The sequence below is a fragment of the Electrophorus electricus genome, chromosome 12, assembly GCF_013358815.1.
Source record: "Electrophorus electricus isolate fEleEle1 chromosome 12, fEleEle1.pri, whole genome shotgun sequence".
NCBI classification, from domain to species: Eukaryota; Metazoa; Chordata; class Actinopteri; order Gymnotiformes; family Gymnotidae; genus Electrophorus; species Electrophorus electricus.
Window position 1 is genome coordinate 1420743 of NC_049546.1, and position 70588 is coordinate 1491330.

Consider the following 70588-nt stretch of genomic DNA (forward strand, 5'->3'; position numbering starts at 1 on the left):
ATGATTCCGGACCAGAGTGGGCATTTCCCTACTGCTGGGAGACTGGCCAACCGGGACAGAATTCCCCCCCCGAAGACCCCGCCAGCCTCCTAGAGCCCGGCCGGCCCAGCCAACGAGGAGCGGGCTTCATCGGGTACTCCCTGTGAAAGGAGGTAATTAGGCTGTTGTCCAGTATCTGGGAGGTTGGCAACCAGCTTCGCTCCTCAGTGCTGTACCCCTCCCAGTCCACAAGGTATTGCAATCCTGAGTTCCTTCTCTGGGAATCGAGCAATGCCCGAACCCTATAAACAGATTAACCCTCAACCTCAAGTGGTGGCAGCAGGACCCCCGAAGCGCTGTCCTTCCCCGAGAGTGGACCCTCCACCACCGGCTTCAGGGTGGAGACGTGGAAGACCCTCGGTGCATGACTCGACCCCAGTAAACCTATCTGGTATGACACCTCATTCACATGTCCGGTTATGGACCATGAACCAGCTTACCAGGAGGGCCTGCCCAGCCATCTTTAGTGGCCACCCAAACCTTCTGTCCCATGTCAAACTACGGAGTCGTCCGGTGTCTCCTGTCTGCCTTTGTCTTGTAAGCCGCTCTTGCCGAACGCAGCCGCCTGTGAGTCTCCTCCCAGACTCATTCGCTGCGCCTACACCATTCCTCAACTGCCGGTTGGTCCGATGTGGGAGAGTTCCAGGGATAGAGTGGAGGTTGGTAACCTAACACACGTTCGAAGGTGGTTAGTTTGTCTTTGTCTTGTAAGCCGCTCTTGCCGAACGCAGCCGCCTGTGAGTCTCCTCCCAGACTCGTTCGCTGCGCCTACACCATTCTTCAACTGCCGGTTGGTCCAACAGGGGGGGGGTTCCAGGGATAGAGTGGAGGTTGGTAACCTAGCACACATTCGAAGGTGGTTAGTTTCCCCCCTGCGTGACACAGGGAATTCTGTGCATACTCAGCCCATGTGAGGTTGGTACTCCACGTCTCAGGATGCTGTTGGCAATAAAGGCGTAGAAATTTGCCCAGCTCCTGATTAACCCGCTCCACTTGGATGTTTGCCTGGGGGTGGTAGCCTGACGTCAGGCTAACGGTGATGTTCAACTTTCTGAGCAACTCCTTCCATACTTGCGATGTGAATTGAGCCCCCCTGTCCGAAATAACATACTCAGATAATACAAACTGGCAGAATACATGGCGGAATAGTAGGTCTGCCTTCTCCCAGGTTGTAGGAAGTCCTTTCAATGGGATAAACCTAACCATCTTGGAAAAGCGGTCTATTATCACCATGATAGCAGTGTTCCCCTCAGACACCAGTAACAAAATCTATAGAAATATGAAACCACGTTCTTTGGGGAGTAGGCAGAGAAAGTGACTTACCTGCAGGAGGGATGCATGGAGTTTTGCTGTGAGCGCAGTCTGAACACAATGCTACGTAATGAGCTACATTCTTCTGCATGGCCGGCCACCAGTACCTTGCGCTCAGCAATTGTGCCGTGCGCGTCAACCCTGGATTTCCCGTTCCTAATGAGGCGTGCGCCCGGGTGATAAGATCCCCCCGAAGTCTTCAGCTGGTTTGGTGGGCAGTGGGGTGAGCGTTAGCAGCTTCTACGGTGCGGTTTAAGTCCCACGCGACCGTGGTCAGGAAGCATGAAGAGGCGAGGACCGGCTCCTGGCTGGTTGATTGGGCTCTGGCCTGATGTTTCTGTGAAAGCACATCCACCCTTATGTTTTTCTCTCCTGGCCTGTAGGTGACACAAAAATCAAACCTGGAGAAGAAAAGGTACCACCGAAACTGCCTGGCATGTACCCTCTTAGTGGTCTGGAGGTACTCCAGGTTTTTATGGTCGGTGAAAACCGTGAAGGGGTGTCTCGCTCCCTCTAGCCAATGTCTCCATTCCTCCAAGGAGTTCTCTATCCCCAATGCTGTAGTTCCGCTCAGATAGACATTTCTGTGAGAAGTTTCCGTGAGAAGTAGGCTACTGGTCCTAGCTTCTCTTTACTCCCTTTTATCTGAGACATCCAATGTCAAAGGCATCCATTTCCACGATAAAAGGTTTCCCTGGATCGGGTTGCTGCAATACAGGAGAGAAGGCAGTCTTCAGGTCAACAAATGCCCTCTCTACCGCTTCTCCCCAGTTCAACCGTTTGGCTTGTCCTCTAAGTAAGTCCGTGAGAGGCCTAGCCAGGGTGCTAAAGGATTTCTAACCTCCTGTAAAAGTTTGTGAACCCTAGGAAGCATTGCAATTTTCTGCATGTCTGAGGTCCTGGCCAGTCCTTTACTGCGTCTACCTTGCCAGGCTGCGTTCTTACACTGCCCCCATTTATGATATACCCCAGAAAGTTCACCGCACTGCAGTAAAATTCTCACTTTTCTATCTCACAGTATAGGTGGTTACATAAGAGTGTACGGAGCACCGCTCTTACATTGCACACATGTTGGTCTAAAGAGGCAGAATAGATTAGGATTCGTTAATGTAAGCGATGACTGACCTATCCAAAAAGTCCCTTAGGACCTCATTTATGTATGCTTGAAATGGCGAAGGCGCTGTGGCTAACCCATACGGCACGACTAGGTACTCGTAATGCCCTGAGCATGTACTAAAGGGGGTCTTCCATTAGTCTCCTTTCCTGATTCTAATCAGGTTGAAAGCACTGCGTAAATCTAATTTAGTGAAATGCAGAGCTCCCCTCACCCATGCAAGCGCAGCGGGAACCAGGGGGAGGGGGTATGAGTACTTGAACAGTAGTTTATTCAGTCCTAGGTAGTCTACACATTGACACTGTTACAGCTTTTCAGCAACAAAGGAGCTCAGTGAACCTGTTTGAGGCTGATCTGTTCCCCTGATAAACTACCCCAGCACCAAATCACTTCAGTTCATTATAGTACATAGCAGATTTTTTGGACCTGACTGAGCATAAGATGCAGAATATAATGTCATTTAGATAATGAGGGCCTAAGGAGACAGGGTGAGAATTCTAGTATGAAACAGCTAATGACACTTCGGAGCCCACCAACAGAATGCCATGGTGGACCAGTAGAGCCTGTGCTCCCACAGCTACATAGCCACTTTAGAAATGTTTTTAGAAATGTTTAATGTACAATAAATAAAACAGTTGCATCAGGGGAAACAAATCAAGTTATTGTTTCAGTTGTTGACAGGAGTGTAAAACATAACTGCTTAAGTAAAAGCTATATGGGTAGCCTACTGTATCACAATTATACTTAATACCATATTGTAACGCTGAATGGTAAGGAGGCGGACTCATATGCGGAGAAGAGTGAGATTTTTTATGTGCAAATCCAAAATCAGAGTCGTTAATGCATTCCAGGGTCATAGAGCCAACACGAGAATACGGGGAAACATGAGTAAACAAAACAAACACACGAACGCAAACGGGGAAGCAGGCTAGAGAAACACGGAGTACAAACCAACCTTCAACCTTCAAGCGTAACAGTCAAACACTAAAATGAACAGCAAAAACATGCACTTCAAGACAGGGTTTAAATACAAGAACCAAAAGGTAGAAACGAGGGACAGGTGCAAGCAATCAAAGGACGGGCGGAGAAAACGAAACTAAGGAACGGAATTGAAAAACACGGAACAAGGAACATGGGAAGGACTGATCATGACTCATATGTAAAACGTGATAAAGAAATTCTTTTGCAAACCAAACGTGTTTTATTCTATGGCAATAATGGTCAATAGTCTTGTTCCTGGAGATCGACCTTTTTGCAGAAAGGAAGGAATATCTCAAGAAGCAGGGCTGGTGACTGCCGTTATGTGGCATCGCTCCATGAACTCTGTGTGGTGCCTTTATTCTCGGAGTCTTGGTTAGCCTACACACGCATTAGCTAATCAAGGGCACAATAATTATATAATGAACTGAACAGGTGTGGAAGTGGCAAGGTAGGTTAAAATGTGTTATCGCCATGAAGGATACAAACAGCCATATTCTAAAAAAGCATGGCTTTACTCGACCCTTGTTTTAGTCAAAACTGATCCAAAACCACACATTAACAGTATGTTTCGGTAATTGGAACAGAGATTATTATTGGTTTAGGCTTTTAATAATTAATATATTTTATTACAATCTAGCTAAACATTTAAGACTTTTCTCTTTCTCTCTTGTAAATCAGTCGACTTCCACTCCACAGTCATTAGTTTGATTTCAATTAAAACACCCAGCCACATTCATATCAGTGGAATAATGAACCCGCCCACTTATGCAGTTTTCTTATCTTGTGCAGAGCAGCTACCGTTCATCACCACATCACACACGCCCCAAAAAACTTTGAATGTAATAAAATGTTAGTGCAGCGAGGAGTAGGACACATAGACTCCCTCGACGGAGACAGACGTTAATTAAACAAACATAATGTGCAACACGAACGTAAACAGAATCAAAGACCATCAAAAACACACAGACACCCCAACAGGGGTTTAAATACATAGAAACAACGACACTAAACCAGGTGCAAGTGTGTGCTAAACATGTGCATGGCTACAGATGACAGTGTGATCTCCCACTGCACTCAGCAGGCCATACCATGTGACCAAAAGGGAGTGTTCCATAACGTTTAGCTTACTCTTTTATCCAAAGTGACTTACAATTATGATTGAGTACAACTTGAGGGTTAAGGGTCTTGCTCAGGGACTAAACAGTGGTAACTTGGCAGTGGTGGGGCTTGAACCAGCAACCTTCTGATTATACATGAAGTACTACAACCTATGTGCTACCACTGCCCATGACAAATAGTGTTTTACTTCTAATGTTTAAATGCTATTTTTAAATACCGTGTAAAATTCTGATAGAGTAGGATACACATACCTTCACTCAAATAGTTTCCTTTTATGGTTTACATTCCTGTCATTTTCTGAATATCTGAACAGTTGTCTCACAACTAGCAATAGTTCAATATGCTTCCACCTCTCTGATGCTACTGTTTGATTAATGTATTAAAACCCCTCAAAATTATTAAATGAACCATCTATCCTGAAAGAAAGATGCAGCTGATTATGAATTTTGTTTTACATTACTTGGCACTTGTGAAGCACATGCGAAACGAGGGGCGTTCCTCATTAACAGGCTTGATGACAGGACCCTAAACATGGAACTACTGAACTTGACCGAGTTTATCACTGGTACTTTATATTTGAACTTCGACCTCAGACCTACGTGCCCAAATTGATGAAGATAAACATTTATAATGTTATGACATGACCAGGATCAGTGTAATGCTGCAGACATCCAGTCTGTGCTATTTGTTTATGTACATTACATTTTTTTATTAGCAGATATAGGCATATTCATAATTATCTATAACTATATTATATATAATTATATATAACACATTCGTGACTCATATCTAATAACACAAATATATTGCAGCTTGTACATAATTTCTTGCTGCTAAACAGTGCTATCCTATTTCTGCACACAGCACAAACTGAGACTCTTATTTTAATTGGAGTACTTTATGGAAGTGACCTCACAGGCTGTCCAACGACATTTCACATTAAAAGTTTGTTTTGTAGATGTAATGAAAATGTATGCGAATTATTGTTTCTGCTTTCTTGTGCATAAAAAAGAGACATTTCTTGTTTTTTTCATTTCTGATACACTGCATTGATCAAAGATAAGGGGTCATATTTGTTTTTTCCTATTTTAGCATTAAAAACAAGAACAACACTTAAGAAAACTACACAGACCTGCATGAAATAGTCGGGAACTGTAGTTCGATTTGTTACACTGAACTTATACACTGCTCTAGTACATTAACCCCTGTTTATATATTCTTAAAATGGTTAAACAATATAAAATTTCTACAAACAATATTTTGGATGGATTCACATAGGTATATGTATTCTTCTTTTTTTTTTCTTTTTAAACCAAAAGACAACAAACAGAAGACACCACACTACTACTGACCCCCCAGCAGCTGTGTGTGGGAGAAGTGACACAAGAAGCCACACAAGAAGCATTTCTGCAGACCATCTTTTTCCAGTCAATCTGAAACTGTCCCACATACACAGGGAATGTCGTAGTAGAGGAGATGCATGCACACCCAGAAAACAGAAGGAGATAACACGCGAAACAAACAGGAGATGGACAACATAGAGATGACATAAAAACAACACACTCAGTGGAACATAACTGTGATTAACTGGCTATGCAAGATCAATACAGACAACAATAGCATTAAGTGACTATACAGGAAGTTTTGATTAGTGCTAGATAGTTTTCTGAGAAGATAACGACAACACTTTTGGAAGTCACTCTGGATACGAGCATTCACTAAATGCCATCAATGTTCATGTGAATGATCAATACAGTAATGAAGTTGACTGACTGGCTATCCAGGATTAATAAAGCCATGAACTTCATTAATTATTCATCCAGGCTCGATAAATCAATAACAGGAACAACTGGCTTTCCAAGATTAACAAAGTCATTAAATGGCTAACCATGATCAACACAGTCAATAATGGGATTAACTAGCTATCCAGGATCAATGAAATCAATAATAGGATTAACCAGCTATCCAGGATCAATAATAAAATGTACATTTATGGCATTTAGCTGACACTTTTATTCAAAGAATTCTAGAATTTTAGAATTTTGTTTTCTAGAATTGACTGTCCATTACTAAAACTTTACCTTGTTAAAGTTTGTGTGAAAGTAAGATAGTGTAGTACAGATGAATGGATATGTTTTGGCCATACTGAATACTGTTCTGTGCAGCTGAGACTTTTCTGTTTTTTGCCATTTTCTTGGTTATAGTTGTAATACATTTTTCACTTGCACACATGCAGCTTGATTTATTGCTACTGCATGAAGCTTGATATGTAATATAAAGTCATTGTTCAGTCACGTTTTATTTCAGCCCATATAAGATTTGGTGAAAGTAGAGTGACAGACATACTTTTACTCAGTAAACCATGTGGTTTTAGACATTTATTTCACATTTCTATACTACTTCATTCATAGGTTTCACTGCTTTGGGGAACAAAACACTTTTGTAAACTTATTTCAAACACCAAACCAATTGGTTCACATGAGAAAAGGAAAATATGGTACATTTCTAAAATTCGACCTCATATTTTCAGTTTTATGGCCATATTATTTCTTTATGCAGTGTTCTAGGTCAAACAGTACGTCACCAGAAAGAGAGCACAACTCAAACTCAACACACACACAAACACACTACGTGGGTCAAACACAGACAACTTTGACGATACGACACGAGACTTATAAACACTCTCATGACAATTACACACAACAAGGATCAGGTGCACAACACAAGAGGGCGTGGCAATACGGACATGCAAACACACACAGACACACACAGAGACACGCACACACACAGACGCACACACACACACACAGACACACACACACAGACACACACACACAGAGAGACACACACACACACAGAGACACACACACACACACAGACACAGACACACACACAGACACACAGAGACACGCACACACACAGACACACACACACACAGACACACACACACACACACACACACGCACACACACACACATTTGAGGGGGGAGGGGCCATACCGTGACAATCAAGCCAAAATAAAATGAGACACAAACAGCTCCCCAGACTCCCTACCCAACCCAGAGCAGGAGAAATGCCAGGAAAGATTACATAAATGGCACCAAGCCATAAAATACCTGAGTATGATTTTCAGTCATAGATTTCTGATGAAAAATATATTTTTCAAAAGAAATAGACAATAACTTTAGAAAAGAACACTTTAGAAAAGAAAAGAACACTTTAGAAAAGAAAAGGCAATAGATATATGCATATAAATTTCCCAAGATGATACTACAGCAGAATAATTAGTGGTGACGTGGGTGTAAGCAATGAAAACTAAAACCGTGTTCGTGGATGATCTGGCCAAAGTGAAACAATTATATATAATTATACACGTATATGAAAATAAGGGCACCAAGAAGAAACTCATGGAGCACTTGTTGAGTTACACGTCTTGTGTGAATTTTCTTTGTCAAACAATGCCTAGTGTTTGTGTGATGTACTGTGGACAAAATTAATACAACAGCATCCTACATCACTGTGAGCAGCTCATGTTAGATCTATATATTCTGGGTTAAATCTACAGTCATATTTAATATCTGTGCTTAAGTATTTTTACAGGCTCATTCCTTCATTATAGGAGTTCTATTTTTGGATTTTGTTCTGATTCATTTTCACGCTGCTACTTCTACAGCAGTGTAAACACCTGTTGTAAACACCTGTTGTAAACACTTGTTGTAAACACCTGTTGCTGACAAGAAAGAAAACTGGACTATTTAAAATATTTTAAAGAACACGATACACTTTCAAGCTAAAAGATAAAAACATGAGTGATTTATTGTCAGTTGCCACAGACACATCGAAAGTAACCTACTATATATTATAGTTATTCACCTACAACATTTTGTATAAGAGAGTAAAGGCCAGACTGTCTAATTCTGCATTTCGTGTGGAGGTTGGGACACTGTAGCAGTTTTGGTCTTTTACACAGATTCCATTAAAACAAGAGTTGGCAAGAAATTGTGGTCAAAAGAGGAATGAAGTTGAGATGATGATGAAGTATATTTTGTTGAATTTTCACCAACTGTCTAGTGGTAGGAATGGAAAGTGTTGGGGTTGCTGACTATAGAACAGCATATGCTACATTTCCTAGCAAATATATTTATTTATAATTCTATTTCAGAGTTTGGTTTTCCCGAGTGCATCGGGGCTGCCATTCTTCCTGTGGCATCCTTTTGTTTTCCCTTTTTCCACACTCGGCGTGGTGTTTCGTTTTTCCACACTCGGCGTGGTGTTTCCTTCTTCCACACTCGGCGTGGTGTTTCCTTCTTCCACACTCGGCGTGGTGTTTCCTTTTTCCACACTCGGCGTGGTGTTTCCTTTTTCCACACTCGGCGTGGTGTTTCCTTCTTCCACACTCGGCGTGGTGTTTCCTTCTTCCACACTCGGCGTGGTGTTTCGTTTTTCCACACTCGGCGTGGTGTTTCGTTTTTCCACACTCGGCGTGGTGTTTCGTTTTTCCACACTCGGCGTGGTGTTTCGTTCTTCCACACTCGGCGTGGTGTTTCCTTTTTCCACACTCGGCGTGGTGTTTCGTTTTTCCATACTCGGCGTGGTGTTTCGTTTTTCCACACTCGGCGTGGTGTTTCCTTCTTCCACACTCGGCGTGGTGTTTCGTTTTTCCATACTCGGCGTGGTGTTTCGTTTTTCCACACTCGGCGTGGTGTTTCCTTCTTCCACACTCGGCGTGGTGTTTCGTTTTTCCACACTCGGCGTGGTGTTTCGTTTTTCCACACTCGGCGTGGTGTTTCGTTTTTCCACACTCGGCGTGGTGTTTCGTTTTTCCACACTCGGCGTGGTGTTTCCTTCTTCCACACTCGGCGTGGTGTTTCCTTTTTCCACACTCGGCGTGGTGTTTCGTTTTTCCATACTCGGCGTGGTGTTTCGTTTTTCCACACTCGGCGTGGTGTTTCGTTTTTCCACACTCGGCGTGGTGTTTCCTTCTTCCACACTCGGCGTGGTGTTTCCTTTTTCCACACTCGGCGTGGTGTTTCGTTTTTCCAAACTCGGCGTGGTGTTTCGTTTTTCCACACTCGGCGTGGTGTTTCGTTCTTCCACACTCGGCGTGGTGTTTCGTTTTTCCACACTCGGCGTGGTGTTTCGTTTTTCCACACTCGGCGTGGTGTTTCCTTCTTCCACACTCGGCGTGGTGTTTCGTTTTTCCACACTCGGCGTGGTGTTTCCTTCTTCCACACTCGGCGTGGTGTTTCCTTCTTCCACACTCGGCGTGGTGTTTCGTTTTTCCACACTCGGCGTGGTGTTTCCTTCTTCCACACTCGGCGTGGTGTTTCGTTTTTCCACACTCGTCGTGGTGTTTCGTTTTTCCACACTCGGCGTGGTGTTTCGTTTTTCCACACTCGGCGTGGTGTTTCCTTCTTCCACACTCGGCGTGGTGTTTCCTTTTTCCACACTCGGCGTGGTGTTTCGTTTTTCCATACTCGGCGTGGTGTTTCGTTTTTCCACACTCGGCGTGGTGTTTCGTTTTTCCACACTCGGCGTGGTGTTTCCTTCTTCCACACTCGGCGTGGTGTTTCGTTTTTCCACACTCGGCGTGGTGTTTCGTTTTTCCACACTCGGCGTGGTGTTTCCTTCTTCCACACTCGGCGTGGTGTTTCGTTTTTCCACACTCGGCGTGGTGTTTCCTTCTTCCACACTCGGCGTGGTGTTTCCTTCTTCCACACTCGGCGTGGTGTTTCGTTTTTCCATACTCGGCGTGGTGTTTCGTTTTTCCACACTCGGCGTGGTGTTTCCTTCTTCCACACTCGGCGTGGTGTTTCGTTTTTCCACACTCGGCGTGGTGTTTCGTTTTTCCACACTCGGCGTGGTGTTTCCTTCTTCCACACTCGGCGTGGTGTTTCCTTCTTCCACACTCGGCGTGGTGTTTCGTTTTTCCATACTCGGCGTGGTGTTTCGTTTTTCCACACTCGGCGTGGTGTTTCCTTCTTCCACACTCGGCGTGGTGTTTCGTTTTTCCACACTCGGCGTGGTGTTTCGTTTTTCCACACTGGCCGGTGTTTCGTTTTTCCACACTCGGCGTGGTGTTTCGTTTTTCCACACTCGGCGTGGTGTTTCCTTCTTCCACACTCGGCGTGGTGTTTCCTTTTTCCACACTCGGCGTGGTGTTTCGTTTTTCCATACTCGGCGTGGTGTTTCGTTTTTCCACACTCGGCGTGGTGTTTCCTTCTTCCACACTCGGCGTGGTGTTTCGTTTTTCCACACTCGGCGTGGTGTTTCGTTTTTCCTCCCATTTTGTCATCCTCCATTCCTTTGAACTGCGATATACAGGTGGTTATATGGCCGCCATAGTCTAGTGGTAGCTCCTTTGCCTCACAACAAAGTGGCTGGGTTTGGATTCCCCACTGATGGCTTTGTAATTCTCTTGTTTTAGCTGTTCTAGGATCTAACTGTTTTGCACACGGCCCCCCTCCCCGTTGTTAAAGCGTGGTAGCTCACCCAGCAGAGTGTTGGGGTCAGCACCTAGCTGTCCTGGGTTTGAGCCCCATTACAGTATATTTATTTCCTTACCAGGAGGGGATCACATCCTTATGGTGTCCTGTAAACCTAACAGTGCCAGTTTTACCGTACATTTTGTTTTCAGTACAGATATCAATGCTGAGTACCATGCAGGGTGACTTTGCGTCACTCTGAACAGGAACTGCTTATATGAAGTCTGCAAATGGGGCTTAGAAGAAGAAATGAGTGCATGGGGCCCCTGAACAAGGCCCTTAACCCATAATTGCTCAAGTTGTATTCAGTAACAAGTAAATAAGTCACGTTTATCCAGTGTCAGCTAAATGTAAATATGCTAATGAGTCTGGTGGCATTTGTCCTGTATTGTTTCTGGAACAACAAATGGTGGGACAGTGTTCAACACAGAGGTAAAGAGTTGAAGGTCAATGTTCAGCACACTGTAAAATGGCACCTGCTGGTCTGCTGTCCCTTCTATGGGCACATTGGTGGGTCCATCGGTGGGGACTCATTGAACAAAGCTGGGGGTGTTTGTTCCAAAACATATAAGTGATTTCTGTGGCCTGATATCCTGAATCAATGAGTGCCTGACACACAGTTCCATTCACTACCACATCTCCTTCATTACTAGGGCCCACAAGTGCTGTGTCATTACAGTTTTGAGTGGCTGTTGCATAAACACTTCACTGACAACCCATAGTTGCCCCAGTTACCACCGGTTCTAGGTATTTAATGGCTGGTTAGTCTCACTATCTCACCACTTGGCCTTGTGCCTGTCCTGCCAAAATAAAGGTAACCTTCATTATGGGATTCCACAGCTGCATTCAGAGTAGCCCCCAGTGCAATAGCATATGAGCATGGTGACTCATCAGGGTTTTGGCTTCACTCCTACAAGTTTGCAAGGGGTGCACAGATGTCTGGGCAGCACTATATTCAGCTCTCAGCTCATTAAATTCACATTTATAAAATAGCTAAACTCTTTTCTGTTAGCTTTCATTATACTGCTATGTGTGTAAGGGACATGTAGTTTATGGGCTAGACTGCAACAAATCTCTAACAAAACTATGTCCTATGCTAGAAATTTTGTAGATACCTCAAAAAAAGCAATAACAGAAATAAAGTTATTAGAAATTCCAGGTAGACTTTTTATGAACCAATCAGTTACTAAACAAAAGAAATGACGTTCTGACACTCACTGTACACACTATTTTTCAGCCTTCACTTTCCACAAAGCGTATAAAAGAGACCTTCGGTTATAATCTCTAACACTTAATAATCTCTAGTACCAGAAGTACTTCACTGTGACATGGCTAAACCCTTAAAAATTATTTTTTTAAGAAGGTGAAATACAGGACATTCAGTCCAAGAGAAAAATGCTGCCTGCAGAAGTAGCACCCACACCGATCATGACACAACATCAGGGTCACGGCACGGAAGATGTAACCCTTTCTCTCTCTGAGGTTCCCTAGCGAGGCTCTGCATTATGACTCTGGGACATGTACCAGTTTTACTACTGCTTGATCTCAGTGCAGCTTTTGACACCATAGCCCATAAAATTCTTATAGACAGACTTAAGGAGCAGGTTGGACTCTCAGGAACCATCCTGAAATGGTTCAGTTCATACCTACAAGGCAGGAATTACTTTGTTGAAATAGAAAATAATTTTTCTGAAAGATTGTTAGTGATGTGTGGTGTCCCCCAGTGTTCGAGTCTTGGGCCACTCTTATTTAACATATACAGGCTTCCTCTTGGCCAAATCTTACAAGATTTTGGCTACCTTACCACAACCACACAGATGACACTCGGATTTACTTCCCCAAATAATTATGGTCCCTTTGATTCTGTCCCCATCACTTACTGAATGGGTCAAAAGGTTCTGCAGTGGAATAAAGCTAAAACAGAGAATATATTTTAAGTCAGGGTTAGCTCATAACATTGGCACACTATAACAGACTCTGATCTCAGTTTTAGCAGTCATATCAAATCAATCACTAAATCAATATTTTATCACGTGAAGAACCTCAACAAAATCAAAGATTTCCTGACAAAACCAGACCTAGAGAAACTCATTCATGCTTTTATCTGTAACGGTACCCTCCCCTTCCCACAGATCACATGGTACGGCCCACGACGTGCTCTGGGAATTGTCTGTTGACTGTGTTGACTGTGATGGCCCTATTAACTGTGGCCACGCCTCCCTGTATCACCTGTATCTATCACGTGTTTATATATGTATTTAAACCCTTGTCTTTTGTAACAGTGTTTGGCAGTCATTTGTTCATGCTCATGTTTGTGCTGTTGTTCCTCAATCCCCAATCTGCTGGCTTTAAAGTTGTACATTCAATATAATGTATACAGGCCAACAAAATGCATCTGCAAAAGTTCTGACTAGGAGCAAAAGAAGAGAACACATGACGCTCATTTCTAAGTTCTTACACTGGCTATTGGTATACTACAGAGTTGACCTTTAAGGCATTATTACTGGTCTAATAATCCTTTAATGGAGTAAGACGAGTGTATCTATGTGATACACTGCAGTGCTATGAGCCAAGCAGAAACCTCAGATCAGATGTAGTCGGTTAATCCTGCCTAAGAGACATACTAAGCATGCAGAGGCAGCGTGTAGCTATGATGCTGTTTATAAATGGATCCAGTGGCTTTAAATCTAAACTAAAAACATCCTTTATTTGGTGAAGCTTTCAGCTCGGGTAAACACTTTTCCCTCAGATCCTGTAACAGTGCACTGTTAAACACTACTGTGCACTTTTATATGTCTTAATTCTTCATTTATTCTGTATTTATCTTTATCGCAACACTTTATATGTTTAATCTAATGTTGTGTAACTTATATCTTAATAAGCTTTATCATTTTTCTTTGTGTATGTGAAGCACTTTGAACTGCTATACATGTAAAAGCCTGTACAAATACATTTGTGTGAGAGAGTTTCGGATTGACTGGAAAAAGATGGCCTGCAGAATTGCTTCTTGTGTGGCTTCTTGTGTCACTTCTCCCACACACAGCTGTTGGGGGGTCAGTAGTAGTGTGGTGTCTTCTATTTGTCGTCTTTTGGTTTATGAGTTTTGGCTTAGCCAACTAGTGTCATGTTGAAAGTGATGTGTGTTGATCTTGGGTAGCCAGTTAATAGCACGCAGGCCAGCAGATTTAAGTGCAATAGGAATTCACCATTATGTTGAATATAGTTTACATTTTTTGTATACATCCAATTCAATAAATCCTAAGTTATAACAGGTAATGCACTGTAGGAAAATGAGCTTTATTTTAAAAAATAGAAAAGACTGATTGTACTGGCATCACTAAATGTTGCATCCAGCTGTCCATGAAACTAAACAACCCCATACAACGATTCTCAGGATCCACAATGTGATTTTCAGAATATTTTATCATATGAATGGTGTAAAACTGAAAATACAAACAAATCAATAATGCTTACGTAGAATTATAAATAAATATATTTGCTATTAATTGTAGCATATGCTGTTCTATAGTCAGCAACCCGAACACTTTCCATCCTTACCACTCGACAGTTGGTGAAGATTCAACAACCAGTGATAGACATCATCTCAACTTCATTATCCAAACATCCACTTAAGCCACACATGAGCAATAATAAAATAGTATTACTCACAGGGAATAACACTGTCCTTCTAAACTAGTAATAAACAGATTATGGTGGATTTTGTAGCACTCAATCCAATGTGCTCTCCCTGAACACTTCCTGTCTCACTACTTCCTACTGTGTTTTTCTGTTCAGCCAGCAGGGGCCGCTAGAATGCCAAACATTTATTGGCCTGTCCAGAACACCAATTACAGAATGTTACCAATATTTAACATAGTTCTTCATGGTACACATTTATATTTACTTGTGTACTGTGTGTATGTGATGTATAATCTCATATATTTCACAGCCTTTAGCCGGTCAACTTCAGTGTTTGGAGGATGTTTAGTTTCCAATAGTAGGTACGTTTGTTCTCTGGTCCACTGCTTTCATGTGGTCATTGACCCAGTCAGAGACAGGATCCACACAGAACATCTTTCCACTAATCATCTTAAAGCTGGAACAGAGACAAAGGTACAGCAATGTTCTGTTAATACAGCAGGCCGGTACTAAATAACCCAAGATGGCAAAAATGTACCTGTGTGGGAAAATCACAGTAAACATTCCTGATGTAAATGCCAATATCAGTGATAATTCGCTGTGGAAGATTCTCCCACTGAGCTTAATGTGAGTGTGAAAATCAGCTCTTAATGTTGTTGCTGCAGCACCTTCACTGCAGCGTTTCAGCAGGAAGTCCAAACCTGATTCCAGAAATGGTTCACAGATGCAGTGTGTGGACTGTGTTACATATATGAAGGGCTGTAGCAGGCGTGTGCTGCCTCTCAGAGCAGGTGATGCTCACACCACAGCTTTGATGGAGCAATCGCTTCTGGTCCTGTTGTAGGACACGATGTGCTTGAGGGGCAACTTCATCTGAGTCAGTTCATAACAGCAGTCTGCAGGGTTAAGATGAGGACCTGGAAGACATCAGCAAACAGTTCCAGACAAAGTTATTATTAGACCAGTATATTCAAGGAAGGTTGATACAGTGTATAACCTCTCAGGTATATATCCTCCCCTGTGAGGGACTGGGTTCAGTCCCTGTCTGGGCTCCATGTTATACCAATAATAATCCTTGGAAAAAGCTCCTATCACTCGACCTGCCTACCTGGAAATTGTAAATCACTGTGGATTAGAGCATCTCCAAAATGTGTAAGAAATGCATCATATAACAGAGAGATGGAGACTCACCACTAGAGACCAGCTGGAGAGAACAGAGCAGCAGCACAAACAGCAGAGCACACAGGTTCCTCATTCTAGCAGAATGTCTGATTTCACACAGAGAGAGACTGTGAGGTCAGAGTGGGCCCTGTACTACAGCACAGAGGAGCTGAGTGAGGAATGAGCTGCACCTCTGCATTTATACTCGGAGACAGAGCTGCTTCTCTGTCTGAAATCCCCTATGGTTCTAATTTGAAACATAGTTCCCGGTATAAACCTTCTGCCGCTGTGATGTCAAGGTAATAAAATGATGAGAAGCTGCAGGAAGTGTGGATGACCAAATTTGGTCTCTGTGACAAGTCTGGGATTGAGGAGAGGACTTACTAAAAGATGCAGTGTTATTGTGATAGGTACCAAGGGGATGAATGAGGCTGATGTTTTTAAAAAATATTACAAACGGTGATGTGGTGATAATGGTGTCTGCTTGTTTCAAGAACGCTGTCATCATACCAGTTCCCAAACAACTGAATATCTCCTTGATTGACTACAGACATGAATGACTACAGTCATCAAGTGCTTTGAGAGACTGATATTACATCACCTCTTAATCCTGTCTGACAGCCTCTACGACCCTCAGACATTCACATACAGAATTATTAGGTCTGTAGACGATACCTCAATATATACACTACAACCTACAACACTTGGACGGTCCTGTTTGGAGATTTTAGCTCTGTGTTTAATCCCATCATCCCTTATGGTCTCAGGTCTAATGGAGGCAGATCAATGTGTGCTTTCCTGTTTGCTACTGGATCCACAACTTCCTGTCCAACAGGAAGTAGCAGTGCTCCACAGGCCTGTGTTCTCTAATTACTCTGCTCTCATTACACAAATGACTGGACCTCTAACAGTGACTGTGTTAAACTTATTACATTTGCAAATGACATCATTCTGGTCGGTCTCTTCTCTACCACCACTAAGTCCAAATACTATAAGAAAGTGAGGCATCTGGTGTCCTGGTGTGGAACTACCAGACTGTAGTTCTTGTGGAGATAACCTTTGATTTCAGTTGGAAGCTAAATCCTCTGGTACCACTGGGAATTCTCAACTCCACAGTGTACAGGACAGAGTCTTACAAATCTCTGATCACTACCATTCAGCAGGAAGTGAAATGGAACAGACACAACATTGCAGTCATGGAGAAAGATAAATAATATATAGAGAAAGATAAAGAAATAGCAGTGTTCAGGTTTCTGTAGTCCCAGTCCCATTTTGTTTGGGTGTTTGTGTGGGTGTGTGTGGGTGTGAGAGGGAAAGAAATCTTGGTCATTATTATTTTTGTAATGCTATTCTCACCCAGTTGTTATTTTTGTGGACAGTAATGAAGGTACCTGTGCTGATGTGGGTAGGAGGAGGAACATGAACATGAGATGTGACATTCAGGTTCCACTGTGACACAGGGACTTCCAGACCCACTGTGTGCGTCTCAGTGGCCGCCTGCGATTTTAGAGTTGAACATTATTTCACCACCACATAAAGTGGGTACTTCACACAACCACAAACTAAATACAACTGACACAACATTCACTTTTGACTACAGATGTTGCTTGTATATTGTTTATTGTGGGTATATTGCTTGTATATTGTGTATTGTAGGTATATTGTTTGTATATTGTGTATTGTAGGTATATTTCTTGTATTGCTTGAGTCAACAGCAGCCAGAATCAAATTCCTTGTGTGTGTCCGCATACTTGGACTGTAAACCTGATTGATTCTGATTCATGCTACACTACAGGGATAGTAAGAAATCTAGAAAACAAGTTCAGTAGAAGGTGAGGGGGGTTGACGCCTTGGTGACACCGTTAATTGAGGAAGGGAGCAGGAATCTCACCCAAGCAGACGGGATGGGAATACGTGCACGGATCCTCAGCCTCATCCAAACAGAAACAAAGGGATTGAAGCGCACTAGATTTGTCTAGTCCAGGGAGAAAACCAGAGTCCACGCATGTCAGGGACCTCAACTCTAACCACGACACCAGAAACACAGAAAATGGCAGAAAACACATGCAGGAACACTGCCTGCTACAGATTTCTTTTCCTGTTGAACAACTGACAGAGGGGGGAACTCTTTTCTGAGACTGAGACACGAGGGAAGACTGTCCCTCATAGAGCAGACAAGAAAGACAAAGGACAATGTAGCCCAGTGAAAATATAATGAAAAGATAGTAATAGTTCCTTTAATAGTTGTGTTTTGTGGAATTTTATTTTATAAATGGGTTACATGTTGTATTTGGTAATGGGTAACACAATACTGTATGGAGAAATTTAATGTGCTGTGTATCCTGACTTTGTTCTGTGGAGTATCCAATCCCGTGACTTCTTCACGGGTGACGTGGGAAGGAGCAGGAGAGAGGAAGAGAGAGGTGAGGAAGAGGCGAGGAAGCAAAACGTAAAACAGCGAAGTGACCAAACAGTGTATCAGATGAAGAATCAGTACTAGTTAAATCAGTGTGTGAGAGAATTTTGCCAGATGAGGGTTTACGCAGCCCAAAAACGTCCATGATGACCAGTTAGTGTCGCTGGTAGTCGGTGGCGTAGAGAAGGAAGAGCTAAAAAGTAACTACGGCCAACTCGCTCAGCTGGTCGGACAGTTAAAGTTCACGTCCGAGGGGTATCATTTCAAGGAAGATAACGCAGCTGGAATTGCTGATAACCCCCCTGTGTGTGGGAAGATCTGAGGTGCAAGTCTCGGAGAAGGGACAGGATTGATCTGAGAGGCTCCTCCGTGTGTGCTGTGCTAGGAGAGGTTACTTCGCAGAATGGACAGAGAGCAAAAAGGACAGTAATGTGCACCCATAAATACCTGAATCTTCACTTAGACATTATTTCCTTTATTATTTCCTGCTCACTGAGTGAAGGGGCCACTGTTTTTCTGTTTTTCATGCTCGAGCCTGCAACGTTTTTGTCGCGTGTGGACAGTAACCTGCTACGCCACTTAACAAGGTTACAGACTCCCAAAATTAAAGGACTGGGTTTGAAAAAGGGGTGTCTTATAATAAGGGCAGGTGTGATGCTGATTTACTGTGTTCTTTCTTAAAGTAAAAACTGTTCATTTTCATGTTTGATGATCATTTTTGTTTGATGTCTTAACGTATCACAGTAATAGTTGTTTGATAGGTATTACTCATTCTAAGTAAAGTAAACCCATAGGTTGGAGGAGATAAGGACAAACTCTTGAACTGGGAAGTCTGTTATATTAATCAAGTCTAATTCGTGACATGTTACAAACCCAGTGGCCATCCTAGCTTGAGGAGACCCTGGGGCATTACAACATTCTTGTGGGGAAATTCCTACTTGAAAATTCCCAATTTACACACATTTACCAGCAAGCTTAGCACACATGTAATGCACATTAACAGTGGCCTTTGTGACGCTGTTAGGTAGGGGTGTGGCCACTGTAGCAAAATCAGAATATATTATATTGGTGAAATGATTGTGTATGATTTAGTATTGCAATATGACTAGAAAATGCAGGAATTGCTATCCTCTCTTAGGAACGTATTTTGTTGTGTTGTACTCTTCATTTGTCCTGAACCTTAACTGGAGAAGAGAAAATTTTCTCCACGACTCCACCGGCTCCTTCTGGTGATGAACAGCTGGCACTGTGAGCCACCTATTACAGACCCATTGTTATTTAAGACACTCATAACAAAGGACACATTTTGGATGTTCCGCTGGTTTTACCACTCATTAGAGTGCTAAATAATCTTTTAATACTGGGAAATATTAGTCCAATTTTGAAACATCTTCATCGGCTCCTTGTACTGTATCGTGTACAATACAAAATACTAGTGCTGGTTTTTGAAGTTTCGCATGGTCTTGCTTCTCTTAATTTTGGTGTTATGTCCTGGGGTGTTATGAGATTGTCATATGTGCTGTTGTGCTTTGAAGTTTGTTTTTATAGGTTGTCCACATGTAGGTGATCTAAGAGTGGCCAGTGAGAGAGTGCAGATGTGACTTATCTTTTCCATATGTTTCAGGTTTCAAGTTTGGTTTATTTGTCACATACATAGTCAAACACAGTATAACTCGCAGTGAAATGGTTGAGAGCGCTCTGTCCAAACGGAGGAAAAGAAAACAGGGGTGCATAGAGAAATATAGATATTCTATATATGTGAAATATATATATATATATATGCAAAGAGACGACCTGAATGGCTGACAGGACAATGAACTGATGTGTGTGTATCTTAACTACTATTGATCTTGTTTGGAGTTGTAGGGTGGGTGGTGTGTTTTGCGTTTACTGTCCTGTTTTTGTATTAGGGAGTTAGGGGAGAAGTGTTGTGTGCTTCCTTTTTATTTATTTTTTTGCCTGCAACAGGGCCGTAACACGTGGTAGTTTGCTTCAGTCTTATTCTCCAGCATTTACTCTTCTGACTTCCTTCTGCTAAAGGTTCTTCACTCCAAGCTGTGTACATTTGGTGTTGCTGGCCCCAAGTTGTGGAGGAGCCTTGTGTGCTGGTACATTGTACAGTGTCCTTGGTTGTCTTGAAAGGTGCTTATTCAAAAAATTATTATTATTATTATTTATTTACTTATTTATTTTTTGTTATTAATGTTAATGTTATTAATGTTGTTGTTGGATAGACAAAGTCAAAATGAATTGTTATTAAGAATTTCTGATTGTGGGCATCATTTTGCTGCCTGTGTTGGTTTAGGCTTAATTAGTATGTGTATGGATGTATGTTTACGGTTAGAGTTCATATGCAAGATTTTCCAAAAGTCAGTCAGAGTATTTTTGCTTTTTTTTTTTTCTGGATTTCTGTAGCTCTAAAAAGACTTTGAAGTAGATGTAATGAAATAAATTGCTCTGTTTCTAATTCATTTGACCTTTTGAGTTAAAACACCCCACATGAACATAAACTAGCACAACATAATCCAACTAAACGTCAATGAAACAAAGATGAACTGATGAACACCAGTAGAGGCCGGTGAGTTACAGTTGACCTTTTACACTGACGTGTCTGCAGACACAACAGTCTGTAAGGGCTGGTTTAGGAACAGTAGTATTATTACATTTAATCTGCTCCACTCTCACATCAGTGTTTTGGTATCTGCAGAATAATAATCATCAACAATAATGACTAATAATGTTTTAGTCTGAGTACAGTGTAGGGGCCCAGATGATTCAGAGTGATTTCTGAGCTTGGTACAGCAAACTGTTGTTTTCTGGTATTTATGGTTAGGGTAAGAGTTAGGGTTAGATTTAGGGTTAAGGTTTCCTCATACACCAGGAAAGGCTTTCACTGGTTCAAGTGCAAAAGGAATTCAGCTTTATGGTGAACCTCTTTAAAATGACATTTTTCTTTTTCTGTATTTTCTGTATTTCCAACTCAATAAAGCATAAATTACAGTGAGCAAGACATTGTAGGAAAATTAGCTTTATTATTAATTTAGAAAAAGGAAAGCCTACAGTATTTACATATTTAACATAAATGGCTCCTTATGGCAGACAGTTATATGTACACATGTATATGTGATATGTAATCTCATGTATTTCACAGCCTTTAGCTGGTCAGCTTCAGTGTTTGGAGGATGTTTAGTTTCCAGTAGCAGGTACGTTTGTTCTCTGGTCCACTGCTTTCTTGTGGTCATTGACCCAATCAGAGGCAGGATCCACACAGTACATCTTTCCACTAATCATCTTAAAGCTGGAACAGAGACAAAGGTACAGCAATGTTCTGTTAATACAGCAGGCTGGGACTAAATGACCCAAGATGGCAAAAATGTACCTGTGTGGGAAAATCACACATTCCTGATGTAAATGACACTATCAGTGATAATTTCCTGTGGAGGGTTCTCCCACTGGGATTAATGTGAGTCTTTAAAACCATCTCTTAATGTTGTTGCTGCAGCACCTTCACTGTAGTGTTTCAGTAGGAAATCCAAACCTGATTCCAGAAATGGTTCACAGATGCAGTGTGTGGACTGTGTTACATATATGAAGGGCTGTAGCAGGCGTGTGCTGCCTCTCAGAGCAGGTGATACTCACACCACAGCTTTGATGGAGCAATCGCTTCTGGTCCGGTTGTAGGACACGATGCGTTTGAGGGGCAACTTCATCTGAGTCAGTTCATAACAGCAGTCTGCAGGGTTAAGATGAGGACCTGGAAGACATCAGCAAACAGTTCCAGACAAAGTTATTATTAGACCAGTATATTCAAGGAAGGTTGATACAGTGTATAACCTCTCAGGTATATATCCTCCCCTGTGAGGGACTGGGTTCAGTCCCTGTCTGGGCTCCATGTTATACCAATAATAATCCTTGGAAAAAGCTCCTATCACTCGACCTGCCTACCTGGAAATTGTAAATCACTGTGGATTAGAGCATCTCCAAAATGTGTAAGAAATGCATCATATAACAGAGAGATGGAGACTCACCACTAGAGACCAGCTGGAGAGAACAGAGCAGCAGCACAAACAGCAGAGCACACAGGTTCCTCATTCTAGCAGAATGGCTGATTTCACACAGAGAGAGACTGTGAGGTCAGAGTGGGCCCTGTACTACAGGACAGAGGAGCTGAGTGAGGAATGAGCTGCACCTCTGCATTTATACTCGGAGACAGAGCTGCTTCTCTGTCTGAAATCCCCTATGGTTCTAATTTGAAACATAGTTCCCGGTATAAACCTTCTGCCGCTGTGATGTCAAGGTAATAAAATGATGAGAAGCTGCAGGAAGTGTGGATGACCAAATTTGGTCTCTGTGACAAGTCTGGGATTGAGGAGAGGACTTACTAAAAGATGCAGTGTTATTGTGATAGGTACCAAGGGGATGAATGAGGCTGATGTTTTTAAAAAATATTACAAACGGTGATGTGGTGATAATGGTGTCTGCTTGTTTCAAGAACGCTGTCATCATACCAGTTCCCAAACAACTGAATATCTCCTTGATTGACTACAGACATGAATGACTACAGTCATCAAGTGCTTTGAGAGACTGATATTACATCACCTCTTAATCCTGTCTGACAGCCTCTACGACCCTCAGACATTCACATACAGAATTATTAGGTCTGTAGAGGATACCTCAATGTATACACTACAACCTGAATGAACCTGAATGAACAGTGAAACTCAGCATATATAATGCACATTGTTGGGAAATATATGACTGAGGGAAAACATGTATAGAGTTCTTCACACATGGCGAGGATTCATGTATCTGACGACGTTGTACAGAGTGAGATTTTGCTGGAGTCGGCAAGGGAAATGATTCCTAGAGCAAAGGTGTGAGTGTGTGAACGTGTGTGTGCTGTAGGCTCTAAATGTGTCCAGGAGAGTAATAGTTATTGTGTGTGTTTCAAACTCTCAACAGGTTGGCACTACTGTCCTATTGTTCTATCTATGGTAGCGTGTACACATATTGCCCCATGTGAGCGCTAGCATAAGGTATCGTGCCAAGTTGTGTACTGGGACTGTACTGCGGAAAGAGTTCCGTTGAATAGTGCGCAGGCAGCTGAGTGAGAGCGACCTCAGTAGCGAGTGATACCGGTCTCGAGTTCTGGTGATAAAAGCACGGTATTAGGGATGTTTTTGTTGTTTTGTTTATGGGTTTTTTTTATTTAAACTCACTAGAGATGTGGATGTTCATTTTGATTTCCCAGGATCCCCTGTAATGGACTGACGCTGCTTGTTCTCTTTTCTTTTTATAGTTTTTTTTCTTCTTATAATCTGAGCCAAAGGATCTGTTGGAATAAAGACCCGAGTCGGTGTGGGTTCTTGTCCCGGCAACTACATTAAGTTACGTAGTGCCTTTTACAGTCAGATCACAGCACACTAAAAGAAGCGATATATACTTCATTCAAATATTTATTGGTTATGAAATGCACAATATCATAAAAAGTGCAGAACTCGGGATCCACCGCTGTTCGTCTGGCCAGATGTATGCCTGGCCTCCACGAGGAGTCTGGATCTCTATTCTAATCCTCTGGCCTTGGGTACACCCAGCCTCCACCCAGAGTTTGGGTGTACATTCAAATTGTCTGGAGGCCTGTATTCCCTCCCTCCCTAGCCTTCTTCCTGCCTTGCCTGCCCTCTCCGTCCCTCTCTGCTTGCCTTCCCAGCCTCACTCCCTTCTTCCCTCCCTCCCAGCCTGCCTGCATTCCTGCTTTCCTTCCTCTCCTGCTTCTCTCCCTCCCTCAATTCCTGCATGCCTGCCTTTTCCCTCAATCTGCCTTGCCTCCGGTTCCTGTCCATGGTTTAGCCCCGAGTCTCATCTAGCATGAGTAACCCGGTTCTGTGCTTCATCGTTGTTCTCCTGTTAGCGTTAAGCTTCCTTAGTTGCCTCGTTATCATCCTTCTGCTTCTTTCCTTCATTCTATTCTGTATTGTGTTTCTCTGGTTAGTTCATTTTTTATATTCAACTTGTTATTCATTTGTTCTTTCCTGTCTGTTCGTTTGCTCGTTCTCATTAGGGTTTGCCTAGTCATTGCTTCAGTTCACTCTCACATCCCAGGCGTTGTTACACTTCGCATATGTGTTCACCCTCAACCTCCCAACTGTTACACTCGTGTGGTTCCTTATTTCCCAAATTCGAGATGTGTTATTAAATACATTTTAAATAGAAAAATAAAGATGCTGACTCAAGAATTAATTGAAGAGAACAGCAGGCCATGCATTTATTTTGATGTTCAATATAACATACAAATGAGGCTTATGGTAAATATGCTGTGTTAGAGTAATGTGAACACCACACAGGCAGGCTTAGAAGGTTATTTCTTTGACTAAGTTAAAATGAACGCTGTGCAAACATCCTCTGCTTTCATCCATTTTAGATGAGGATGGACAGACTGTTGCTCCAGCCAGCTGCATGACTCACCATCAGCCCCCAGCTGAAAGCCCCATCTCATGCATGCTGCGCAGTGAGGGAGAGTGAGTGTGGCAAGGGTGAATGCATCCCTGTGCCCATCACTGTGTCCATCAATTTGCCCATCACTGTGTCCATCAATTTGCCCATCACTGTGTCCATCAATTTGTCCATCACTGTGCCCATCAGTGTGTCTATCAGTGTTCCCATCAGTGTTCCCATCAGTGTGCCCATCAGTGTGTCCATCACTGTGCCCATCACTGTGTCCATCACTGTGCCCATCACTGTGCCCATCACTGTGTCTATCAGTGTTCCCATCATTGTGTCTATCCGTGTGCCCATCACTGTGTCTATCACTGTGTCTATCACTGTGCCCATCACTGTGTCCATCACTGTGTCTATCAGTGTGCCCATCACTGTGCCCATCACTGTATCTATCAGTGTGCCCTTCACTGTGTCCATCACTGTGCCCATCACTGTGTCTATCAGTGTGCTCATCAGTGTGCCCATCACTGTGCCCATCACTGTGCCCATCACCGTGTCCATCACCGTGCCCATCACTGTGCCCATCACTGTGCCCATCACTGTGTCTATCAGTGTGCCCATCACTGTGTCTATCAGTGTGCCCATCAGTGTGCCCATCACTGTGTCTATCAGTGTGCCCATCACTGTGCCCATCACTGTGTCTATCAGTGTGTCCATCACTGTGCCCATCAGTGTGCCCATCACTGTGTCTATCAGTGTGCCCATCACTGTGTCTATCAGTGTGCCCATCACTGTGTCCATCAGTTGGTCCATCACTGTGTCTATCAGTGTGCCCATCACTGTGCCCATCACTGTGCCCATCACTGTGCCCATCAGTGTGTCCATCACTGTGCCCATCACTGTGCCCATCATTGTGTCTATCAGTGTGCCCATCACTGTGTCTATCAGTGTACCCCTCACTGTGTCCATCACTATGTCTATCAGTGTACCCATCACTGTGCCCATCACTGTGTCCATCACTGTTTCCACCACTGTGTCCACCACTGTGTCCACCACTGTGCCCACCACTGTGCCCATCACTGTGCCCATCAGTGTGTCTATCAATGTGCCCATCACTGTGTCTATCAGTGTACCCCTCACTGTGTCCATCACTATGTCTATCAGTGTACCCATCACTGTGCCCATCACTGTGTCTATCACTGTGTCCATCACTGTGCCCATCACTGTGCCCATCAGTGTGTTCATCACTGTGTCTATCACTGTGTCTATCACTGTGTCCATCACTGTGTCCATCACTGTGTCCATCACTGTGCCCATCATTGTGTCTATCAGTGTGCCCATCACTGTGTCTATCAGTGTACCCCTCACTGTGTCCATCACTATGTCTATCAGTGTACCCATCACTGTGCCCATCACTGTGTCCATCACTGTTTCCATCACTGTGTCCACCACTGTGCCCATCACTGTGCCCATCAGTGTGTTCATCACTGTGTCTATCACTGTGTCCATCACTGTGCCCATCACTGTGCCCATCATTGTGTCTATCAGTGTGCCCATCACTGTGTCTATCACTATGTCTATCAGTGTACCCATCACTGTGCCCATCACTGTTTCCATCACTGTTTCCATCACTGTGTCTACCACTGTGTCCACCACTGTGCCCATCATTGTGCCCATCATTGTGTCTATCAGTGTACTCCGCACTGTGTCCATCACTATGTCTATCAGTGTACCCATCACTGTGCCCATCACTGTTTCCATCACTGTGTCCATCACTGTGCCCATCACTGTGTCCATCACTGCATCACTGAAGAGACACTGAGAAACTGTGATGAACAGGCGGAAGAGGACTACACTCAGATCATTATTATGATCCTGTGGCATTAATTAAAACATGAAGCTTCAATAAAGCCATTAAACTAATCCATTTGGTGGTACTGATATAATAATTTAGTAAACTAGTTGTATAGGACTTTTCAAAATGACAGAACAAGATAATAGCATACACAATCAAAATAAAAAACAATACAAACATAACGACAAAACACCGGGTAGTAAAATCATAGAACACAAAATCTGTACAATATAAACAGTTAAATAAAATTAGTAAGAGAGATAAAACTAGACAGATTTACAATATAAAAAATGTAATTTTCAGACGCCCAAACTGTGATGAAGTTTGCAGATCTGCGCCCTTCAAAACTATTTAGAATGAAACAGCTCAAATGCATTTATGACAGGCCCCACCCACCAGGCCCTTTTCCATTACTGCATTTGGAACAGCACCACCACTTTTAATTTAGCCTTCTTAAATGTGACGGTGATGACAAGGACTCACTGGTCCATTCAAAACCAAAACTGCATCGTAGTGGAATCCGAGTCTGTACCTAGACCAGGTGTTGGATAAACCGAGAACAATACAAAATAATTTCAGAATGTACAAAATAAAAAGAAGGAAAAACTTTACATTCACGATATAGCAAAGATAATAAATATTATTAGATTCTGTGTTATATTTTATAAGTATAATCATGAAGTAAAGATGGGTGAAATAAAGGGTCAGTATCACTGCCCAGACAGAAAGAGAGTGCATCTGAGAAAGAGAGTTCATACTACATCTGGAATCCACCAGAGCTAAACTGTAATGTGGACATTGTGTGGTCCAGCTGTGGCCATGCAGATGATGCTCATGACCAAGGTAACGGCTGTCATCCACTGCTTGAGGCTCAGCTAACTTAGGGACAAGCTTCCATCAGACAGTATGCTCGCAAATGCAACTGCCCACGGTAACCCATGAGAAGTTACAGTTGTTCGATTTTTCATCAGCTCTCCCGTTGCCGTCTCGTAGTTGCCACGGTTCTCACTGCTGTATCTTCTCTCAGTGGGCAGGTATGACATTTTCCCTTCGATTCGTTTTTGCTAAGTTTTAATGCTCTTGTTCTTTCCCTGGCTTTTACTTCCCGTCTACCTACATCAAGAATGTACTGTGAAAGTGAGATTTAATGGGCCAAATTAGCAGCTGGCTAGCTAGATGACATTAAAATGATTGATTAAATGTGCCCAGGTAGTTTGCACGCTCGTCTGGAGTGGTGCTTTACAACTCGAGATCGACCGTGTTGCTGTATTGTATGTATTGCATAAGCAATCGCACTAAGCAAAACGCGACCGTTTCAGCCTTCGTCCGAGGCCGTGGAGCTGTCCAGCGCCTACAAGCGGCGGCTGGTACCATCTCTGGCTTGGAGCGCCGAGAGGGTGAGGGAGGAGGCCTCGTGGTAGCGAGTGGGGGTGACCCTGGGAACGCCCGACTGGTGCTGAGCGAGCGCACGGTCCAGTTCGGGTAGTACAGGGGTCAAACATTGAAATGGCTGAGTCGTGGGATATACCATCATGGTGTTGGAGACCCATCAATGAGAGTGCGAAGGTGGAGAGATTTTGATGTTCCCTGCCATGGCGAACAAGGACGCCCTGGACCAGTGCGCGAGCCTCTTCCTGGACGTGACAAGAGCCGGCGGGGAGCGCCGGACCATGGACGGGTCCTCCTCTCCTGGGCGGGAGGACCATTGTCTCGTCGGCTTCGGGGAACACCAGAGCGTAAGGACAGGGAGAAGAGGAGGTATGTACTGTATTCACACATGACAAACACAGCAGCGTTTGAAGGTTTTACAGTTACATGTGTGGTTTTGTTAATCCAGCTATATCCAGTGGATCTGGCGGCAGAAGGTGAGGCCTGGGAGCAAGAGGGAGGCTCTGCAAAAGTACATCCAGCGCACAGATGCGAAGGAGAGTGGACGTCCGTGGACACGCTCCGCGACAGCCTCCCTGTCCCTGCCTGCTTAGACACCAGCGCCCCATCTTTCAGGTGCGTGCATGCATGTGTGTGGATGACCGAGTCACTAAGGGCCTTTGCATGTGACTCCTTCTGGTGCCTGAAATTGCTCCTTGTGTCCGTACGCAGGTGTCTCCAGCCGTCAGAGTTCCAAAGCCAGCAGCTCCGCGTTGGAAGGCTCCAGTGCGCGGCTGGCGTCGGAAGGGTCCAGTGTTCGTCTGCGGGCCGTGGAAGTCACACGGCTGGAGACGGCACAGGAGCCTTCCGAAGCTGATCTGCTGGCTGTGTCCATGGAACTGGACACTGAAGGTGAGTTGTCCTGCTGAATGGACTGAGTGAACTACACAAGTATAAAATTGAAGATCTGTCTTTTTGTTTGTCTTGACTGTAACTTGTTTTGTTGTGATGCATTGTAATGCAGCTATAATGGGAAGGACTTGGAAGCTGTAAGGTAGGTGATGAGATGGTGGCGTTAGAATAGTCTCTATTTCACCCTGCACGGTCATTAATTCATTCTTCACTTAGTCATTCAATCACTAAATGTATGTTAAGCGGTGCTCTTTGTGTTTTTTGGCTAAAACTGTCATCTTCATTTCATCTGCTTATTTCATTAAAATAGTCGCACATAACAACATAGATTTGCTTGACGCTGCTGTCGTCGTTAAGGGGTGGGTTTGGGAGCGGCTCACGCTTCAGTAGCACTCAATGCTCTTAGGCTTCAGTAGCGTTAGATACCTTCAGGCTTCTTGGCTGTGTCAGTCGTCCCCGCAGGCCGACGTGCACCTGTGCTGTGATGTCAAGTGACATCTTTTGCCCTTTTCTAAGCTCACTAATGCCTGTTGTTCCAGCTCCCTCTTCCTCTGCTCCGGAGGTCCCTGCGCCACCCCAGCGCTCCCTGCCGACGGCTGAACCGGAAAAGCAGCCAGTGCCTACTGCTGACGTGAGACCCCAGCAGTGGGCACCCCGCCTTGGTGTTTTTGTGGTAGGTTGAGGAAAACTTCAAGCCCATATTCACGTTTGTTTGTTTGTTTAAGGTGCTTCTGCCCGAGGGCTGGAAGCAGACGCTGCCCAGAGAGCAGCATCAGTGGGTCAGCCGGGCGCTCTTCACCAGAGAGCAGTCTGGGAGGCCGGCGCTGCCCAAGAATCTGAGTCTGTGGTGGTCGACTCCCGGACCCTGGCTGGTATATGCGCAACCTCCGTCTTCGCCCGACGCCTTCTTCCACAGCAGAATGTTCCTGTGGATGCCCTACGGCGTGTACGCATTCAAACTGCTGTGCGCGCAGCCGAGTGCCGTCGGCTGGGCCATAAGCTGCGGGCTGTACAGGACGGTCTTGGACTTCAGCGGCTGGTACTTCATGGCCACTCAGTACGTGGAGTGCCACCGCTGTAAGAAGGTTGCAGGATGTATTGGAGCATCGTGACTTTGACTGCTGTTCCAGCGTGGTCAAGGCAGCTGCCATGTTCCACGAATGGGACCAGCTGGTCTTCAGGCTGGACGTGTGGCACTTCATGCGATGGTTCGTTGCAGGTGTCACCGCGGACGGTCACCAGCTGTACGGCCTCTTCATGGGCCACCTCTGCTTCTGCGTCCAACCAGCTGAGTGAGCAACTCCTTGGGCTCCAGTTGAGGACTACACTAGGCCTGGAGAGTATTCAGGTAATATCCCCTCCCTCTCTCTCTCTCTCATATTCACACACACTTAGCCCTTTTTCCCTCTGTGATGTATTAAACACTTGCATAGGTGAACTCATCGGGATGGAGTATCTGTACTCTCAGACTGGCGTAGTGCTGCATGAGGACCTCGGCAGGGATCCAGACACTCCAGATGGGCTTAGCGATGAGGACCTTCCAGAGCTGGAGGATAAGGGTTTCAAGGATGTGGACATGGAGTTCGATGAGTTTGCGGACCCCGCGTGCTCCGAGCACAGTCTTGCGCCTCTGCCGCCTCTCCATCGCACAGCAGTGGGACCTCATTCTCCGGCTGCCTTGCCGCGGACCTGGCCGAGTCCTCTGTGTCCAGGATGACCAAGAAGATCGTCCCTGATGGCCAGGTTGCTAGCCAGATTCAGGCTTTGTCTGGGGATGAGGAGGATTTAACACAAGTACTAACCAATCCAAAAAAAAAGGGTCTTCAATTATATATGAGAGCAGTAAATGTTTGTGCTTCAGTCAAAAAGTATATTTTTCTTTCTTTTATTTCCAGGAAAGCCTGGGACCTGATGGTGCTCCAGGATACCATCACAGTAAACCTGGCCAACAGTCTGGTGGACCTGCGTCACCAGGCCTTTGTGCCAAAGCAGAGGGTAGACAGCATCGTCGATCTCTGGGACAAACTGCCAGAGTGACAAGGGTGGTGTTGCCTACCCACCGCGTCACAGAGACAGAGTTGTCAAGGGACGGTTTAAAAGCAGCCACTCTAAGACCTCTGCTGTAGCTGGAACAGAGAGTCTGAAGTGGTAATTGACTAATTGATGTGATTAATTTATTCTGTGTTGTGAATGAGCTGTTTAATACTGTATTATACTTCACAAAGTGAATGAGCTGTTTAACACTGTTTTACTTCTCACAAAATTCTGCTTTGTACTTCACAACTTGAACGAGCACTAATTTATTCTGCATTCTGTTGCACAAAGCGAATGGGCACAGATTTAAACCGCTTTAATAAAGTGAATAAATAACTTTTAGACACATTAGAATTTAGATACATTCTTACAAAAATGCACTTGTTATTTTGATTGATATTTTATTGAGCAATAAACAAGTACTATTCAAACAGTTCAGTTTCCTGTGTATAAATGATTTGGTTAAATTAACTTAATTCAATTAAGTCAACTTTGTTCATTTAAGAATAAGATTAATATCCATTTTTAACAATATATATAATAATGGGATATATTTTTTAAAATGCAGAAAAACAATATGAAGATAATAAAATTGACATTCTGTTTAATTTTTGCATGCAATCATAATCATGATTAAAAATGAATATAATTACACAGATTTTAAGAAACCAGTCTAACAGCATAAAACACACAGCTACTTGACATGCATGCTCAACTGCACATGGCTACTTAACATGCAAAACAACGTCAGACCCTCTATCGTCCCGCCTCCTTGCTGGAGAGGTCACAGAGGTCACCTGGGACAGGAATTTGGGCAGATTCTGGTTTCTGGGTGAACCGTAGGTCCGGGAATGGCGCAGATGATATTGGGCACCTCCGGAAGGGCCACGGGGGGCTGAAACGGCTCCAGAGGGGCCCCGGACTGGTCACAGATTGGCCCCCAACCAACTATGTTCATGGCTACAGCCTTGCTGTACCTTACTTCAAATGAGGTTATAACTATTCAGTTGGAACAGCCTACACAGGAAGGTGAAATTAATGACAGTTTTACTAGTTTATGTTTTCAAACAAAATATGTTCTAAATTTTAGACTTAAAAAATGTTCCTGGTCATTAACCTTCAACCTTCAATGGTAAGCACACACAAAAGTATTTTACTTACTGTATTTTTTAAAAACAAAAACCCTAAGTTGGAAGAAAACATTTAACACGACACAAGTATATTTGTGTTTGTACCATGTTTGTCAGATTTGCCAAAATTACACATACCTCTGGCAAAAAACAGAAAAATCACATGACCCATTCACTTTTTTTTACCTCAGTGTGCAGATCCAATCTGCATGTGTTTGTTCAGTGGTGTGTCTGACACCTGCTGAGACAGCACCAGAAGAAACACCTGGACCTCAGCCCCCCATCTTCATCAGCAGCGAGGGAGAGGATGAAGGTCACCTACCTTTCTTGTCTCTCCCAGAAAGCTCCCAGCATCAGTGTGAAGTTCTGAGGGAGGATGAGGGAGAAGAGTCTGAGGATGAGAGCAATGATGATGATGATGATGATGATGACTAGATTCCCCAGGACACGATGTTGCACATCTTTGGCCCAGAAAGCAATTTCTCCATTCGGCTTCCAACAGCTTCCACTGAGGAAGAGGTAGAGTTTGTCAGAGATTCAGCTCTGGACAGCCTGAGCAAAATCCACTGCTGGACTTCCAGTAGAGGGGCGGTCAACTAGCCCTACCTGCACAGGCAGCAGCTTCAGGGTGTCAACTGCTTCTGAAGAAGACAACATAGAAATGAGGCTCATTTGCGACATTCGCTACACCCAAACAAAGCAGGTCAACAGGCGCCCGAGGTCTCCCCGGCCCTTTGACTGCATGGTGCCAGAAAATGGCTGGACAACCCTCTGCTCAGCATGATGGCTTGGAGGGCCGATGCATGCGGTGTCAGCTTTGGCATGGCAGGGGATACTTACACACCATCCAATCTACAATACGCCGCTGTCTCCTGGTGCCTTCAGGACACCTAACTCTGATTTCTCAGTGATGCCAGAGAATTACCAAGCTCAGCACTGCTCCTGACCTGGAAACACTCTCAGAGTTCCTGATGAGGTCAGAGTTCACAACTCCAATGCTGCTCCTGCTGTGGGCCAGAGCTGCAGAAGCCAGACGGAGTAAAGTAGCTCCAGGAAGAGGAGGAGAGAGACGAACTCCTCGAACACCTCTCACAGCTCCGAGAGGGAGAGCAGCCCCAGCAAGATGACAAGACGAGAGAATGAACAGGAATGACAAGTCACTTCACTCAAGGAATAATAATATAAATGTATGATTGTCCTTTTGTAGAAGTAGTAAAGATAAAGTAAAATGTAAGGATTGTTTATCACAGCCTGTGTTTTATTATTGTTGTTGTTGTTTTTGAGGGTCTAGCTAATTTATTATGACAAGAATATAATATATTTAAAATATGTCTGGGACAATCTCATAACACCCAATCTGAGAGGCCTTGTATTATTAATACCAGAACTCTTTTGGCTTGGCTAAAATGACACGCCCTTCTCTAAACCACTCTGTAAGGAGTGGCCTTTGATTGCATAAACTATGAATCCACAGTACCCCTCAGTGACTATATAAGACTCCCCGATTTGGATTTATTAATCATGTATGGCCAACAATGTTATATACATAACAGGCTCAGCACACTCAGTTCTGAGTGAAATCTAAATAGCTATCATCACTGAATTGTTACGAAACCTGCTCCATCTACATTTATGTTAACTTTTCATATCTTGTTGTTTCAATCATTCATGAAATTATTATATCCATGCCTTGACCCTTTTTTTCTAGTGTTTGCATATTAACCTTTATACATGTATTACTTAGTGACCACCTCCTCATCTCAAGTATAACTAACAGGAAGATTATTTGAATTATTAATACTAGTACAGTACAATATGTGTGTTCAAGTTCAAGTTCAAGAGGTTTTATTGTCATTTCAGCTATATACAAGTACACAACAAAAACGAGACAATGTTCCTCCAGGACCATGGTGCAACATAAAAACAACAATGCAACAGACAACATGCTACACAAGTGCAAACAGTCCAATATAGTGCAAAAATGTCATTAAATAAACATTAAATAAACAATAATAAATACAAAATGAGTAGACAGTGCAATTTAGTACAGTACACAGTACTGGGGATATGTAAAACGAGTTGTGCATAGCAATCAGTGATATGCTACCCTGAACATAGCAGTCACCGGTAGCAGCCAGAACAGTTCAGAGTACAGTGCTGGTTAAGTACAGTACTCTAGCAGCAAGCAGGATAATGTGCAAGACTGCAACAGAAGTGCATAGTTTATTTGTGTGAGGTTTGACTTCAGCACTAGTCCAATGCAAAACAATGTGTGAGTGTGTGTATAGATATGTATGTATGTATGTATGTATGTATGTACGTACGTACGTACGTGTGTGTGTGTGTGTGTGTGTGACTATCTATAAGCATGTATAGAAGTGCCCATTTTGGAATCTGAATTGGAATTGGAGTTAGCCAGAGTTCAGGAGTCTGATGGCTTCTGGGAAGAAGCTGTTGCACAGTCTGGAGGTGCGGGACTGGATGCTGCGGTACCTTCTTCCAGATGGCAAAAGGGTGAACAGTTCATGTGAGGGGTGTGTGGGGTCTTTCACAATGTTGGTGGCTTTCCGGATGCAGCATGTTATGTAGATGTTCGTGATGGAGGGAAGAGAGACCCCAATGATCTTCTCAGCTGTTCTCACTATTCTTTGGAGGGTCTTGCAGTCAAAGGTGGTGCAGTTCCCAAACCAGGTAATGATGCAGCTGCTCAGGATGCTCTCTACAGTACCTCTGTAGAAGGTAGTGAGGATGGGTGATGGGAGATGGGCTTCCCTCAGCTTCCGAAGGAAGTATAGATGTTGCTGGGCTCTCTTGGTGATGGAACTGGTGTTCAGGGTCCAGGTGAGGTTCTCCGCTATGTGAACACCAAGGAACTTGATGTTCTTGACGATCTCCACTGAGGAGCCGTTGATGGCAAGCGGGGAGTGATCTCGCCTTGCTCTCCTGAAGGTGGTGCAGTTCCCAAACCAGGTAATGATGCAGCTGCTCAGGATGCTCTCTACAGTACCTCTGTAGAAGGTAGTGAGGATGGGTGATGGGAGATGGGCTTCCCTCAGCTTCCGAAGGAAGTATAGATGTTGCTGGGCTCTCTTGGTGATGGAACTGGTGTTCAGGGTCCAGGTGAGGTTCTCCGCTATGTGAACACCAAGGAACTTGATGTTCTTGACGATCTCCACTGAGGAGCCGTTGATGGCAAGCGGGGAGTGATCTCGCCTTGCTCTCCTGAAGTCAACAACCATTTCTTTTGTCTTGTCAACATTCAGATGCAGGTTGTTGACCTTACACCAGCTCACCAGTTCTCGCACCTCCTCTCTGTATGCTGACTCATTGTCTTTGTTGATGAGACCCACCACGGTCGTGTCATCGGCGAACTTGATGATGTGATTCAAACTGTGCATCGCTGCACAGTCATGAGTCAGCAATGTGAACAGCAGAGGGCTGAGTACGCATTCTTGATGAGAATGTAACTGCTTTCTTATATATAATTGTGTGCTTTATATTACTTATAAGAACATCTGCACTCTGTCTAAATATGGGGAGCAAATGGCTCAGGTGAATTAAGGTTCCTGACCCCACCTGTTATAGTTTAATAGACATGTCTCATAACCTAATACCACTACCTCCTTGTTTTATCCCCCTTTCTCTTCTTTTTTCCCGTTAAAAACGCTGGAGACGAGACAAAGAAACATGAATATGCATGAGTCAACCTATGGCTAATTAGCCTCGCTCCACCTACCAGGAGTCAGTGGTTATAAACATCGACGCTCAGAAACAAAGGCTGGGAGAAGGAAGGAGGTGAAAGTGATTAAAAGTGAGGAAAGTCGGATCCAGAAAAGAAGAAGTTTGGACCTCTCATGAGAAGAATTAAGTATTTAGCATAGTGTCTTATTTTATGTCCGTCTGATGTCAAGTGTGTTAGTCTGTCGTGACCCGTTTAATTTGCGTTCCACTACTCTGTCAACGTAGTCGAATCTTTGTTTTGCATCGTTGGGAAAGTTATTAATCCTGTTTGGCAACAGTAATTGGTACTAATTAGTCAACCTTAGATTTCTACCAAACTAGGTCTAGAATATGTTCTCGCGTTGACACCTGCGAAGTCAAGGAAGTGTCCATATCAGCTCTACAGTCTCAGTGAAGCTCAGGCTCATCGATTTGGGACAAACTTTGGTACGGGGTCGTCGGCAGCGCACGGGAGCGTCGGGATCACGTGTCATTTCCACCTCCTAAATTTCACTGTCCCCTTTTGTGCAGAAGGATCGGCCAAACTGACAACTGTTCCTGGAAACTGCCGTAAGAACTATATTTGTTCCATTCATACGCTCTCTCGGGGTGTCTATAGCGAGCTGCATTTCCTAGAGCTGATTCTGTCCAGGTCAATATTTCCTCCCTGCGTTAGTCTATATAACAGGAATAGGAATGTCCTTCCCTTTAGGCCGTCCTCCGGGAGCTTTTTGGGATAAGCTGGTCTTGGCTGAGTTAGCACCATAACTAAACACTTGTGTGGCTTGTGCAGACGTTCTCCCCTCTGATCTCAGTTCTGTTCTTTGTGTTAGTTTATTATTTGATTTCTTTTCTCCTTCCGTTGTCACTCGTTAGGTATTCTACGCCTGAGCCAAGTACGTCATACTAATTTGTAACACCTGTTTAACCACGTCAGTAACTTGTTTATCATTAATCAATAAACTTCTCATTTATTCAACAAGTTGGTCATCGTGGCAACTATTTGAAGCAATGGAATTCGGTCACTGCACAAGATATGATCTAATTTAAGAATGATACTGATCTGGTGTTAATAAACCTACAGTACTTTACAAACGTTAGTTGATGTGTTTTCCCTTTTAGTGGTGGTGCTGCTTTTGAGCAATTCATAAAATTATGCATTTTTGCTACACTTTAATCACAATATAAATGCTTTTATTTATATATATATATATATATATGTATGTGTGTGTGTATATATAATTTTTTATTTATTTTTTTTAATTAAATAAAGACGCTAATATAAATGGGAGTTGTAGCTTGGTGGTTAAGGTGCTTGACTAGTAATCAGGTTACCAGTTCAAGTCTCAGTGCCAAGTTGCCACTGTCAGGCCTCTGAGCAAACTATATGTATTATTCTTTTTTTCCTATTTTAACTCCATTACACCTGTCTATGATGACTAGAAAATGGTGAAACCCCTCTCAGGTACTCAGGAGTGGTCCAGTGGTCCAGTAAAGTCAAGCTGTAGGAAGTCCCAGGAGCCCTTTGGAAGTACTGGCTTGCTCAGCTGATAGATGCAGAATCCAGCCATGCACCAGCAGTTATCAGATGACACACCTGATGACCAGAAATACAGAAATAATCTTGTTTTCTCTGCTAAGGCAGGGTCATATTCGTAGTACAGTTTAATGATTGTTTTTTGAAGTGTCTCTGACTACTTATCTCATGACTAGACTTCGAGTAACCGTGACAATACTCTCCCTTGGACACACACAGGTACAGGTGGCATTACTTCAGATTTAGAGTAGTAGGTTTGTTTGTGCTGTTGGACATCTTATTTAGATGTCAGGGCTGGCCCATTTTAGCTACCTTAGCAAACTGATGTGCCATATAGCTCTTATCATGCATGATGGGATGTTTAGTTATGTGTGCCTGCACCTTTGACATGTTTATGGTTTTGAATGTATCCCAGATTGCTATAATGATCTCAAAATGGTTGATGGGTTTCCTTGTTGTGGTGAAGTGCTTGTTCTTTTGCTAATGTGTCATAAGGTCACAGCCAACCTGGACTGCTTCAAGAAGTGCCACAAGATCAACTCCAAATGTATTTGTATAAAGCATTTTTATACCACATGTCACAAAGCAGCTTTACAGAGATCATATGTACATAGAATCCAGTTCCAAGCCCCTAATGAACAAGCCAAGGCGACAGTGGCAAGGAAAAACTCCCAGAGAGCAGAAGGAAGAAACCTTGAGAGGAACCAGGATCAGAAGGGGAACCCATCCTCCTCTGGTTGACACTGGATGGCAAATAGCGCAAAATAAATAAAAGTTGCTTATACCTTTAACATGCTTTAAAACGTATGAAGAAGAAGAAGCAGCTAACAAACCAAATGGAATGACCAACATATTTGGCAAAAATACTGGACTTATTCAGTTTGTAGTCCACACATTCTGGCAAGAGAGCCAATGGCAGTGGTTATGAGCCAATCAAGTATGGAAGGTCCCTGCTGGTCAGAGCAGTCTGGTCTGGTAAATGAGCCAATCCGGTATAGCTGGAGGGTTGCTGCTGGACAGACACATCTGATGGACATGCAGATGAGCTAATCAGGTACAGCTGGAGGGTCCATGTTGGTCAGACCCACGAGCAAACAACCAGGGACTCTTCTTGCATCAGTAGATGACGGGCTGTGCAGCTCAGCAGAAAAAAAAACACATGGAATTCATTAGCTCCGTTTGGAATACACTGGACAGTTTTGTATGAATTTAGAAGTTATCCCTCCTTGTAACAGAGCAAACAGAGGCAGGACATGCTGAGAAGAGCGATTTTTGATATATAACAAGTAAATAAATGAGGTCTGTGACTGTTTTTTAGAGCATCTATTTCATTTATTGGTCACTATTGGTGCTGGGGAAGGGAAGAAGCTTTCCTTCTTTGGGTAGGAATAGGACACAAATTTGTATACAATTTTTTAATTATATTTGTTATTATTATATTAGAACTTTGTAAGACAAACATACTCAATAACTTATTAACGTTATGTGTGATTAACTCCCACAGACTTTTTGATTCATGATTTGTCATTTTTTTCACCCAATCACTGCAAGAAAGTCGAGATATTGTCCCTTCCTTAATCTCCCAGCTTTCTGGATCTTCTGCAAACACAGCACAACAAACTGGTGGGATTTTTATCCCAATAATAAATGCTGTTGTTTCTTCAACAGGAAAGACCTTAACCTCTGGAGACCACATGAAGTCTCTTCTATACTGACATATGTGAATATCTTTCAGTTTAGCACATATGGCTTTGATATTATTCTGTAATTCATTACGATCCATATCCTTGCCACAACCAACTACTTTTCTGGTTTTGTCATCGATGCCAATGAACAGGAATCCACCGCTTGAGTTCGCGAAAGCGGAGAGGTACCGGGGAAGCGTTTCTTTGAGCCTTTCTTTGAGCTTTTTTTCACTGCAAAAACTTTTGAACTCAACATACATATCTTCACCAAATTCTAAAGTCTGATCTAGGGAAACTCTTGCCTCTATATAGAACAAATTAGCTTTCTTATAATTATTCTCCATTACTTCAACTGTCTTCATGATTGTCTGTCTATCAAAGAAATCTTTTGCTGCATGGGGTAATATGGCCCGAGTAAATGTTCGAGATCTTTCAAAAAGGCCACTGGTAACACTGCAAATGTGTGCTCGCCCCTCAACTGGATTCCATGGCCATATCTCAGTGAGTAGAATATGTTGTTGCTGTTTGAACTGAATGAAATCTTCAATTCGTGCAGGATAAATCAAGGTGTTTAAACACTGTTCTAGATCTTGACCGATGCCATGTTCATTGTAACTGTAGTTGGTATTGGTAATGTTACAAATGAGCACCCCACCTTTAGAATTTAAAATAGCACAGATGTATATCTGGAAAGCTCTCTTTTCTGCTTCCCTCTTCTGTTTATCCATTTTATTTCTTGCTTCTTCGCCAAATGTTGTGCTTTTAGGCAAAATTTTATAGGCCTGAGGAATTAAAAATATTGCCTTTATTTACCATTAGATTTATTTTCAGTTTTTCTAGCTTCTATAATTTCTTAGTGTTTTTAAACTAAAGGAAACATTTGTCATATGCCTAACATGTTACTACAGGAAGAGCAAGGAGAAGACGCATTGTTCAAGTGTGATGCAGATATCCTGGTTTGTGTCCTGAAGTACCAGGTTTCTATACCTGTTGAGGCTTGAACATTAACAGATCCGGAAGCTCCATGGAAAAACCCAAGTAGATCTGTGAAAAGGAAGCAAAGAAATTCACAAATTACCTTTTAAGTTAGGGCTCAGCCCGTAGACTAATGTCTGGAAGCGCCGAGATAAAGGAAACTGACACCGACACAAAGCCCAAATACGTTTTAACCAGTTTACCTCAAATGATGGAGCATAACGCAAATAAAAAAACACTTAAAAAGTTAACCAAAAGTGTATGGCATCAGGATGAGCTAAGGACAACACAACAAACAAAAAAAACTACTACCCCGATTTGCTCTTCATCGAGAACTCATTCAAGTAAAGAAAACAAAAACAGCTCTTTCGGACTCTTACCGGAAAGAAGAGTAAGATGTTTTCTGTTTCTTAAGGATCTAAACTTTTTAACAACAGTGACAAAGTCAGTGTGTCTTATCTTAATAAGAAAACGCAATTCACTGATTTCCGGGATGAAACGTCACAGCAGTCAATGATATACATCGCCAGCCAGTGTTCCTATTAATACGACACTTTACACCACCATTATTGCATTTATTCTGGATATCCACTTAATCCAGTTAATTACTGTATCGATCTAATATAATGTTAATGTAACGTTTTCAAACCATTTATAGGAAACTTAAAAAATTAAGACATTGTTGATAATGAACAAAACTAGATAATTCCAGTGAACTGTATAAGATCAAGAATATACATGTTCCCATGTTGTTTATAACATTGTAATTTTATTGTTTATTTCTGCTTGTGCCCACAATATTCTAAATCTGTCACGGACTGCTCCGTTCCATTCTAGTCACGTGGTTCGGCCCGCCGCGTGCAGTGGGAAGTCTTTGTTGTTGTTTTATTTGTAGCCACGCCCTCCTTGTTGGCAGACACCTGCACATGGTTTAGTGTTTGTCTGTATGTGTTTAAACACCTGCTGCTGTGTGCAGTATTGTCGGTCATTGTTCATGTTCACATCGTCAATGTTCGTCGTTTACGTTACGTGTGAGTGCCGTTGTCTTCTTCGTTTGTTAATAAATGTCTGTCGACGCCAATCGAGTCTGCGCGACCTGTTCCTCACCTTAAGGCACTCGGGCCGTTACAAAATCGTGAATAAAACATCAGTTTTTGTTGTCTAGTTTATAACATTTCCATCTATACTGTGTAAGTTGATACAGGGGGAAAAATGAATATATGCGATAAAATTTTGACTGGCACCATAAAAAAAGATACAACCTACTGTCAAAACTATTGTAAAACAGTGTTGGATGTTTTTTTTTTTTTTTTTTTTTTTTTCATGATCAGTACATTCAGTATTAAGTGGCTATCCAAGATCAATACACATCACTTTCAACATGACACTAGTTGGCTAAGCCAAAACTCATAAACCAAAAGACAACAAACAGAAGACACCACAATTTATACCACATGTCACAAAGCAGCTTTACAGAGATCATATATACATAGAATCCAGTTCCAAGCCCCTAATGAACAAGCCAAGGCCTGACCTACCAGCAGCTGTGTGTGGGAGAAGTGACACAAGAAGCCACACAAGAAGCATTTCTGCAGTCCATCTTTTTCCAGTCAATCTGAAACTGTCCCACATACAGATGGAATGTCGTAGTAGAGGAAATGCATGCACACCCAGAAAACAGAAGGAGATAACACGCGAAACAAACAGGAGATGGACAACATAGAGATGACATAAAAACAACACACTCAGTGGAACATAACTGGCTAACCACTGAGCTACCACTGCCCTGTAGATTACATAGTCTAAACAAATTGTGCTTCTTGTTTATATAATTTAATTTATTTCAAGAATTTTGTTTTCTAGGATTGACTGTCCATTTTTCTAAACTTGACTGTCCATTAGTAAAAGTTTGCCTTGATAAAGTTTTTTTGTGTGAAAGATAGTGTAGTACAGATGAATGGATATGTTTTGGCCATATTGAATACTGTTCTGTGCAGCTGAGACTTTTCTGGGGTTTTTTGGGTTTTTTTGCCTTTTTTGGTTATAGTTTGTAATACATTTTTTACTTGCACACATGAAACTTGATATATTGCTACTCCATGAAGCTTGATATGTAATATAAAGTCATTGTTCAGTCACATTTTATTTCAGTCCATCTAAGATTTGGTGAAAGTAGAGTGATACGTGTGGAGGATGGGACACTGTAGCAGTTTTGGTCTTTCAAAAACTGGTCACATTTCCACTAAATCAAGTTTCCAAGAAATTGTATTTCACAGTCTTCCTGTGCTCATAGTTGAGAGCATGCTGGGAGAAAACATCTGCATTTTCTTTGGCTGCCTCTCCCTCCGTGGCCTGTCCACCTCATTTTGCATTTCACCACTATGTCCCTCTGGTAAACTGGTATTTAAATTCATTATTGGAATCAGTCATCTTGCTCACTTCCCCAGCAGGTTCAGACACTCTAAATGCAGCTGCAATAGTGGCATGTGGCCTAACAGCAATAGGCTTTGTAGAGAGGTTCAATGGCCTAACAGGAATAAATCCGTTACACATTGTTTCTCATGTTCTGGCCAATCAACCCATCTGGAAACCTTTGGGAGGGCAAATGTTCAGCTAATGCTGTATATGGGATACCCTTGGGTCCTCTGTATGTTTTATATCTCAGATTTATTTCCTTACCAAGGGGGATCACATCCTTATCATGTCTTGCAAACCTTACAGTGCCAGTTTTACCCTACATTTGGTTCTCATCGATTTTCACTAAAGATAGCAATGCTGAGTTCCATGCAGGGTGACACTGCTTCACTCTGAGGATGAACTGCTTACCATATGAGGTCTGCAAATGTTGCTTAGAACAAATGAGGGCATGAGGCCCCTGAGCAAGGCCCTTAACCCTCAATTGCTCAAGTTGCATTCAGTAACAATTCAGTAACAAGTAAGTCGCTTTGGACATTTAGTGTCAGCTAAATGTAAAATGAAATTGTACCAATAAGTATGGGGACATTTGTCCAGTATTCTGTTTCTGGAACAACAAACGGTGGGACAACAGAGTTGAAGAGTTGGAGGCCAATGTTCAGCACACAGTAAAATGGCAACTGCTGGTCTGCTGATCCTTCTATGGGCCCATTGGTGGGGACTCACTGAACAAAGCTGGGGGTGTTTGTTCCAAAACATATAAGTGATTGTTGTGACATGATATCCTGAATAAATGAGGGCCTGACACACAGTTCCATTCACCACCACATCTCCTTCATTACTAGGGCCCACAAGTGCTGTGTCATTACAGTTTTGAGTGACAGTTGCATGAAACATTTCACTGACAACCCATGGTTGCCCCAGTTCCAGGCATTTAAAGGCTGCTTAGTCTCATTGACACTCAATGCATGGCCTTGCTTCTGTCCTGCCAAAATAGCCTAGCAATAGCGAGCAACATAACCGATTTTCCCACACCGGTAACAGATAAAATCTAACTTGTTTTTAATAAAATGTAGCGGCTCCTTGTGCTCTACTACTGGACTATTGGGTTTAGCTAACTTAGCCTTCAGTTGCTGTTCTTGGTTTAATGCCAGTTTCTTTACAAGCTCAGTGAGTTCTGTAAAATCTGGGTTTTGTTTACCAGTGTGCTCAGGACTGAAGAATCAACTTATGGTCGGGGGAAGGGTAACCCATCCACCATCTGAAGCTGCCCGTAGCCTGGGCAGAACTTTGGACAACCAGTTGTCATTCTCAACTCATGTTTCTAATCTAACCCAGTCTTGCACATTTCTCCTTTGTAACATACGAAGGATTCGGCCCTTTCTCTCACAGGAAGCTAGCCAGGTGCTTGTGCAGTCTCTTGTGATCTGAAGGCTAGACTACTGCAACTTGCTCTTGCTTGTATTCTTCTAAGAGCCATCAGACCTCTACAACTTGTCCAGAATGCAGCAGCATGACTGGTCTTCAGTCTTCAGAAGTTGACACGTTACTCCACTCCTGCGCTCCCTTCACTGGCTTCTAGTAGCTGCACGCATCTGATTTAAAATCTTGATGCTTGCCTACAAAGCCAAAAATGGACCAGCCCCTCCATACGAGGTCAATGGTTTAAAGCCTGATCCGTACCTCGAGTACTTCAAACCTCAAGTATGGCTTGGCTTGAAATACCATGCTTAAAGTCCCATGGAAGACAAACATCGACTATTTTCTGTCCTGGCTCCTAGATGGTGGAATGAACTTTCGTTTGTTGTCTGGACAGCAGTGTCCCTTGCAGTCTTAAAACAGACTGAAGACCCATCTATTCAAGGAATATTTAAATGACCACTGACCCTGCTCCTATATTGACTAACTGAAACCAGTACTTATTGTATGGTATTGTTTATTATACTGATGTTGTCTAACAAACTCTAGTACTTATTGTTTATTACACTTATCATAGATAGACCTTATGTATTTTGTACCTTTAGGCATCAGCATTGATCCCTATATTTCCACAGTATTCTAGTACAATAAGAGTGTCTGCTAAATGCCGTAAATGTAAATATTCGTATAGTATTGCATGTAGCTGTACCTGCTTATGATAAATGGCATTATTAGTGTTAGTTTGAAATAGTTAAAGCAGTTTTTTAGTCAGCTTTTGTCAGCTTTCATTCACAGTAAGTCATTCAGCAGATTTTTGGGCAGTTGTTTTCTCACAGTTTCTTGGGTGACAAAATGAGTACTAGTCAGATGATATAAGTATAGAGGGGAGTTGTACAAGAAATGAGTCAGTCTTTCCTGACATAATTACCAGTCATAACATATTGAATAATGTTTTGACAATATGAAATCCTCAATAATCCATTCTTGAACATCATGGCAAAAAATACCAGTTGTTTACTGATAATATTTCTTTCATGCTCTGTGACGAGGGAGGCGAGGTCGGATGCAGAGATGAACCGTGTTGCACACACAGACGTTTATTTAGCACATGTAACCAAATGAGCACATCGAAACACACCAATAAACACTAAGGACTAAACAGGACTTTATATACATACACATAACAACATAAAACGAGGAACAGGTGTGAGACAGAGGAAGGGTGTGATCCTGTATACAAACACACACACACACACACACACACACACACACACACACACACACACACACACAGAGTGAGGCATCTGGGAAGTGGGGTCCATGCTGTGACTTGCTCACTCTGGTTTATTCAATATTCAAAATTTAATATTAATAATTTAAAAAGCCCTAATTTGAAATAATGAGTAGTCCCTCAGCATGAATCGAGATATTAAAAAACAATTAAATACATAATTAAAAAGAAATGAGAGGAGAAGAGATGATTGGAGAGGAGAAGAGAAGAAGTACCAGAGGAGAGGAAGAAAGACATGGAGAACAGAGGAGAAGAGAGACCCAGAGATGAGAGGAGGAGGAAGAGAGAGAAGAGATGAGTGGAGAACAGAGGAGAAGAAAATATGTGACTGGAAAGGAGATTAGAATATATGCCCAGAGGAGAGAGGGCTGGAGAGGAGGAGATGAGTGGAGGTTAAAATGAGAGGAAGGCAGAGCAGATGTCCCTGATGTCCACCCATGTGTACTTAAGTAAATAAAATGTGTTAGTAAATAAAAACATCAATTTCCTAAACCTTGGTTACCATATGTCGACATTCATATAACAATACATAGATTTCTGGTTATATGAGTATCATTATACTTTATTAGTCCCTTAATAATAATAATAATAATAATAATAATAATAATAATAATTTAATCACAGGAGTTAGAGATTTGGTACCCCCATCTTTGCTGTACCATACTTCACATGAGGTTATTTTGATAGCCAATATTTTGATATTATTTAACTCATTTTTGATCTTGAGAAATCTTTATAATAAACTGAAATATATCTGAATATATATTTGCCTGAGTGATGTCTTTTAAAGAAAAGGCAAATTCTCAACATGTCCTGTCACTCGGGAATTTTGTGTTCTTGGCCCAGTATGTGTAGTCCAAACCCTACTATAGGAAAGATGCTTCGTTATAAGACACACGGGTTTATATTGAACTGAGAATATCCTCAATCATGTATTTATTAAAATAATAATGTTTTTCCTCATTGACATTTACATCCCATTCACATTCACAGCAATAATCAAAACACAACTCTGTGTTTGCAGTTTTCTTAGAAGTAATCATTTTTCTATTACGTGGTCCTAATTACAGCTGTAAGTTCACCATATCAATACCCCATACCCAAAAGCTGTGATTAAAAGGTATTAACCAAAGGCAACTTTAAATTTTATACAAGGCTTCTTCAAGACACGCGTGTGGACAACAGGGCGTACTGCGATTATACACAGTCTGGGGTTATTACCATGCTGCCAACATTGTTGTTATGTTTCTTATCAATATTAATAAAATATACTAACTATTTATCCATGATTGATGGGGCACATTTTAGGTAAGAAAACAGATGAACAAAAAATACCAAGCATATTTTGAATTGTGAAATTTCAAGGGTCCTCTATATTTTAGTCAGGTACCAAAAGTAAAGGCACTTATTGAAGGACCCAAATCAAAGAGAACTTTATCATTATACTTTATTAGTACCTTAATAATAATAATAATAATTATTATTATTATTATTATTATTTCATCTCATGAGTTAGTGAATTCCCTGCCCCCTTCGTAGATTTCAGTTCATTTCTACGCCCTTGTATTTCTATTGTGAAAAACAAACACACACTGGTCTCTACTCATGCGAGCTTTGGTGAGTAGTCAGTTTTTAGATTTTAAGAGAAACACATGAATGAGAGGAACATAAGCATTGCCTGATTAGAAACCATCCACATCCACAGATGGCGCTGTAGGCGCCGCTTTCACTTAATAACTGACCTCCTATTTCGTCTGAGTTTATTTACTACTAAACCCTTCCGGGTCTCCTTGTTCACCATCGTCTTTTCAGTTCCAATGTTTTAATGATAACTTCTTCGGAGCCCTTTAATTAAGTCTTTTTTTCCCCCCTAGTAATGCATTATAGCGCTTTCTTGGGTAACCTACTTGCAGATTTGCATTAACCGATACAAGTAAAATCAATGCCAACATGCATAACGTATTGCGAGCCTGAAAGGTTTAAAACTTTTGGGCGATTCGCGTTGTTTATTCGCTTAGTTAAGCTGACAAGTTAGTTACTTGTTTTCCTAAGTTAAGATCAGTGGTGACCGAAATACACGCCGAGGATATGAAAAGATCATCCGTGAGGCACGCGCGCAGCGCCGACCCTTCTGCACCGACGCGTCGGAGCGCGTGTGTCGAGTCGCCCGGGCGTCGAGGCAGAGTCCGGTGCACCGGCAGGACGGCTCCGAGCGACCCCTGCTCGACATCTGCAGACGTGTCCGAGACCACCGAGTTTAACACGGAGCATGAGCGGCTTTGGGGCGCGCCGCCGCAGACACGTGAGTGGTCTCTGGTTCTCGGGCATGGACGGTCCTCCAGAGTGCAGGTGATGTCTGGGTACAACATCTACGTGTGCAGGCTGAGGATTAGAGCCCTGCAGGAACGGAGAGTGGTCGTGGCGCGTGTGTCACTGGTGTTGATTACGCGTGGCTTTCTGACGGTAAATTAACGTGCACTCCCTTTCTCGTCTTTATAAAGCGACAGGCAGACTCAGCACTGAATTCTGTCGACTATGTCACGGAAGATTTTCAACTCGGAGACTTCGACAAGCCTTTGGAAACTTGCCCGAGGACTCGGTGGGAGACTGTGAACGAACGTGCAGGTCGCATGACCAGTCGACCGTCCGTTTCTGTTCGGACTTCCAGCGCCTTTTGGGCGTGCCCGTGCACCGGGACCCGACCCTCTCACAGTTCATCTGCAAAAACTGCCACGCGCAGTTTTACAAGTGCCACAGTGTCCTTCAGGCCTTCCGACAGAGAGTGAACCTGACCCCGTCCTCCCGAGACAGGTGAGCAGACACCACCTTTTCAGACCTGTCCCATAGCTTACTTTAGTTCATTCAGATCAATTTTAATTGAAATGAAATCACCAAATGCTATTTAGGATACTTTTACAATTACGGCATTTAGCTGATGTTGGGGTACTTTTCTGACTTCCAGGAACAGCTCAAAATGCTCATTAAAAGAAGATTTGAACCGATCATGTAAGTGCCCATATAAAACCAGGAATAGATTCAGCACAATAGAGGCCAGAAATATCCATCTCTAATGACTTTGCCTTTCCTCTTTATCAGCAGCCATCACCTCAGACCCCACGTGTCTGCACAGTCTTGTGTCCTGGACGCACCAGCATGCTGAAGGCTGCCGCTCCTGTCCTGGTCTGAAGGAGGTGCTGGAGGGTCAGTACTGGGGCACGGTGAGGGCCGTGTGGTGCTGCGTGGATGGTCACAGTTACGTGATGGACACTAGTGTGTGTCAGCCTAGAGCAAACGCAGAACTGGACACAAGTGTGCCTCGGTCTGGAGACAGCGAGAAGGGTGGTGATGAACACAGAAACCACACCAACCACCAGCCAGTTCCACCGCCAGTCAGCACTACCACTGCTGATACGAAATTGCAGAGCTCTACCCACAGCTACTTGGACAAATGGAGCTTAGATGGTAAGACATTTCTAGGGGATTTAACTGGTGGGTCACTTGGTGACTTCTTCATATTCCCTCAAGTCATTATGACCATTAACCAATATTACTTTGATCATGTAAAATTAACATTTATTTAATTTTTTTTACCTAAGACTTAATAGCATTTCATCATCCATGTTGAGCACCATGGATGAGTTGAGTCAGTTCTCCTTGTGACTCTGGTCTTTGTTTTTGTTTAATTTGTAGGTGTTCAGCGTGACGATAGGGTTCCCTCTCCTGCCCTGGCACCGGCAGCAGTGCAGCCTGAGGACAGTGAGCTATCAGACAGGTACGGTGACCTACTCACGTCACTCTCACAGCTCCTCCGGGATGGACCCAGATGGAGTGCCACATAAACCCTGGTCTTACATGTTTCCTACTTGTTTCGGGTTAGTTTGTTCTTTTCATAGACACTGTCCATGTCTCCTTCCTAGTAATTGCAGTTTTATACTGCACTACTTTTATCATTTACAAATATGTAACTATGGCAACCCTGACTGCCCCGCCTTCATCCTCTACTGCTAATGTGGACTAAACCCTCAGCCCTGCAGAATACATGCTGGCACTCTGGACAGGGATTGTAAAAGCCTGGACTTATTTCATCTTTAGGAACTATTCCAGTGAGGAGGAGGAGTCCGAGGACAGGAGGAAGAGTGGCTCATCTGACGACAGCGCTGATGTGTACCCTGAGAAACGGTGAGGCGCTCACACAGAACATTTATCTTCAAATGAGGGAGTCCCGTCCCCACGTGGCGAGACCAGAACATCAGCAGCAATGCTGAGAGGTCACGGATTGGACTGTATCTTGCAGTATGACTTGTGATGATTACATAAACTTCAGCGACCCCTTGTGATATGATTGGATCATGTGATGCACAGAGAACTCATTTGCATATTGTAGGTCAGTATGTAGATAGCCAGTATTGTGATGATTAACAAACAATATTTTATGAAACGCTGCTGAGAGTATCACTACATCAACTTACACACCAGCTCAGGTTCCTCACTTGCTTGTATCTGCACATTCTTTGCCCTGTGTCCAGGGTCGCAGCATCTAAGCGAGGCAGCAAAGATGTAAAGGCCCTGGAGCCCAAAGAGAGAAGAAAACCTGGGCCCAAACCAGGCTGGAAGAAGAAGATCAAGTTGGAGAGGTAAGATGGTGCCAGCACACCGCAGTTGTCTGATGTATTCAGACTCACAGATCGTAGTGGGGTGATGTCAGAGATTTATCACCTCCTCCATCCCCAGGGAGGAGCTACCCACCATCTACAAGTGTCCTCACCAGGGTTGTACGGCTGTGTACAGGGGACCAGACGGTATGAAGGTCAGCTGACCATGCACTCTCTCTTGCACTCTCACTGTAATTTCCAGTAACTATCCTTGGAGACTTGTGCAATGCATATTACAAAGAAGTATTATAATGGTTGGTGGTTTAAATATTTCATCCTAAATTCGGTCTGTCAGAATAATTGCTAGCTCGATATCTTAAGAGTATTCATTTTACTTGGGCAGGTTCATTGTTTCTAAAACCCATCATCAAAGACCACCAGACACTCCATGTTTTTATTCTAACCCAGCTCCTAGTACACCTGGCCCAGGTGCTGTGAAGGGCCTGGTCCAGGTGAGTTGGGAGATGAGGCAGAAAAAACGTGGACTGCCTGCTGGGTCGGAGGTCCAGCCTGAGATGTGCTGGCATACGCAAGACAAACAATCTTGTGCACAGAGTTTCTGAATCTGCAGCTTCAGCTACAGCACCACCTAGAGGGCCATCTTACTGCTCCATGGCACATATTTAAGAACAGTGGAAGCACACTGGCAACACGGCCGTGCGGTGTCTCATGGTTATGATCTGTGACAGAAACACATAAAGGAGCACCACGAGGAGGTGAGAGAGAGGCCCTGCCCCCATCCAGGCTGTAACAAGGTGTTCATGATAGACCGCTACCTCCAGAGACATGTCAAACTCATTCACACAGGTGAGCCAGGCACCTGGCCTGTGGAGTCTGTCTGTGTGTGTGTGTGTGTGTGTGTGTGTGTATGTATGAAGTGTTAGCATGTCACTTTCCTCTCTCAGAGGTAAGGAACTACATCTGTGATCAGTGTGGTCAGACCTTCAAGCAGAGGAAACATCTCTCCGTGCACCAAATGCGGCACTCGGGAGCCAAACCACTGCAGTGAGTACCGAAGTGCTAGAAAGACTGTAGCCATGGTTTTCATTGTAAACATGCCTATGTGCGTGCACTGAACTATGTGTCTAAATGTGTTCACACCATCTCAAGTGATCCAATTAAAGCAGATCACTGAGGCACAGCTGTGTAACCCTTGACATTGTCTCTATCCTGAAAATGCCTTGAGTGCATGTGACTATGAAACTGTTGTAACTATTGAACCATTAGCTAGCTAGCAAGCTTTAAACTGTTGATTTACATTTACATTACATTAATGGCATTTATCTGACACTTTTATCCAAAGCGACTTACAAGTATGAGTGAGTACAACTTCAGCAATTGATGGTTAAGGGTCTTGCTCAGGGACCCAACCGTCGCAACCAGGCTGCAGTGGGACTTAAACTGGCAACCTCCCGATTACAAGTCAAGCACCTTAATCACTGAGCTACCACTGCCCAATTGATTTGGTGTATTTTCTAGTCAGTCCCGCGGTGAGGTTCCTAATGTAGTAGGCTAGGCAGTCCTTTATGTTAGGTACACATCAGAATACATTCCCATTCACCTGACATGTCATGCTTTCCATGTGGGTCCCTGTCCGTCTGGTCACACCTGTACTAAGAGCTGTTTGCTCGTGATCAGACCACTCCAGACGCCTGCTAAACACCAGGCCCAAACGGGGCCATGTTCCCACCTACAGGTGCGAGGTGTGCGGGTTCCAGTGTCGTCAGAGGGCGTCGCTAAAGTATCACATGACAAAGCACAAGGCGGAGGCTGACCTGGAGTTTGCCTGCACACTCTGTGGGCGGCGGTTTGAGAAAGCCCACAACCTGAACGTGCACATGTCCATGGTGCATCCCATCCTCCAGGGCTGCGCCGTCTCCCTGCCCCCCGAAGCCGAGAGCCAGAACCCTGGACCGGTACAGGGCAGTGCACAGCCTCTTCCCTGACCCTACCCAACAGGCCCTGCAGTGGGGGTTTGGGGTGTGAGGATCAGCTCTGGTGCTGGAGGACATTTCTCTGCTGTTAGAGTACAATCACAACAGCTGTGTCACAACCACAGCCACCATGCAGTACACTCAGTAATGCTCCTACAGCACTCAAGAGCAACTATAATGACCACTAACGCAGTTATATAGTTTGTTTGTGTTTATTAGGTTTATTGCATTTCAGAGTTTATGCTGCAGAATGAATGTAAATTTGGCTTGCACTTGCTGAGCAAGTCTGAACATGCAGTAATTTCTTCCCAAGATTCTCTTGGTTATGTCGTGATGAACATATTGCGCTCCCCTTCAGTATTCCCCTTCTGTTTACATACATCAGCTGCTCGTGCCATCAGGAACAGAACACACCACACCCTTATTAGGGCCATCCAGTGCCCTGTACTGGGTTCTGATGCGTGAACCAGCTATTGTGGGGGGTCACAATGTTGATCATGTGGTCTCAAACCACCTCCACTCACGGAAAGCTCCTAGATGAGCTGAATATGGCATCAAGGCTGGGGTTGAGGTCAGGGGGAAGGTCAGGGTTGCTGGCGTGTAACATCATGGACAGCGCAGAGCCCACCTCAGGGTCCAGCTCCTCACAGTCTGCCTGCACCTGGAGAAACGGTGAAGCAGAGCTTGTTTCCTGTACGTACCAACACCCATCCCAGAGGACGCTCACCCTGAGTCTGAGCCTTCCAGAGGACCTGCAGCGTCTCACTGGAAAGCTTCAGTCCTCTGCAGCTCTCAGAGGTGCTACTGATTTACTGACATTGTTATTCTGTCTCAGTTAATGGTGTAGTCCGACAGCTCCTAAGGTGTTTTTACAGATCTGTCCTAAAAGATGACACTTATGGAAACGTTCACCCTCAGATATTCGTGGAACTGCAAACATGAAATGAACTGTGTGTACTTGTGAAAGGTTTGTAATAAACTGAATTTCTGAATATATGGCATATAACTTGTTTTTAAATCTAGAAGAGATTATTGCAAAACTCCAGACAAACACTGCAAATGCAGTTTGTGATTCTACATCATTACAAACTTGTTCCTGCATAGAAACAATTGTATGAAGTGATTACTACAACTACTCATTTAACCAGCAGTACTCTACAAGTAGTACAGCTGTTGTCAAATTGGAGCTCATTGAGATTTGAAAATGGTATATCTTAATTGAAATCAAATTATTCAGGCCTTTCTGTAACCTTAGCCACAGACGCCAATACCTGTAGTGCATTATCCTGTCAGGGTTGTGCCAATTGCGAACTGATTGGCTAGCTGCCCTTTTGCCTATATGTGTGGTGGTGCATCTTTTCATGCTGGTCTGACGCGAATCAATGTTTTTATTGTTGCGACTCGGTTCAGCCTTCGTGAACAGTTGCACATTGAAGATAAACTGAACCCTTCAGATTCAGATATACCCATGTGACTGAAAAAGCTCTGAAGGCCAGGTTTAATCATCACTTACAGTAAATCATGAGTTTTGGTTGAGGCAGTTAATAATAGATCTCATTGCTTCTTTGCTGATGGGTTATTGAAACATCCTTATATTTCAGGCCTGGCTAACACTCTGAACAGGTTGTGTTGGCCATGTGTCACCTTCTTTTAATTAGGAAACACAGTGAAATACCTTACAGATGGGTGGGAAAATGAAGAGAAAGAAAGACAGAAAGACGATGCCCGTGGGCAATTAAATGCTGAATTGATACTATCGCCGCATGCATAGAGCCCACCATAGAACAGCGCCCCCTCATCATCACAGAGTGACGTGAGGAGAGTGTTCAAAAGGGTGAATACCAGGAAGGCGGCGGGACCAGAAGGTATCTGCGGGAGAGTCCTCAAAGCCTGCGCATTACAGCTAGCACCGGTATTCATCGACATCTTCAATCTCTCCCTGACACTCGGTATCGTCCCATCCAGCTTCAAGCGATCCACCATCGTCCCCGTTCCGAAGAAACCTCGACCCTCTGGCCTCAATGACTACAGCCCTGTTGCTCTCACATCAGTCATGATGAAGTGCTTTGAAAAGCTAGTCAGAGATCATCACTGCCAGCCTCCATGGACAGTTTGCATACCGCCACAACCGCTCCACTGATGATGCAATTGCACATCTGCTCCACACCACACTGACCCACCTGGACAAAAGGGAGGGGTAATTATGTTAAAATGCTGTTTGTAGACTACAGTTCAGCATTTAACACCATCATCCCCTCCCTACTCACTACTAAGTTGGAGGATCTAGGACTGCATACATCCCTGTGCTACTGGATCTCCAACTTCCTAACAGACAGACCACAATCAGTACGGGTGGGCAACTGCGCCTCATCCACCCTCACCCTCAGCACTGGAGCTCCTCAGGGTTGTGTCCTAAGCCCCCTGCTCTACTCACTGTACACCTACGACTGCACAGCCACTTCCAGCTCCACCATCATTGTCAAGTTTGCTGACAACATCGCTGTCATGGGCCTGATCACGGACAACGATGAGAGGGCCTACCTGGAGAAGATTAAACACCTGGAAAACTGGTGCCAGTAAGACAAAGGAGCTGATCGTGGATTGCAGCAAGAAGCAGGAACAGCACTACCAACCTGTGAGGATCAGTGGAACCACGGTGGAGAGAGTAGATCGTTTCAGGTACCTTGGTGTTCACATCTCGCAGGACCTGTTCTGGTCCCGCCATACCAACTCCCTGGCAAAGAAGGCTCGTCAGCGTCTTTACCACCTCAGACGCCTAAGAGACTTCAGACTGCCCTCCAAGGTACTGCGGAACTTCTACACCTGCACTATCGAGAGCATCCTCATGGGGAACATCACAGTCTAGTTTGGGAACAGCACCAAGCAGGACAGACAAGCACTCCAAAGGGTGGTGCGTTCAGCAGAGCGCATCACTCATACAGAACTTCCTGACCTGCAGACCATCTACAAGCGGTGCCAGACCAAGGCCAGGAGGATTGTGAAGGACCCCACCCATCCCAACAATAGGCTCTTCTCTCTGTTGAGGTCAGGGAAGCGCTTTTGCTCCCTGATGACCAAGACAGAGAGACTGAAGAGGAGCTTCTTCCCACAGGCCATTCGGGCCCTGAATCAGGGAAATTGATAAACTGTGGGGGGGACCACCACCATCATGTAACATAATTGTAAATATGTTCAATTACCACCATGTAACATAACTGTCATTTTACAAGATGGATCTGTACATTTTGTACATTGTGTACAATACATATATACACAACCATATACATTGTGTATAGATAGATAGATAGATAGATAGATAGATATTTCTCTATGCACCCGTTTTTCTTTTTCCTCAGTTTGGACAGAGCAGTCAACCATTTCACTGCGAGTTATACTGTGTATGACTATGTATGTGACAAATAAACCAAACTTGAACTTGAATTTGTAACGCCCAAACTGATCGTGAACGCTGAAAAGTAGAAGTGCTACAGACTGATGTTTACGGCAAAGGCCTTTGCTACTGTTCTGGCAGCATTACAGGTACAGCACACACCAGTTCAACCAAGCCTGCATACACTTTTGTACATATACTGCCTCCTTCAAAATGACAAAAATAGCAGGCATTTGATTGCTCATTTTAAATGTCAGTCAAATTTCCTTTCCCCATGGGCGATTCTCAGCCATGTTAAAGTGACGAAAGGCACCGCTCTCCCTAGGTGTGCATGCGTGTGTACCTTGCTCCACTGGCTATGTGAGAGGGAGCTGATAGGACTCTGTTGGATGCTGTTTAGTACAATACGCTGGGCTCTGGCCAGAAGCTGAAACAAACACACACACACACACGCTTCATAGGAAAACCTTGTAGTTTTGACACCAGTCTAAAGTATGTTACAGACAGGGTCAGTGGTTCCTGTAGGTGGCGCTGTGGTGTGACATGGACATGCCTGCAGGGGCAGAGTCTCAGAGCTGATGGGTGCCGTGTGTCCATGCAAGAAGAGCCTCAGAAGGGCCACGTATAACGTCACAGCTGTGTGTAGGAATCTCGGAACCCTCACCGCCCTGTCCAACACTCCTCCTGCAGCTGCTAGGATGCTATACACACACACGCATGCACGTGTTAGCCTGCGTACAATCAGCTTATGGCCACTGGTGCCAGTACACTGCCTCACCTGAAGAAAGCAAAAGGCATCAGCCGGATATTCACATCCGTGGTCACCATGGTGACGCACTGGAAAACATTTTCCTGTCCTGGAGATAAGGTAAGATGAAAACAGTTACTGAGTCATCACTGCAGGACCTGCATGCACAAAGCTACAAAGTGTAGACCAGAACTGGAACTTCTGCGTACCAGATCCTGATTGGTGGAAAAGTGACAGCCAATCAGAAGAGTCCACTAGCAGGGTTAGGAGGTGAACACTCAGATCTTTAGCATGACTTACAATCTTCTCCTCCTGCAAAGAAACATGTACATATAACGACCAAACTGCACGATCCACACACAGAGCCACACCCCTACTGGACATACAATCACCCCCCCCCCCCCCAAACCTACATCGCTAAACACACACACACACACACACACACACACACACACACACACACACACACACACACACACACACACACACACACCCACACACCCCTAGACTGCCTAAACAATCACTACCATGAACACACACAACTGTTTTATGTATTAGGATAACAATGCAACTACAAATTACAGGTAAACTAGAATTATTATTTTGCAAAAGATGGCTGAGAGAGAGAACTGCAATACCTGGGATCTGAGGTGAGCAGACAGAAGGTCTGTTGTGTAGAAGAACATCAAGAAAACCAGCACCTGTATCACGCACACACACACACACACACACACACACACACTTACTTTAGCAGGTTTAGAAGGTCCATTGCTGTGTGGTGGTGCTGTGATCTTACCTGTTTGTGCCGCTCTGGCGACAATGTAAGGTTTGCTTTAATATGCTCAGTGCTGCCACCCTGCTGTTCAAGTGCACAGTGCAAACACACAGCCAGGAGCAGAGGAGGTGCTGGAGGCACAGCAGGTGAGAGCCCCTGAGCAGCCCTGAAACACACACACAGACACACACACAGCAGGAGTGTTTCAGATTTGTGTGAGTGGCTGATAAGTCCTACCTGTTGTCTTAGTGAAGAGTACATCAGCCCTGTGTGGGTGTGTGTTAGTTACCTGCTGGCCCACTCATGACACTCCCTAAGGAGTTGTATTAGTGCAGGCTGCTCCCCCATCACTCGTTCACACAGAGAACACAGCATCGGAGAGAGACGCCGCCACCAGTGCTAACCTCACACACACAATCATACATATAAATCTTCATACAATTTAGTTGGCAGAGTACATTTTACATATATATGTGCGCACGTGTGTGTGTGTGTGTGTAACTTACCGCCACTGACACCAGCAGCAGAGGACACTTCAGACTGAGCTGGGAGAGGGCTATGTTAGCAGCTTCCACAGGAGAGTCACACTTCACACTTGCACTGAACACAGCCTAGCACGAACACACAAATCTGGAATGTCAATATGAGCATTATTGTGACATCAGTGTAAATGTACTTTTTTTTTTCTGGACCACCAGCAGAAGCAGCATCTTCACTGACTCACTAAAGACCGGTATGTGAGAATAACATGACTAAACACATTTCAATTGAGCTAAATGTTAGAAAGCACTGATTAACCTCATCGACCTATGGTGAAACGCATGCATCTTCTGTGTTTGTTCACAAATTAGTTACCCTCTGGGTCATTTTGGGACAGATAAAATACAAGAGGTAGGATTGCTAAAGTGGGCGTGTCATTTCATGTGGATGTGTACCTTTGCAATGTGTACCTTTGCAACTTGAGCAAACGGGTTCATGTGTGTGTCTGACCTTGCTAGAAGTATTATAATCCATTATAATTTTGCACATATTTATATTTCTGCTTTTGATTGCTGGCTAGTCTTGTTCTGATCCAAATTCTAAACTTTGTAAATAAGAAAAACAGTGTACAGGCAGGGAGAGGTCAGACACGCATGCGCACACGCACGCGCAAGAGAGTGGAGATCCTTTGTGTGTAAGAGACTGTGATTAAAGATACTGTGGGCGGAGCTTACTGAGAGGAAGTGACCTGTGAGGGAGCAGGAAAGTGCAGCAGCAGGACAGCAGACCCTCCTCTGGAAGACAACAACAACAACAACTAAACAACCACAAATACAACAGAAACATGACAAATCTGTCTGTGCACTTGTATTTGTTTTATGACTATAATGAGTATGGTTTAAATGTGTCTGCGCGCGTGAGATGGTTGGGTCATCTTTAAAGGTAATTACCTGGTGATTGTTGATGTGTTCCATTAGAGCCTTTAGGTCCAGCGGATTTCTTCCTCCAGCAGCGCACACTCTCACCAGTACCACAGCTGGCAGGGCCAAGATTACACTGCCACACACACAAAGTGGAAATGGGAACAGAGAAGGGACACTGTTCAGCCTCATACATAACCAAATGGCAGTGTGTGACCACTGTACCTGTTGAAGGTATGCAGTGTTCTCTGGAGTTCCAGCTCAATGCTGATGTTCTCAGGGTCAGAGGTCACAGAGCACCTTTGCGCCATCAGGTCCCAGAGGAAATGTCCCTCCTCTCTCTCCGTCTTCCTGTGGATACGTACAAACTCCAGCTCCCACACCAGCTCCTGCACACAGAGCAGACATCAACAACACATCAAAGCACTGCCCGGCCCCTGCCTTACCCCACCCACACTGACTCTGCTGACGGTGGGCTGGCAGTACCTGCAGTCTGGACAGCACGTCTACACGGCACGAGTGTGTGTGTTCAGGAGCAGAGAGGAGCCTGCAGGACAGAGCAGATCAGCATCACCACAACATACGTACCTGCATTGATGTGTGTGTGTTGTTCTGACCCTGTATCCAGTACAGCGTTGATGGTGTGTGTGTGTGTGTGTGTTGCTCTGACCCTGTATCCAGTACAGCGTTGATGATGTGTTTACATGCTGTCACACTACTTCCCCCACAGCCTCCATTAGCCACATCCAGTGGGAGGAACCACTGAAGACACACCCACCGCTCATACACCTGCCTGCACACACATACGAACAGATGAGATTGAGAGAATGTGTGTATACCTATATTACAGCAAGTGTATGTGTGTGTGTATATATCTACCTCTCACTTTCAGACAGAGCATCCTCACTGCGTTGCACTTTGAGTTCAGCCGTTAACCACTCTGAGAAGGAGAGCTTAACACACAGGCAGAGAGGAAGACATTAATCTAGCACATTCTGTGTGTGTGTGTGTGTGTGTGTGTGTGTGTGTGTGTGAGAGACATATACAGTCATGCCTGGTGTTCTGGATGACTCCACAGGTTCCTGATGGCTGTGTGTTTCCACATTGCTCTGACAGAGCTCCTCACATCTCCACTTGAGTCAGTCACACTCATCCATGCAGACAAACACTCCTCTTCATCAGCTCCCTCACTGAACACACTCCCATCAACCATGGTAACCACACTTGCACGAGTCTCAGGCAGGAGCCTGGGCATGAGGAAGAGCAGCTACACACACACACACACACACACACACACACACACACCTCAAATAAAACTTGAATTTCACTTCAAGTTTAAGTCTCCTTCTAAGGGTTGTTTGAATAAACAGAAGCAGACAGAGAGGTGTGCAGGGCTGTGACGCAGGAACCCAGAGCTCCCCAGCAGGTTTGCAGGGGTCATGGCCCTCAACGCAGGGGTCAGCCCGGTGTCTGCGCACGTCTGTGTGAAGCTACAGGCGTGAGAAGGCAGGACAGCCTCGTACCTGCTTATGCAGACGTCCAGGGACCCAGTGATTGAGCTCCTCCCTCTGGGAGATGGATCTACACCGGGCATAGCACAGTGCAGCAACAGACAGCCTGGACACACACACACATTAAAAACTGTTTATTGAGCAGTGTGTGTGCGTGCACACAAGTTCATATGGTATGTGTTTTTGTCGTATACAACCTGAGAGAGAACTGCATGTGGCTGGCAGTGGAGGAGAGAAGAGCTGTGCTCAGAGCCTCAGCTGGAGACATGCGGGCAGACCGCAGGCTGCAGGGCAGAAGCTCCACCAGGGGGCACACTTCTCTACATGCATGCATCTCCACCAAGAACACAGCCAGGCCTAGGACATGAGCTGCAGCCAGAGATGGTCCCTAAAACACCCACAAATGATACACAACACAAAGATAAGATAATGGATAGAGAATGGAGATCTCATTGTGTTGACAACAGTTGTAAACTGCAGTTAAAACGCATGTGAATGTGAGAGGGCAAGGTCTTGGAGAGGGGCTGGTGAGATACCTGATGTAGTAGCTGGAACGTTCGGAGAATCAGGGCTGTGTACAGCTTCTGTTGTCCCACAAGCATCCTCAGAAACATACTGGCCCACTGACCCTGCCTATATAACACACCACAACTCAGCATACCACACCAACTCTAGTGGACAGGTCTGGCAGCAGAGCAGTGTGAAGTAGTGATGTGTGTACCTGTGTGGAGGACTGACCCTACACGCGTCTAACACACACTGACAGAAACCACGCAGGACCAGATCCACCACCTGAAAAGCATTAATAAATTTCGTACACACAGTGAGGTAAAAACAAACAGACAGAAAGCCATAGGAATATCTATACATTGTCTATACAAGGTAAGTGAGTGCTGTTCTCAGATCAACAGTGTGTTTTGTCTTCTTACAGAAGCAACTGTGTGTGATATAGTGGGCAGGTCCAGAGTCAGTCTGATCACTGTGTGGTTGGTCTGATCTTCAGGGCTGTCAGGACAGACGTTACCCAGAGCTTGGGACAGACGGGACAGTTGAGCACGAATGTCTAAGAGATCAGGGAAAGCTGTTCAGGGACTGTGTGTGTGTGTGTGTGTGTGTGTGTGTGTGTGTGTGTGTGCGCGCATATACGTACCTCCTTCATTAGCCCCTGCAGTCAGTAATCTCCTCAGCTGCTGTAACTGAGTCTGGACATCCACGTGAGGAGTCCCCTCCTTCTCCAGTGAGTCACCTAAGACTCACACACACACACACACACACCCCAATAAAAACCAAACCATAGTAACCACAGTTTTAAGCTGGGAGAGTGCTAGAGCTCTGGTTCTCACCAGTGCCCCCTTCCTGTCGCTCCCTTAAACAGGCCTCAGAGTAGGAGGAGAACACAGATGCAGGGATTTTCTCTGCTCTATGGAGACAGACACAGACACACACACACACACACACACACACACTTGCAGCACTAAACCACATTTTGATATTACATATATGTACATGTAACATGCATCTGCTCAAGTATTCTCCCAAACTCTACTGCAGAGTTATAGATGTTTCATATAGCACGCATGTAGTTTCCTCTAGGAACTGCTGGTGCTGGCCCCTGTGTCCAGGAACCTTTTAATTTACCGGACAAACAGTATAGATCTGGCCATATGCTAAAACTGGTGTTAATTACTGCTACTGTGAGAACAACACTAGATGCCTAGTCTTGAACAGAGCAAATAGGTGACAGAAATAAGACTGTCAAATGAGTCTCAATCCCCTAACATGTAGTGTTAGCTTTATTTAGCCAAGATATATACTTCACTACCAATCTAACTTTCTCAACAAAAAAAATCAAAGCTGAACTCGGAACTACTCAGAAACCTGTATGAGTCCCATTTGAATTGCTGTCTTGTTTTCTGAACACAATACCTGTAGCTATGGTTTACTAGAAAGCAATTTATCAGCTAACATTGTACACATTTATCTGAGTGTAAATGATAGTGTGTGTGTGTGTGTGTGTGTGTGTGTGTGTGTGTGTGAGAGAGAGTGAGAGAGAGATGCTGTAACATACTTCCTCAAGGCATCAATAAAAGCCATCTTAGCATCTGGTTCCTGTGGGAGCTGTAAGGACAACAGTTATATTCAGACTGAGCACACAATGACAGTACACACAGCAGTGTTACAGCACATCCCAACACACACACACACACACACACACACACACACACACACTCACCACCCGTGGCATCAGAAGAACAGGGAGGAACCGGGTTAGGAAATATGGCCGCCTGAAAATACTAATCACACACACACACACACACACACACACACACACACACACACACACACACACACACTTATGACGTGTATATACTAAAGCTCGCTCCAAGACGTGTGCATGTGTTTTTTTTTACCTGGCCTCCATCACAGTGGCAGGTATCCTGCCAGTGCTCTGAAACAAGGTGACAGCCTTCTCAACGTCCCACTGAGCAGGACACTGTGACTGTTCACAACAAGACCAAAACACAACATATTTACCATCATACAGCAAGTGCACTTACTGTGATGGACCAGCAGGGGGATGGACTCACCTGAGCCTCAGATACAGCACCAGAGACAACCTCATACAAACCCATCTCATCAACAGAAACCTGCACGCACACACACACACACACACACACACACACACACACAAAGTAAGCAATGAACATCCACAGAGGTCATTCCTCATCTAAACCAGCCAATTCCACTGCAAATTAAAATGGTGATACCTTCAGGTCAGAGAGGCGGGTCTTGGCCAAAGAAACATATTCCTGGAGGAGTGCACGATGCTTCCCCGTGATGTAGGGAGGATGCATGATGTGGACCTGCACACAATACCACAGACAGAGTGTTTTTACACACACACACACACACACACACACACACACACACACACACACACACACACACACACAATTACATTTATGGCATTTAGCTGGCACTTATCCAAAGCTTTCAAGTTTGGTTTATTTGTCATATACATAGTCATACACAGTATAACTCGCAGTGAAATGGTTTGAGAGTACTCTGTACAAACTGAGGGGAAAAAAAAAACAGGGGTACATAAGGAAATATCTATATATACAAAAATATATAACAATGTATGTACAATATGTATAATATGTTTAGATACACAATGTACAATGTATATATGGATATGTGGATGTATTTACACAATGTACAGTTCCAGCTTACAAATTTACAGTCACTCATCTTACAATTATGACTAAGCTAAGCTACCACTGCCCCACACACACACACACACACACACACACACACACACACACACACACACACACACACACACACACACAAATATTCTTTTTTGTTTTACATTTTTCCCCTTTTATTGTGAATAGCATTATATCTTTTACCATCACAGATATGCTGCTCAATGCCTATGCAACAGTAAATCTATCTGTTACCTTCAAATACTGTGGGGGATCAAATGGCACAAGGTCAGACAGGAACTTCATCAAAAACAACAAGGACTTCTTGCTGTTTCCATGGTAACCACTGGTGCCACCAAATGCCATCTGCAGGAAAAAGTCATCATTAAACAAAATGGGGACATGGACTCAATAGTTAAAAAAAAAACAAAACAAAAAAAACCCCATACAAATTTTAAAATAAATTCACAAATATTTCTCTTATGCTGGCTGAAACATCAAATTTTGAAATATTAAAAGTTGCTTCCATGATTAACAGTGTCTTTCTGCAGACACAGACGTTCACACACTCATATACACACACCTTAAACCAATCACTATAGGAAGGGAAGACGGCCAGGCCCTCTAGCGCCCCCTGGCGAGCTAGCAGGAACGCAGTGATCATCTTCTCCACATCATATGTGTGAAACGCTGAACTCAACAGTCTGGAGAGCATCTCTACACAACCAAAATATAGACACACAGCAGCTCGATACAATACATGCACACACACACACACACAAAATGTAATACATCCACATACACAAGCACACACACTAATTTAATTAAACTTTAAAAAAACGTGTGTGACTTGAGTGGTCCAACCCTATGACACTTCAGTGTCCTATAGCCGGCACAGCTTTCTTACTACTGCACTTCAGTAGTAGTATATGAGTAGAAATCGTACGGGAGCCCTGACCCTGCTACAGTCTGGCACACCGCAGGACGAGAAAAAAGAAAAAGAAAAATGAGAGCAGGATGGAGCCACATGTCAGTTAGGGCCAGTCTGCTCAGATCTGACTGAGTGAAAATTCTAAACAGATTTTGGAATCGATAATTTGGGGTGTGCTGGGATAATGTAGGCCTATTTAAAATGATAAGCTAAGTTTAAGGTTTGTTAAACATGCCTTCTGGAATACTCGCCTCTACGTGTGTGCGCGTACCTTTGAGACAGGCCTGTGTGTGTGTGTGGTACACTAGCAGGGTAGACAGGCAGGAGAGAACATTTTGCCAGTTCACTTCAAGAGTCTCCAGAACCTGCTGCAGATGGACTAAAACCTCCTCCATACTGAACAACACACACACCTGAGGGAGCGAGAGAACGAGATGGAGCAAGAGAGCAAGAAAGACAGACATAATGACGAGACGCATATTGTCCTGGCCAAGGAAGTCAGAGACACTTTCACCAGAGAAACATAATAAAATAAACCAGCTGTATGGTGTCAGGGGTGTGTGTCCTGCTCACACACACCATAAACCTCTCCAAAATCACTCACACACGGTTCAGTAAAAACATTCAGAAATCATGACAGATAACTAGCGAGACAGACAGAAAGACAGCAAGACAGAAGGAAGGAGGTGGAGTGAGAGACAGGGTGACAGACACACACACACACACACACCTCCAGTTCTTATTCTGAATGACAATGTGAAGACTGCTGTTGATCATTTACCTTACGAAAGAGGGACGTCAGTAGGGGGGCGGCTTTAGCAAAACTCCACTGACTCTGCATGGCAACGGCATCCGAGACTAGAGTAACACACACACAGGCAGGAAGCACATCTGAGCCACACAGGCCAGCAGAACAGGTGTGGTCCACGGGGACCAGCATGCCTCCAACACAGCAGGTGCTCACCTCGAAGCCGGGGCTGATGTGTGAGAATGTGTGTGAGAGTGTGTCTGAAAAATCCACGGAGTGTGTCCTCCGACACCAAAGCGCCAAAAAGCGACGTCTCATACACACAGAGCCTGTCACAGAGTGACACCATCAAATGAGACAATAACAAAACTTAATACCGGACAAGCAAATATTGCCCTCTAACATCTAATATACAGGATTTAACAGAAGCATACTGGCCTTGACAATTAAAAATAATTCAACATTATGCGAGCAAAATCATTTTGTTTTTTAGCTATCCAATACCATTTGTTGTGCCCTGACATTTTTGCAAGCCTGACAAATAAGCTTGTCCTGGTTCTGGCCATTATTTTCATTAACCCTCACCAGACTCCTGCAGCCGGCTCCGGCTGTGAGTTGTCTGTGTCAACCAGTGAGTCCAGCATCCCTGGAATAAGAAGAGAGATGGACATTGAAGGGAATTTTGTGCCATGCGGAATCTCAGCTATCCAAGTATCAAGTTTGGTTTATTTGTCACATACATAGTCATACACAGTATAACTCCTAATGCCATTACAAATCCTAATGCCATTACAGATAACCTCATGTCACATGACCCAGAGACATAATGCAGAACCACCCAAAGCACTGTGGAGTACAGCAACTCTAGTGTTGGTGTGTGAAAATCTTATTTTTACATCTTGTACGCATTACTGAAGTCATCTTGAGAGAGAAACTGCACCTGCAAAAACTTTCATCTGAGATTTGTCCTTATAAGAAGCTTTCTAGCTGCTGGCTTCAGCTCTTACTCAAGATTCTACATGAATGGCTGAATTCATGTTGACACTTTTGCACTTTGTAAATCAAATATTTAGTCCAGTAAGGGCTAATACATATTGCAAAAGTATGTACTGCAGTTACCAATAACATCAAGTTATTTGTTTTTTGTGCTCACTCTTGTGAGCAATTTGCAATCTCTGCTGCATGCCTTCTCCACACTAGACAAGACAAAAGATCCAGCACAGGTGAGACGGGGGTGTATAACTGGGGTGTTGGGTTGAGATGGGTGGAGAATAGTTGGAGGTTCTTACAGGAGAGCATGTGGTCCAGCACAGAGGAGCAGTTCTCCGATACAGCAGAGTCTGCAGAGTCTGGAACTTTATGAAACCCAACACGCACCAGCTCACACACCACAGCTCACACACACACACACACACACACACACACACACACACACACACACACACACACACACACACAACTAAATATTCTCATTTTATAAAAACAATTTTACTCTCACATACTCACGATATTAACAAAAAAAAAAAAAAAAAAAAAGCGGCATGACTGTGACCATGCTTCAGAAAAGCTAAATACAGAACTGTAACCTGATGCCCGATATAGGATTCCATAACAGGACATTTAGGAAGAAAGAGGCCTGGAGAGGAGAAGAAGAGAGGAGTGGAGATGAGGGAGAGGAGCATGCCTTACTAGAGAGAACCTGCTGCCTCACTTCTCCTTCTGCCTCTTCTGTCACTCTGGATGCACACAGACTCTGTAACTGAGCCACTAACCATACGCTCACACCAGACTCGCTGCCACCGCCACCCCCCACCACACACACACACACACACGGTTCTTTTGTCACTTACTCACATGTAACTGCAGTTTAGAAACTTGGCAATCACACCAGACATCACAGACTCTGGTTGGGCAGGTCATTATTTCAAAGTAACCTCACTAGCCACTGTTCTGATCCCTCCATACATGTGTCTGTGAGTGTGAGAGCATGTGTGATACCTGAGGGTGTCCTTGAGGAGCAGGAGTTTCTCAGCATGCAGATAGTAGACCACCTCCAGCACAGGCTGTGTGTGTAAGGCACATCAGGTTATATAGCCTGTCACACAAAAACACAACTGCTCAATCTCAAACTGAGCACTCTCAGAACAAGTCCACTCACACACTCTTACTTGGGCTTTCCAATAATTCTGCCACAGATGTTTAGGGCTAAAGGCTCCCACTGTCAGCAGCTGTCGAGCAGCTTTCAGGAGGACAGAGACCTGAGCCTGGGCAAGCACACAAACACACACACACCAATGAGGTTTCAACTGTGGGTTTAATTTTACCAAAGGTATTAAAACACATGATAAAAGAAGGAAGCCCAGACTCAACGTTCTCTGTTTGGTCATTGGTGGGCTGACAAAAGCCAGTGTTAGCTAGACAGACAGTGATTGGCTGAGAAATCTGTCATTCCTCAAGTATTTTCACATGAAAATTGTTTTAGTATAGGTCAAGTCAAATCTGTTTATTTAACAATTTTTACAACAAAAATGGCAACTTTACAAATGTCTGGGTCCAGATCCCTAATGAGCAAGAAAGAGATAACAGTAGGCAGAATTAGGAGAGAAACTTTGGGAGGACCAAGACACAAGAGGGAACCCATCCTCCACCGGGCAGCCGAGATAATAACCAGTCCATGCTTTATTACATTATGTTCAGTCCAAGTAGCCACTTCAGTGTAGCTGTGGCAGTCTCAGTCACTCCGGTGAGTCTAGGAAGGGCGAGCTGTATCTGCACCCATTGGATTAGATGTACAGGCTGGGTGTTACGGTTGGGCCCCAGTGCATCATTCAAACAAAAGTGATCTAAAAAAATCAAACTAAGCAGAGACTGATAAAACAACCAGCTTTAATTGGCTTGAGAGGAATATGAACGTGCAAAATTGATGCACAGATGGGCTAACACGCACCCTCTCATTGGAGCAAAGCATAGCAGAGAGCCCGCCCTCCTGCTGCCTTAGGTCTATGAGCATGTCCACAAGCACCTGTGCAGACAGCACCTCGACCGGGACACGCAGCTGCTCCGCCTCCCTCCGCAGCTCCCGCTCTGAGCCCAAACACAGGAGAACAGTGCCATGAAGAACCATGAGTCTACCACAGCAGACACAAAACTAGAGAATAACACAATTACAGTTTTTAAAACTAAACATACATGTGTTTAAAATAATATTTAATATCAAGTAGGCTGTGCTGGTTCAGAATTGGCACAAACATCATGTTTGGGATTGAGAAAATAGGAAATAAACATTTAAGTTTATGATTAATCAGCTGTCTGCTATTGACATGAATATCTTACCCAGCAGAGAAATTCCAATCTTTCCCACAGCGGTTTGACCATGTACATCTTTTGTTCTCTGGTCACAGCCGTTTTCACCAGTCTTGCTGCCTGACTGTACAGAACACACACAGGTCACATGAGATATAAATCAAAAGCATCGTGTTTGATTTGCACTGCTTTAAGATGATTTCAATTCGTCTAAGAATGTGCATGAAATAAATAATCTCGTATTAGTTTATTAATCTTAATCAGTTTCTTCCGTGGGGATAAGTTTGGTCATATGAAAAGAACGGGCACTATCCATCGTAGTAACATCATTTATTATCCTTCATGTGAAGTGGACGGACATTGTTCACTTGCAATACGAGCACCGTCCCACGACTGAGGCACACTCACGGCTGTCTCCCGGAAGAGTTCTAGGAGGTTCTGGTTCTGGATGAGTAGCTGCAAGGCTGCCTCGTGAAGCTCTTGTTTAGACTGCAGCCTGCGTCTCTTTACATCACGATGTGCTGGAAGAGAGAAACAATCCTCAGTAGAGTGCTAACGAATGCTGTACATGTCTTCATCAGGCTTGGAAACCGTACTCGTTTAGGACATAGCTATATAGTTTACTAATATACTCACTTTTAATTAATAAGGGCTTAATTGATATCTTATAAAACAAGTGCCCTTAAGAGACTGTGTCGTGTTATGTTCGTCTACGACTGCTCATCTAGTTTACGACAGTTTGATAAACAGACTAAAGATTACTACAGGCCTTTTCTTTAAGACAGCTTCTAATATTATCAAGTTACCGATCAGAGATGCAAAGGTCTTCGTCTGAGTGTACTGTGAGGCGCTCAATTCTTCCAAAGACATGGTATCATTCACATTGACCCAAACTCTATTAGTGAGATAGAGCAAACACAAAAACAGCAAGATGATCAATTATCAGTTACTGTTTTAAGGGACTAACAGCTGGGAGGTAAACCTCGTTTACAAGCTTGCTAGCCCTTCCCAGCTAGCTCGATGTACGTTGCTTTATTTCGCCTATCACTACACAGAATACAACTATTAGTGCGTTAAATCGGTGCTCACGGGGGACATGTAGCTGTTATGTTCCAGGTCCAGCAAGCACTGTCGACATTTACACGATGATTTTTAGTTTAGTGGAAACGAAGACAGCGAACACGTAGCCGCGGTTAACTAATTACCGTTAATCTCCAGTCTAAATCCGCAAAACCCCTACTTCGCGCGACTTCCTACTCGCGCACTGGCGCTTGTTTGTTCTCATTGGTTTAGACCTAATGTCAGGATAGCCAATCGACAGTGCGTTTGAAGGAAGACCCCATCCCATTGGCTGCGTAGGCACCGTTGCCATATTGATGACGTTGGTCCGGCGGGAAAATACGAAAGACATGTCAGATTTATAATAACGACGCTTATGTTGCTGGGACCTCTGAGTGATTTATTTAATGAACGTTTATTAACATTTATTTACTATTATCAAGTGTGAAAAACAGCGAACGAATGAATTTCACTGTGTTTAGTTTAAAAGCACCATTGACCACCCAAAAGGACAAGATTGGAATAAGGCATAGCTTTATTGGACGAGTATCGTCCTATATCTCAAATCTAGTCTCAAAAAGGTTGAGCTGCTCTTACAAACCCAACATATGTATATACATTCAGTGTTCTCACACACACACACTCCTTTGTGTGGGAAGGAAATACACTCAAGACTTTATTATTTCATAAGCATTCACAAAAATGAATGCACACCCACACACACTCAGATTCCATCATTCATGCTTATTCACATGCTCACGTACGCGCTTGTGCACACACACGCACGTGCACACACACACACACACACACACACACACACACGCACACACGCACACATACATACACACACACACAGACATACATACACACAGACACACACAGACACACACACAGCTATGCCTGATCTTCAAAGAACACCTTGGCCATGGCAAGTCCCACTTTCTGGGTCTTCTTGTCTTTGGCATTGGGCCCCATGTTGGCGTGAGCCAGGCCCTGCCAGTATGCCTCTGTCCTCTTCTGGTAGTCAGACAGAGTCTCTCCAGGCTTTACGGGGGGATGCTCTGCTTCTGCAGCACAAACACACAGGTATAAGATCGCTACTCCTTCCATGTTAAGAGACACCCCCCACCCTTTTTTACTTTGTCTTTACCAATTAGCTTTTGTCCAACAGCAGAAAAAAAAAAGACTCTAGTCAGTAGAACAAAGATCCCCCCCAAAAAATAGAGTGTTACAGGTTATCACCACAGATCTGGCAACACACAACCTCTTGCAAAAATCAATGCAAATCTGCACTACAGGACTTAATAATACCATCTATTCAACACCATCTACACACCTATTTTTGTCTAATATAAAAAAATGTTCATAGCGAAAGATAACTTGGACAAACAAGGCTCTATCACATGAATATCTTGTTTTTCCCTCCTAAAAGTGTCAGAAAACAACAAAAAGAAAAAGTTTAGCTATTACCTTCCTCTTCATCGCTCTCTTCCTCTGAAGTCTCTTCTTCATCATCATCTTCCTCACCACCTTTAGCCTCCTCATCCTGACCTTCGTCTTCTGACTCAGATTCTTCTAACCACTCTTGAGTTTCTGTAATGGATGTAATACATTGCTTTTTTCAATTGTGGGCTCTCTCCTACATACCTCAAATCCTGCAGAAGAAATTAAATGATTTGTGAAAGATTTCCAATACAAATTCCTGCTGATACGTTTTTCACATGGAAAACCATGTGTACATTTTCACAACAGAGCAACTTGTACTAGGCTCACTTACTGGGGTCCATCTGCACCAGCACCACCCACTGCTCCATCTTGTGCAGGTCAAGGCAGTAGAGGTCACTGAGGGTGAACTGCCGGTCTCCCACCTCAAACATGCCTCC

General features: G+C 43.8%; 5 protein-coding genes and 1 long non-coding RNA gene across 12 annotated transcripts in view; 2 read left to right on the top strand and 4 right to left on the bottom strand.

Annotated features, from left to right (window-relative positions):
* Positions 1-14430: 14430 nt before the first annotated feature.
* On the bottom strand, positions 14431-22447 carry LOC113588417. The gene is made up of 7 exons (XM_035532339.1): positions 22294-22447; positions 21905-22019; positions 21455-21563; positions 17241-17346; positions 15880-15981; positions 15491-15605; positions 14431-15145 (listed from the first exon to the last, which is right to left on the bottom strand). Exons 1-7 carry the CDS (start codon positions 22355-22357, stop codon positions 15034-15036), a joined length of 723 nt encoding a protein of 240 aa, XP_035388232.1. The 5' UTR covers positions 22358-22447; the 3' UTR covers positions 14431-15033.
* Positions 22448-28722: 6275 nt separating this feature from the next.
* On the top strand, positions 28723-29745 carry LOC113590210. Its single transcript, XR_003412076.2, has 4 exons — positions 28723-28838; positions 28951-28980; positions 29378-29469; positions 29564-29745. It is a non-coding gene; the product is annotated as an uncharacterized LOC113590210 (long non-coding RNA).
* Positions 29746-37805: 8060 nt separating this feature from the next.
* LOC113590202 (protein SLFN14-like) lies at positions 37806-41545 on the bottom strand. 2 transcript variants are annotated; one of them, XM_027030236.2, is made up of 3 exons: positions 41458-41545; positions 39932-39988; positions 37806-39726 (listed from the first exon to the last, which is right to left on the bottom strand). In XM_027030236.2, exons 2-3 carry the CDS (start codon positions 39968-39970, stop codon positions 38602-38604), a joined length of 1164 nt encoding a protein of 387 aa, XP_026886037.2. In that variant the 5' UTR covers positions 39971-39988; positions 41458-41545; the 3' UTR covers positions 37806-38601. The 2 variants fall into 2 exon arrangements, with proteins under 2 accessions (XP_026886037.2, XP_026886036.2); XM_027030235.2 differs by lacking the exon at positions 41458-41545 and adding an exon at positions 40300-40411.
* Positions 41546-46824: 5279 nt separating this feature from the next.
* On the top strand, positions 46825-51665 carry znf276 (zinc finger protein 276). Of its 2 annotated transcripts, none has more exons than XM_027030246.2 (11): positions 46825-47346; positions 47546-47855; positions 48007-48050; positions 48144-48506; positions 48735-48816; positions 49137-49223; positions 49571-49678; positions 49776-49851; positions 50386-50503; positions 50602-50701; positions 51393-51665. In XM_027030246.2, the coding sequence occupies exons 1-11, from the start codon at positions 47133-47135 to the stop codon at positions 51640-51642; spliced, it is 1752 nt and encodes a 583-aa protein (XP_026886047.2). In that variant the 5' UTR covers positions 46825-47132; the 3' UTR covers positions 51643-51665. The 2 variants fall into 2 exon arrangements, with proteins under 2 accessions (XP_026886047.2, XP_026886046.2); XM_027030245.2 differs by having other exon boundaries at positions 46826-47346; positions 48141-48506.
* Positions 51666-52133: 468 nt separating this feature from the next.
* Positions 52134-68869, bottom strand: LOC113590204 (Fanconi anemia group A protein). 5 transcript variants are annotated; one of them, XM_027030240.2, is made up of 43 exons: positions 68852-68869; positions 68453-68541; positions 68055-68167; positions 67677-67770; positions 67291-67427; positions 66512-66607; positions 66342-66406; positions 66033-66136; positions 65633-65737; positions 64929-64989; positions 64560-64672; positions 64377-64453; positions 63867-64008; positions 63248-63381; positions 62920-63030; positions 62224-62319; positions 62044-62103; positions 61867-61955; positions 61689-61749; positions 61524-61573; positions 60799-60875; positions 60606-60707; positions 60385-60518; positions 60177-60247; positions 59992-60088; positions 59653-59843; positions 59468-59561; positions 58999-59211; positions 58824-58897; positions 58615-58737; positions 58431-58491; positions 58170-58333; positions 57975-58080; positions 57759-57818; positions 57051-57155; positions 56834-56943; positions 56566-56710; positions 56408-56470; positions 55979-56081; positions 55800-55878; positions 55575-55722; positions 55365-55448; positions 52134-52291 (listed from the first exon to the last, which is right to left on the bottom strand). In XM_027030240.2, exons 2-43 carry the CDS (start codon positions 68514-68516, stop codon positions 52151-52153), a joined length of 4317 nt encoding a protein of 1438 aa, XP_026886041.2. In that variant the 5' UTR covers positions 68517-68541; positions 68852-68869; the 3' UTR covers positions 52134-52150. The 5 variants fall into 5 exon arrangements, with proteins under 5 accessions (XP_026886041.2, XP_026886044.2, XP_026886042.2 ...); XM_027030243.2 differs by having other exon boundaries at positions 67366-67427; positions 68736-68864; XM_027030241.2 differs by having other exon boundaries at positions 60606-60701; positions 68736-68864.
* Positions 68870-69222: 353 nt separating this feature from the next.
* klhdc4 (kelch domain containing 4) overlaps positions 69223-70588 on the bottom strand; it is a 5588-nt gene continuing 4222 nt past the window's right edge. Inside the window, exons 10-12 of the mRNA XM_027030238.2 lie at positions 70483-70588; positions 70176-70298; positions 69223-69772 (exon numbers count right to left, since the gene is read on the bottom strand). The exon at positions 70483-70588 is cut by the window's right edge and continues 336 nt beyond it. Of these exons, the coding sequence (XP_026886039.2) occupies positions 69600-69772; positions 70176-70298; positions 70483-70588 (402 nt within the window). The 3' untranslated portion in view covers positions 69223-69599. The remainder of the gene's footprint in view (positions 69773-70175; positions 70299-70482) is intronic.

What these genes read in the sequence shown, in the direction of transcription:
- LOC113588417 (XM_035532339.1), bottom strand. Translation starts at nt 22,357, where the DNA reads ATGAGGAACCTGTGTGCTCTGCTGTTTGTGCTGCTGCTCTGTTCTCTC. An exon ending in TCTCCAGCTGGTCTCTAGTG is followed by an intron (nt 15,606 to 15,879) that starts GTGAGTCTCCAT and finishes GATGTCTTCCAG; the next exon opens with GTCCTCATCTTAACCCTGCA. An exon ending in TGCTCCATCAAAGCTGTGGT is followed by an intron (nt 15,146 to 15,490) that starts GTGAGCATCACC and finishes TCTCTGTTCCAG; the next exon opens with CTTTAAGATGATTAGTGGAA.
- znf276 (XM_027030245.2), top strand. Translation starts at nt 47,133, where the DNA reads ATGAAAAGATCATCCGTGAGGCACGCGCGCAGCGCCGACCCTTCTGCA. An exon ending in GGGCGCGCCGCCGCAGACAC is followed by an intron (nt 47,347 to 47,545) that starts GTGAGTGGTCTC and finishes GTCTTTATAAAG; the next exon opens with CGACAGGCAGACTCAGCACT. An exon ending in GGACAAATGGAGCTTAGATG is followed by an intron (nt 48,507 to 48,734) that starts GTAAGACATTTC and finishes TTTAATTTGTAG; the next exon opens with GTGTTCAGCGTGACGATAGG.
- LOC113590204 (XM_027030240.2), bottom strand. Translation starts at nt 68,516, where the DNA reads ATGTCTTTGGAAGAATTGAGCGCCTCACAGTACACTCAGACGAAGACC. An exon ending in TTTATTGATGCCTTGAGGAA is followed by an intron (nt 60,876 to 61,523) that starts GTATGTTACAGC and finishes CTGTCTCCATAG; the next exon opens with AGCAGAGAAAATCCCTGCAT. An exon ending in AACACATCAACAATCACCAG is followed by an intron (nt 57,819 to 57,974) that starts GTAATTACCTTT and finishes GTTGTCTTCCAG; the next exon opens with AGGAGGGTCTGCTGTCCTGC.
- LOC113590202 (XM_027030236.2), bottom strand. Translation starts at nt 39,970, where the DNA reads ATGGAGCTTCCGGATCTGTTAATGTTCAAGCCTCAACAG. An exon ending in TAATGTTCAAGCCTCAACAG is followed by an intron (nt 39,727 to 39,931) that starts GTATAGAAACCT and finishes TTAATTCCTCAG; the next exon opens with GCCTATAAAATTTTGCCTAA.